A 71,750-nucleotide genomic window follows, 5' to 3' on the forward strand; every position below is an offset into this window, starting at 1 on the left:
CAACAGCAAGCTCTGCAAGTTCTCAAGCAGGTGGGATGAGGTATTCCAGCAAGCTTTTGAGCATGCTATTAGTATCTAGATGAGAACACAACCTGTAATGCACCAGCTGTAATGCAAGAGTGTTGTTTCTCCTGGAGATAGGTATTTGCAGTTCCTCTCAGCTTCAGGTGCCCTATAACCCAGCAAACACATTCCCTCCTCCATCTTCTGAGCCACTCGTGGAGATTTTCAATAGATGGAGAAGAGACTCCTGCCAAGTCCTAATCATTTTAACTCTCCAGTTTCAAACAACTTACTTACCTCCCCTAACTACAGTACAGCTCTCCCTCCAGTCCTCTTCCTAACACATATTGGTTCCATTTGCATGTGCATCTTTTCCCTGCATATGTGACTGCCCTGTGAAATAGTCTCAGTGGTCTCTGGGAGGTGAAGCAAGGTAATGTCACAGAAGGCAAGCAGAGAGTTGGCCATGATTTGCTTTGAAATGCAACGCACGCTGCTAGTTGCTTACTTGCTTGATGATTTGCTCCTGAGGACCATGATGAATGAGTTGGCTTCCTTAAATGCTGCACAGAGAATTTCATCAGGGCCAACCTGTCTGAAAATATCTGAGAATTTTCTACCTCTTTATCTAGGATTTTCGCCTGAGCCACTACTTCTTTGTCACACGAGTTTGTTGTGTTTGCAGTGTGCTTGCAGCTGGCTCGAAGGATGGAAACAAATAAATCACAAAACATCAACCAGCTATTTCCTCTTCTACTTAATATTGGGCTAAATCTTTTCTGAATTTTCCCCTTAGCAAACTAGCATAATGATTTCTTGTTACTCATGTGCCTTGTTCATTGTATCACACTTCGGGTGCTGAGGGATTTTGTATCTTGTGCTATGCTTTTCTGCTGCCCTAGAAACCACATTTTATTCTTGCTTTCCAGACAGTTTCTTTTGGTTGTTAGTGGCTCTTTTCTTCCTATAGGAAAAAATCACTATTTTATTTGCCATTCTCTGTATTTCCATTGGGCATTTAAAACTTGAACAATTCTGCCCACAAGTTTTCAAGCTCATCGCTTTGAGCAGACTATCTCCTTTTCTCCACATGCCTCCTCCTCTGTCCACTCCATGTGGCTTCCCTGTAAACCAGGGAATCATCTGGGGAGAGGGAACTTTGTGCCTGAAGTGCTCTAAGAGCATCAGCTTTGGGAAATCTTTGCAAGTTCTCCTCATTTCCCAGGAGCTCTTGGCTTACACACCTAGTATCTGAAAAGGGTGGTGTGGGATGGGGCTGGTGTAGGATGAACCATGACTTACCTTCTTTTCTCTTGGCAGTGAGCAGTCCCCTCCGTGGTGAGGCAGGAGTGCTGCCCTTCCAGCAGGAGGAATACGAGAAGGTCAAGCGAGGCATTGTTGAGCAATGCTGCCATAATACATGTTCCCTCTACCAATTGGAGAACTACTGCAACTAGCCAAGAGGCCAGAAACGGGCACAGACATGCACTTACTCTATTGCACCTTCAAAGCATTTAAATAAACCTTGTTGATCTACTGGAAGACTTGGGCCGTTTCATGTGTCCATGGTTTGTGTGTTCATTGTGTCTGTGTACATTTCCTGGGGAAGGGACACCGCCGTTTGTTTTAGGGGTTGGCTGGCTGTACTTAGAGGAGGCAGTTTTAAATGGTCCTGGAGCCACCCATCACTTAACACCCAAAGTAGCTTCGAGGGAGGGAAGCACAGCCAGAGGGTACCCAATGAGCATCCTCTACCCTCAGTCCCTGGTGGACGAGGCAGAAGGGGAGGAAAGCATCGAGAGAAACTTCTCTTTCTAGGGAAATGTTACTGGGAACACATGCAAAAACATCACGCTGGTCAGCTTCCTGCAGTTCACAGCCTAAATATAGTGAGGTGGCCAGGAGACGGAACTTCCTCAGTTGTGTAATCGGAACAGTCCTGATTAAGCAAAGAATTAAGTCACCTATGAACTGCAACAAGAAGAATCATGGCCAAATGCCACAACCAATTTATAAAGTGTGTCCAGTTCTCCCTTTTTCTCATCAGAGGCCCGGGCAGAGTTCTTACTATGGGACGTGCCTGCTATCCACAAGTATTTGACAAATCAGATGCAGAAAGCAGATTTTGACCAAAAAGAGTTTTGTTGAGCTGTCTGCCACCAGTGCAACTTCCATCACTGTTGATGCTCGGGGCTGTGCTTTGTGTATATCGGTCCTGGACCAGATGCTTGCCCTCCATGACTGCCTTCTGCTTTCCCTTGCTGCCAACAATCATTTCACACCGCAAATTTCCTCTCTCATTTAACCAAATATTTGCAGAAGCCCTGAAATTTGTCAGAAACAAAGCACCTCCAGGCACTCAGACAGGCAGGATTATTGAGAAGCTGATGCATGTGGCTTCAAATTCCTCTCATATTTTTGCACCTGCAAGCCCAAATTTTGCTCTTCTGTCCCAAAGAAAAGTCACTCTGAGCTCAGAGGCAGAAAAGAGGTTCTGTAGTTGGGCCCACTTGCAGGGTCTGGAGGGAAAACAGATCCAAGAGAACCAGCACTTGCTGTACATCATGAGGAATTGCTCTCCTTCACAGCTGAAAATCCAAGACTTGATGGAGACACTGGGATTTGTCCTGCATCATAGAGGACAAAGATCCCAGACTAAATAGCCAGAGTCTGAAGAAAGCAAGTAAGCAGAGAGGTTCTTTTGTGATGAGACTGAGACTTGCTACTGCAAATCTGAGATTTCCATTTCTAACCCCTGCCAAAACTGTACAGGTCTAAATGATGGCAAAAGATGGGAGTAAGAGAAACTGAAGAGAAAGAGGTGGTGTAGGAGATGACATTGTCTCAATGACTGCCGTACTCATATCAGCACTTGCCCAAATACTGCGCTACGGGGATGGAAACAGCAGCAAAGTCCATGGAGAAACCACTGTATTTCCTGTTGTGCTGAGTGGACCACACTTTCTTCCTACCACAGACTTTCCATGCACTCATCCCACTGTCTTCTAACACCATAAATTTGTAATAAAAGCACTTGGTCTCTGCATGATTGAAGAGATCAGTCTATGGATAGAAAATTTTTCAAAATTGTATTTACTGAATAACTCAGCAGCTTTTGTTGGAAAGCATGCATCACTTCCAACCCAAATCATGCTCTCAAGAGCATCACATATTCTGCTGTGATCCTTACAGCTAATCAGCGGGGGTAAAAGGCAGGTTGCATGAGATTGTCTACAGTGCCAGCTGTGTCTACATAATTTCCTGGCCAAGACAAGAAGAAGGTCTTCCTTTCTACCAAGACTTTGAATTACAGATGGTATCTATCTTTGCAGGAGGTTCAGATCCCAGAGCCTGGGGTCTCCAGATGTCTGCAGACACAGTGCTTGGAAGCTCAGAGCCCTACACTGGCTTTAGACAAATGAGAAGCCAGGTAAGAGTCATCGAATCCTAGAGGACTTACTGAAATATTTGTCTCAACACATTGGTAACAAATAGAGAAACATCTAGGATGGGTTGTCCTATTTTAGTAGTTTTGGGGTCCCAGACCATAGCATGGGAATACATCCAGCATACCTATAAAACACGAGTAAGAAAGACTAAACACACATTTGCCAACTGGTTCTGCTAAGCCAAAACCAGCTTCCATTGGAAAGAAGCTGCAAAAAGACAAGCTTTGGAGGCTGCTGCTACAGCCCAGGGAGCAAGGCTCCAGCGAGGACAGCTGATCGGAGATGCCCAGCTCGTCCCCTGCCCTCTGCTATTGTTTGGTTTGCTTGCTTGTTTGTTTGCTTTTCTTCTGAATGCTCTCAATTAAGACTTGTTGGGAAATTGCAAATGCCACGTTTTTAGCTGGAAAATGTTGATTCATCAACATCAGCACTTCCTGCAGGACTGGACCAGTTTTAGCAAGGCTGGATTAAACAGGAGGAAGGGTAGTTTGGGCACTGTACAGGTCTATGGGAGCTGCAGGTAACTACTCTGCTGGCATTGCAGAGGGGATTTCATCCTCCATGCCCCACTGGTAAGACCATGCACTAAACCACCAGGATCTGGGCTACCGCAGGGTGGACTCCCTTGTTCCACTGAAAAACAGCAGGAGGTTTCAGCAAATGCAGAGGGGGAACTGTTTTGAAAGCTCAAGATGGAATGGGATGGGGAAGGACACACTGGGTACCCATTTGGTGACCCACCCATGACGGCAGATGGTGGCCATGCCGCGCCATTCCTCCGCCTTTGTGCATCCTAGGACGAGAAGGCAGCAGGTCTCTTATTCCCTTCATCCCCAAAGTAAGAACCATCCTGTGTGCAACATATGGTGGGAAGTGCAGGAGAAAACACTGCATCAATTTAAAAGCTGTAGAAAATCTCAAATGAAAAAGCCCTTCTGTAGACACTTTGCTTTTTCAGAACTGAAAATAACATAAAGGACTTGGACAGGGTCAGCTCTTTGCTTTTTAAGAGCGTCAGTGACATGAAGGCCAAAGGAGAACAAAGGTGTTTTTTCCCCTCTTTCTGCCACATTGGGGAAGGAAGCCTGAAAGCAATCCTAGGTGACATTCTGCACTGGAGCACACAGCTCCTCGCCTTGAAAACATGATATTGTTGGATGGCTTGGGCTGCTGCACAGCCCTTCACCCCTGAAACAGAGGATGGGCAGCACTGTGAAGTGCCATTCCTTGCAGCATTTCTTTATAAAGCCTCCTGTGCCAGCAGATGTGCTGTGGAGAAGCCAGATCTCCCGAATTCCTGAAGGAGAAGTGACTCAGGGACAGGGAATGCTGCTTCCATTGACCTCACTCCCGCTCCTCCTCCCACTGGGGCTTTGCATTGTGATCTTTGGGAAGTGAATGCATCCAAGCCCTGTTTTTTTCTGACTCAGCAGTTGCTTTGAAGTGATTTTTTTTATTTTATTTTTTGCGGTAGCAGTGGGGCATCATGCCCAGCTAAAATATCTTGGCTCCGCTGTTCCTTGCAACAAACTTCCAAAGGTCTCATGCTAGCGGTGAAGGGCAATTTGAAGAGAATGCAAATAAAGGCTTCGCTTCATTCATGCTGGTTGAATAGAGAATTGAAAGCTGAGCCGCGGAGGGGATTGCAAGACAAATTCTTCGGGCTGTGGAGCTGTTAACACTGCCCAGAAAAGAAAGGACCGAAGTTGCCCCTGTTTCCTGAACATTTCCCGACACGGGCTCTGGTTTTGAGGAAAAGGAAGAGATTCCTGCAGGAATGGTAATGGATCCAGGCCCGAGCAGAGCTGCTGTGAGGAGATGTGCAGTGGCCGGATGGCAGCGTGTGGTCACCAACAGCATCCTTGGGGTGGCTGGTTGGGCTGCACTGCCATGTCTTGTCTGGAGAAGAAAAGACTGCCACTTTCCTCGAGTTAATCTGACTGTATTATTTCCTTTTCTAGGGTAGAAGAATGCTCTCTTTCACCCTCCAAACTCACAAATTCATTTTATGTAAGAAATAGCCAGAGTACACCAATGTTCCCTCTGATTTAGACCAACCTTGCCAAAGAGACCTATTCTCAACAAAACATAGCTGCTCTTCCTTCTCCGTTCACCTTGGGCGGGAAGAAAGCTTCAGGTCAGGCTATAAGTCGATCTGGGAAGTCACTGCCAGCTCATTGTCTCTGGGTGAATGATCCTGTGGGAGGGCAGCCAGCTTTTTTGGAGTCTGATGCCAGGCTGGGTCCTGCATCCCTGCAGACCTGTTGAGCAGTGTGGGTGGGAGCAGAGCCAGGACAATAACAGGAAGCTAAGCAAGCCCATAGGAGTGCACAAGGAAATGATCTGAGCCTTCATCCTTTCCCTCCATCCCCAACCAGCTTCAGGGACATGGACAAACATTTTGGGCTGCACAGAGCTCCTTTCTTTTCCTGAAAGAGTTGGCCAAAATATGGCTTTTTTTTTTTTTTTTTTTTTTTTGAACTTATTTTTATGCCCAGTAAATATCAGGATTTCCAGGATGCACATGGTTTCTCTTGCTAAAATTTCCCACTAAATGTTTTCCCATTTTGGAAGAAAATGGATAATGGAAATGAATTTGGCTTTTGATTTCCAGGTTGTTGTTATTTGGCCTTTTTAATGGTGGGTTTTATTTTTTTTTTTTTTATTTATTTTTTTTTCAGGGGAAGGATATTTTACAGAACTGCCAATTTCTGGAATGTAATTTTTTTTTTTATCAGAAAACAGCGCAGCTTCCTCTTCTCTAATCAGAAAACGGAAAATCAAATATAAATGACACCACCCGCCTCTTGTTGACAATAAACCACTTTGTGGAAGTTCCAATGGAAACATTTCTCAACTTGTTATTTTTTTTTTTTTTTTTTCTGCATTTATCAGAAACCTCGTCCTCATCACCGGGGGCTGCAGATGCACTGCACACCCAACCTTTTGGTTTTTCCTATCTGGTATGTGAGCGTTGCAGGAGATTGTTGAAAATTACCCCCAGTAAATGCTCTCTTGGCTCCTGCTGATTTTGGTGGTGAGTGAAAACACAGTGAAGCAGCTGAACTCCTCATCTACTCCTAGTGAAATCACATATGGTGCACAAGCTGCAGTTAAATTGGGTGGGTTTTTTTGGTCATTTTCTAAGTGCCTGCAAGCTAAGAGTGGCCATGCTTTTCCAAAAGCTGACACTTTGCCTTGAAATAATGAGTTTCAGCCCCTAAAAGAGGAAAAAAAAAAGTGGGAAGTGCTCCTCCAGCAGCTCTTCTGCATCTGCGAGATTACTGACCTCACCCTAGGGACACTGAGTGACACTGAGCACTGATGCCATTCTAATCTTCCCTTAAGCTTTTAGCTGCAGGTCCCCCAGTGTCATTTTTGAGATGCTTTCCCTTAGTCCTCACCCTGTGCAGAGGTGCTTGAGGTTGTTGCTCTGGCTGTGCATTCCATTCAAGAACATATGACCAGGAGCAACTTTCTAGTCATTCACGTCGGCCCTTGCTGTCCATCACTGCACCTTCTCCATCTCCAAAAAGGCTATTAGCATCCCAGTTTCTTCCTAAAGCAGCTTTGGTTTCTGGAGCCTTACCCAAGGAATTTGTCTCTCCTGTTGGACTTTGCAGTCCTCACGATCTGGAAAAGATCCCAAGGTTTCACATATCTGTCCAGAGCACAGCAATTACCCATGGCTCTGTCACCAAAATAGGGCACCACAAAAATGCTGGGAATCTGCTAAAGCCGGATCCCTGCCATGGCTTTCCTTCCCCCCTGCAGTTCTCTAGGAGACAGGCTGCCAGGAGACAGTGCATAGGGCAGCTCAACTCTGCATCCTGCACCTCTGCCTGCAGATGTGTGGGACGTGGTACAGTGGCACGGGGCATGGCAAGCAGCACCAGGGACACCCCAAAAATGCTGGAGGGAGCAAGTAAATCCAGACAGTGTAAGGTCAGAGAAAATCCTGCTGGAGCTCAGCATGTCATGTTGGAGCAATGATTTGCATCAAGGCCGTGGAGTAGAGCAGCAAGAAGAGGCTGGAGTGCTGCAAACATATTGTCTGTCAACTCCAGTTGTGATGCTGGCCGAGACATGGAACAGTTGACCAGTTCTTGCAGGCATCTTGAGCAATGACGAGTTGGCTTGCTGCTATTCCTGCTCTGATCTTTGTATAAAGTAGTATTTCTCCAATGTGACTCATCTTCTTGAAACCCCAGGCTCCTGAAGAAGTCCAACATGTGGGCATCTGACTTGGGACACCATGGGTGCCTGCGTCTCTCCCAGCCCCCTACTCGTTTCCCATGGAAAGGAAGATTTGCAGTGAAGGAATTCTGGTGAAGAAGGAGAAGCTGCAGAAAGCTCCTTAGAATGAAAAACTACATTTTGTGCTGATTTTCCACCATGGAGGGGCTGTGACTTTGCATTGCTTGCTGTGATATCGGGTAACTCATCTTTCTCACTATCTACAGAGTAAAAATGCTGGCAGGGTGGAAATTCAGCATTATAAGCAAAAGCTATCAGCTCTGCTACAGCATAAAACTGTAACATCTGGATTTTTGTGAAACATCAAGAGAGGACATCCTGAAGCTGAGGTGCTCCCTTTGGTGCATTCTTCAGTGGGCACGTCCCAGCACACTAACTGCAGGTTCAGCTCTGCTGAGAAACCATCTTAAGGGAAATTTTTCCTTGGGTGTAGCACATGCCTATGGAGTGCTTTGGGCTGGTTAGGTATGCATTTTTGAGCCAGCAATACTCCTTTGAGCATGCTTAGGGTTAGGTCCACAATAACCAAGCATCCATCCCCAAAGAAAATCTTCCATCTCACCCTGACTCTGAAGGACTTCCAGAGCACAGGCACATATATCCTGAATAGAAATACTAGCATTTCAAGCAAAGCTAGGATACCTCCCCACATCTCATTACTGCTGGGCCAGTGCCCACACACAAAGCAGCAGAGTCCTGGGGCTTTGGAAAGTCGACCACCAGCTTTTTCCATCTCTCCATCATATAGGTATTTGGGATTATACGCCTTGCATTTGGAAACCATGTCAGGAAACTTCGGTTCAGGCTGAGTCTGGACCGCACGCTGTTGGCCCTTCTTGCCCTACAGTCAAGGACAGGGGCATTGACGTCCCACAGTGCGTCCCACAGGTGGCACCTGCCCTGGGAAGTCTATTCAGTGTGGATGTATGGTTATGAAATATTATTTTAGCCAGCAGAGGGAGCGCTCAGTGCTTCAGACCAGGACAGTTCGGGAAGCACAGAGAAAACATCTGAAACCCTTATCAGGGCAATAGGAGCTGAAATAAAGGTTGTGCCTGGATTTGGGCTGGGGATGCTCTGCTACAGCATAACAGGGCACAGACCTGCTGCGAAACCCTCTGGAGATCTCTGGTATGTGGGCGAGTATCCCCCAAGTGAAATCTGCCCTATTAATTCAGGTCTGTGTTTGGGCTTTTACAGATGCCCACCTGCCAAGTATTTAAGGTAGAGCTGCATTCAAATTTAGGACAAATAGAGTGACACGCAGCTAATTTGACTTCAGTGAATTTAAAGACTAATCAGCTGGCAGGATCTGTAACAGTCTCCTGGCTTAGGAAAAGGGTCTCAGTTATTCTCCAGTGAAGTGCCTCAGCAGTGGAGGGATCTCTCTGTTCACACACGATAATAGAACTATAATTAGTTACCCAAATGTACATCAGTCCCATCCTCTCCTAACCAGTCAGATCCCCCAGGTGCTTAAATGAAATCTACTCAAGCAAAAAGGGGCAATTTGGAAACTTGTCTCTGTGCACATCAGTGATTAGAAGCCATGTAACAAAGCCAGGTGTCTGTGGGATTGAGCTAAGGCAAGCCCACGAGGGGATGCTGATGTGGATCAGATAAATATGTCACAAAAGCAGTGGCAAAGCAAAGACCTGAGAGCAGAAGATCTCATCATGCTGTGTCTGGGGGCATTTCCTGCAGACACCACACACGTTCCAGTTAAATGAGCACAGCCTTGGGCAGATTAACACCCCTTGCAAAGCCTGATAAAAAACAATGAGCTGCATGCTCAATGCAAAGTACATCAAGGATGAAAGGGAACTGGGGAAGAAGCAGAAAGGAGCAGCAGGGATGACCTCACCTGCCTGAAACCTACCTTGCTGCCAGGGAGTAAGGCAGCTTACTGCACTGTGATTAAAAACAATAAGAGTAGGAGAGATGTTACTCCAGAGGAAACAGATGTGAGAAAGCTCCCTGTGGTGCACAGCAGCCAAATGCATGATGGGAGCCAGAAACTGAAGTCGGACCCAATGCAATAAAAAGGTTTCTCAATAAGCAAGAGGCACCTACCAGTGGGATGGTTCAGCTGTTGACACAGGAGACTTGCATTGCTTGCATGGAGCCTTTTAAATGGGAGCTGATTGCTCACCACAGCATTAAATGCTTGTTCTGGCAGCAGCTGTGGGAAATCCTGTGGCCCTTTCATCAGTAAAAAATCTCTCCTACTGTTACCTATGCTCACTATCAGCATAAGACACTTTCTGCTTCGCACAACTACATTAAGTGCTGATTCCTACTCCTGTCTTTTAGATGGTAATATCTTGACCCAATGATGCCTGGCATGTCCACCTTGTAGCCACTTAACATAAGATCTGAGAGGAAAAATTGTGCTTATTTGTGATATGGACAATTCCAAAACACAAGGCTGCCTTGTTTACAGCAAGCTGGGAATGGCAAGTGCTAACACCTGCAGATTGGCTGTGTGTTGAGCACCTAATGGCTGAGCGCTGAGTTTGGTGACTGGGGCAGAACCAGATGATTTCCATATCTCTTTGGCAATGGCAGTTCTGGGGTGACACCTCTCCCTTGGCTATAATGCTGTGTCTGTGTAGCAAAGCCTGCCTCGCAAGTCTTGCTTGGACTGTGTCTGATGGCCAAAGAGCCTCTTCCTTGGATAGCCCAGTGGAGATGTGGGCACCAGGCCTTGTGCCATGCTTGTGTTCACACTAGTGGAGCTTCTGCAGCAAACCTCATTGCAGTAGCTGATTCTGCCCAGTGTTGCAATCTCCTGTCCCTTCTCCAGGATAGGCAGGTTTGGGCTCTCTCCTTCCTGTCATCTGCAGAAAAGCCAGAGCAAATCCTCCAAAGTAATTGCTGAAGATCAAGTTTTCTACTTTTAGCTGTTTTCACTCCTGAGATCAGAACCTGACACGGTAACACCCAGAAAATCTTAGTTTTAGAATTACTTCATTTAAAAACCAAGCACCAACATCCCAAGCCAGTTGTTTAGATTAAAATTAAATCTGTCCCACGTATTCCACCTCCCTTCCCTGGGAGATTGCTCGCTATCTGGGTGTGGAAGAGCATCTCAAAAGTGGGAGAAAAGGCTTTTAGTGATTCATCTTCTACTTTGTATACCCCAACAGTGCTGTTGTTGCTTTCAAGTGGGTCTCCAAGGCAGCAAGGGGTGGGAGAAAGCAGCTGTAAAATGGGCATCATACACCAGAGACAGGTCTGTGCCTCTCCCTTGTATAGGTGCAGGAAGGGGGACCCCTGGGAACACTGCCCTCCCCAGCACAGGTGTGGTTTGGGGCAGGACTTGGGATAGGGTCTCAACAGGATTTGGGATGGGAGCTCTTGAAACTCTCTGGTGACTCAGGCAAATCAACACCTAATGATGACACTTGTGTTTGTAAGTTAATTCCTCTAAAAGTCTCTTGTAGGAGATGCCTGCTATCTGTTGCTAGATTTTTCTCTTTTTCCTTATATAACATGCAAAGACAATGGAATTCAATCTATCTCTCACAAGCATCTTTTTTTTTTTCTTCTTTCCTTTTGATTAGATTAGTGCAGAAGAGGTTGTTCCAGTCTGGCACCTCTTGCAGTTACTGTTATTGTTTTGACTATAAAACACCCGTGTGATCTGTACATACTTGAAATGGTTGCTTTTAATGAAAACTAAAAATAATTTTAAAAAATCTTTAAAAATTCCAAAGAATTCACTTCCAGGCCAAAAAAAAAAAAAAAAAAATCTTCTCGTTCGCCAGGATCTACCTGCTGGACTTGGAAGGCTCAGCACAAAACCCACCTGGAAGAAATCAAATGAGAGGCAGGTTTGCAACAGGAATGCAATTGCCATGAATATAATCTTAGAATCTTAGGAGTTGGATGGGATCTCTGGAGATCACCTATTCCACTTGCTAATCACATTCAGGTATTCACAGTCCTACTGAGGCTCAGTGCAGCCACCTCTCATAGCTGGGGATGTCCTAATCTGGGGTCTGCAAAAGGCGACCGATTTCCACTGATCTTTGTATTGTCTCACCAAAAGATTTTTGTACAAGTATTTTAACTATTTTCCAGCTAAAACAGTGCCAGGAGGTCTGGGGACCTTCCTCCTCCATCCTGGCCATGTATTTCTCTCTGCTTCTGATGCTGTTTTTGGTAAGGGATGGATGAAGCTCACTGGGATGGATGAATCACACTCAGCTCTCATGGTTTGAGGCATTAAGTGGTTCTTTATGGGGTTAAGCAACATTTCGCCCTCCAGACACTTCCCTGCAGCTTTTCAGCACATCTGCTCCTGCAGGGCCATGTCAGTAAGAGGATGTGCTGAGGGCTGCGTACACCTTAAATTTAAGGTGTGAAATGCCCAGGGACCCTCCAGTCATTCCCAGAGTGAGCTCACCCCTCCATCTCTTCAAGGGAAACCAGTTGACATTATTGAGCACATTTCTCTAACCAGACAACTGCTGATTGTGTTCCATGAAGCTGAAGACATCACAGAGCCTCCCAGATGCCAATGGAGGAGCACACCATCGTCCCACCATCACTCCAGCAAGCCTCAGCAATCATGCTGCCTGTCCACCCCCCAAGAAAACACATTTATTTTCTTGCAGCCCACGGTGGTGCTGGGATAGTTCAGGCTGGAAAAAGGCCACCACAGTCAGGAGAGGACCAACAGTTGCCAGGCTGATGACTGGCTCCTTTGCCAACACCTGCCGTTTGCAAGCAACACTTTTTCCAACAGAATCCTGTAAAATATTTTTTATGAAGAACCGATAGGAAATGTTGTGGGGGAGGAAAAAAAAAAAGCCTAAACTTTTCTGGAAGTCTTCTTAGTCATTGCCTTTTTCCATTTGTAAAACTTTCCAGATTAAAGCCTCACACCCCACCTTTTCTTTTTCTTTTCTTTTCTTTCTTTCTTTTTCTTTTTTTTCCAGCTAAAACCATCTTTGATTAAATACAAAATCAATACAGCTGCTCAGCTCCTTGGGCTGCTGAGCTGGAGCAGAGGACCCGGCTCCCCGTGGTGCTGCTGCATCTCATGGGCTTTTCCAGGAGAGAGATCCCAGTGGCTGGAAGCCCAGCAAAACATGGGGTGGCTTGCAGCATGAGCTCCATATATGCACATACAGAGCACACAGGGGAAGGTTCATGGGGAAGGGGGGGGGTGTCTCCTTCAGACGTAGACATATCTTGCACTGCAGTTTTCTTTAAACTGTGGGGAAGTTGGATTAGGTGAGGAATTCCACAATTTCTTAGCTTTTCAAATAACATGTCTGCGATATCACTCAGCCTGACCTGTGCTCCCACCTGCCTTGGGAGCTCAGTTAACCCTTTGCCCATTGATTTCGGGGCTTCATGGAGGGCTGAGAACACATGGCCACACACACACTCAGGCTGCCGACACATCGGATTAGCACCTCTGATGCTGAAAGCAAGCAAAGTCCACCCTGTTCAGAGTCTGCCCACCATAAACACACACAGGGAATAGAAACCTCTTTAGACCTTCTCCAGCTCCTTCCTGGGCTTATGCCCTAGAGCAGGTATGGAGACGTTCAGGATTGTGCCTGTGCTTCCCATCACTCTGTGTCATTCCTCTTAGGATCTTCCAGATGCTGAAGCACACCAAGGATTGGTGTATCCCAGTAGGAGTTATCTTCAGCTGATGAAGAGGAGACGTGGAGACAGCAAGTGAGTCACCCCAAGTGGCATCACTGAAATGGGGACAGAAATAGGGGTAGCATTTGAGTCACCTGCCATTTGGCTCTACCTACTTAGCCAAGAACTCTCTACCCCCTCAGCACAAAAATACATGCGTGCACACACGTGCTATGTGAGCCCACTATGTGCTCTTTTTAAAAGCTATATGTATATTTTTGTGGGGGTTACTTGCCTAGTAATTAGCAATTAGATTAGGGTACGCACCCTATGAAGTCTCCTGCTCCAGGAGCACTGGGACATCTACAGAGCCATTGCATTTCTGCCCACAGACCTTTCCTCCTTGCTGAAACGCAACCAGCACCATGAAAAAGCTTTCCCTATCACACAGGATCACACCATACCTATTTGCACTGTGATACTACCTGGAGATCACAGCCCCACCTACAGACCACTCCTTGAAGGTCAAATAACCCTGATGGTCAACAGGAGACCATAGAGGTGAGGCTTTTGAATATGCACGGTCCCAACGGTTATCATGTCCCAGAAGCTCACCCCAGCTCTCCCCAAACCATCCCTACACACTTCCAACCCTTAAGGGGTGCACTGCTGTTCCCTCTGTCCTGAGGTGAATATCCCCTGCTAAGTGGGGATGGTGACACCATCACCGCTACCTTTCCCTGTGCCCCCAAGCCCACCCTGGCTGGGAGCTGGCTCAATGCAGCATCCTCTGCTCCGCCGGCGCCGTGCTGCTCTATCGCCACATTTCTCAGCGGTAGAGTATAAACATTTCCAGGGAAGTGCACTTAGTGTAAATTTGTTTGCCAAGTGCTGTTGCCTCCCCTCCTGGGTTATGATTGTGAACGTTTTGGTTGAGCCGGAAAACAAATCACCCACCCCATTCAGTGCACACCTCCTGGTCTCCCGTGAGGGTGTCCGTCACCCCTGGCATGGGCAATGTGTTCTGGGACATGTGTCCCCATGTTATCTGCAGTGGGGACCCTACTGCAAAGTCCCACGCAACAGCTTCCAGCTGTAGGCTCAGTAGGATCAGTTCCAGCAAGATCAGTCCCAGCCCCTAAGGAAGCAAGGCAAAGGGGAGAAGATGTATTCTCACACCTAAATGATAGACGAGGATGCAGAACATAAGGAAAATAAGTGACTTGCCCATAGCTGTAGCAGAGGGAGGCTGTGCATGGGTTATGCTAAACATGCACGACCTCCTCACTTCTCCTTTTCCCTGTATCCACAGCCACCTGCCCAATGGGATCATGGCCCCATGTCCTTCCTTCTTCTGGGATCTTCACTACATCTTCAATCCATTTCTCCCACTACAAAGCCCCTAGGCCTGAAAGATTGATGGGGTGACCCCAATTGGGGCTGGCAAGCAGAGGTGGTCATGGGGGTCCTCAATATGGGAAACCCTGGCCCTGAGAAGCTCTCAGCCCAATGCTCTGCCACAAGACAATGAGAGCTGCAAACAAAGAACCACACTGAAGCACAGCAGCAATGCGAGGGGAAAAAAAAAAAAAAAAAAAAAAAAAAAACAGAGGAAGAAATGCCTGAAAGATACATAGCTGGGATTCCTGAACCCCTCAGAGGTATTCGGGCTTAGCCAACAGGCTGGGTTTTTTTTTTTCAAGGCCATTAATTACACAACAGAGATGTATCTGCACTACTCCACCTCTCTGCGCTCAATAAGGGCCCCACATATATTCCCTACGATGTATCACCATCTGTGTGCAGTGCCACCACCTGCGCTGGGCACCTGGGAAAACAACCTGTTGGAGTGTGACACTTCCCTCTGGCTCTTGTGTCTGATTTTCTGAGGAGAAGTAAAGGGGCACTCCAAGTATGCACCTTTAAAGCATGTCTGAATATACGTGAGCTGAACTGGTTGGGAGGGCAGGAGGTGGTGGCAGAGCTGGAAGGCTTCAGGGGGGCAAGGAGAAGATCTAAGGAGCTGTACCAAAGCAAAGTCAGTGCATGGGCAGCATATGGACTTGCTCAAGAATAATTCCCTGTATTTGCACAGTGTTGTGAAGAGCCAACCTCATCTTCTGGTGCTTGGAAGAACCAGTTGTGCCTGCTGAAGCTCTTATTGGTCCTTTAAGGAGCTTGGACTTCTTCCTCTGTATGACATTCCTGTGAGCTTTCCATGGAAATGTTTTTTTTAAAAAAAGGGGGGACGAGGACAGGAAATTGTGACGTGCTTAGCTGTTAATACAGGCACAGACCCACAGACCCATTCTCCTTCTGCTACTGTATTTGTTGAACATTTTTGACATGTATAATCAGACAAAACTTGGAATCTTCCAGGCTCCCTCCGCAAAAACAAAACAAAACAAAAAAAAACCCCCAACAAAACAGAGGAGAGGGGAAGCATTCTTCCTTATCTACCCTATCCCACCCTTCTCAGAAATCCCTTTTCGGAGTCCACTTTGGCAGCTGGGGATGACCAAGACATGCTCTTCTTTCCACAGATGGTGGGGAGAGAGGAGACACGTCCCTCTCTCCCTGGGACGGTCTGACCCTTTGGTGCTTCCAGCCCCCAGCCTCCTGGCTTTGGCCATGTTGCAAACAGTGCTTTGAGTTTTAAAAGATGCTACAGGAATACCAAGTCTGTCCAGTCTGCAGAAATGCAAGTTTGTCCTCCACATAAATAGGAGTGAAAACACCTGTGCCTTTAACTGCTGTCACAAATTCTTCAGGCACAATGCAATAATATACCTCTTTAGAACTTCAGTTTTGCAGTGTTCAGCAGCATCCAGATCCTTTGTGTGCATCTGCCAGCAACTCTCGAGTCCAACGAGTGCCCCAAGGTATCAGCAGACCAGCGCAGGATTTGCTCCAAGAGTCCCTTTTCCCCCTGAACATGCCAAAAAGATGACCCTGCCCATATAATAACCTAACAGCAGACACAAGGAGACCTGAGCAGACCCTCTTGGCATCCACTCTTGTTTGCTCCTTGCTGACCACAGGCCCGAGGTGAATTATTTCTCCCACTCCGAGTTGTTTGACTTCAATTTCATGCAGGGACCTTACATATATCACATCCCCTGTCGCCAATGAATCTCTCCTGTTCAAACAGTTCCAGTTGCCCTGAGATCAATATATTTTAGCAGCACACAAGGACACCGTGTTATTGCCAATTTCCTGGGCTGTACAAAACAAAAGGTATCACTTTCTTAAAGCCATTGAAAAATGCTCTGGGCCAACTTAGATTACTTCTCTGCCATTAAATGGTTGCATTTAGGACTCATCCTGATCACTGTCCTGTCTTGTGATGACATTTTCTGCCAGTCTTCAAGGACAGGAGATGCCATCTCAGGAACCGTTCCCACCCTCCTGTGGTCTAATGTCAGTAGTGTAGTCTGATTTCTCCCAGTTGTCCTCATTGTTGACAAATGAGAATATGAGGTGTCTTACAAATAGGTACGTGCAATTCAAATGCCAAGAAATCCCTTTCCTGCTCATTGGGAAATAAACCAAATGAGCACCAATGGGTGCTTTGGTTGAGCTGGGATTAGGTGACTTTTCCCACCTCTGTCTGCAAGGTCTGTCCTGGCTCCAGCTTTCCTGTTCTTTCCTTCGTCCCTTGAGACCCTTGGAAACGTGTAGTTGGCCACCCAGATCTGCCATCCAGACCCAGAGTGCCACTGGGGGCTTTGCAGATGGGCATCCCCTGGACATCCATGGATTCAGATGGAACCCAGAAGCTTCCTATGATGCTGGGGTGGAAGCTTGTGCTCCTCCCAGCCCTTCTCTCTCCATCTCTGCCTTCTCTGGTGCAGGTCCAGCCATGCCCTCCTCATCCTCCTGCCGCTCAGGCCCTGTTGTCAGGCAATGCCATGGGCTGGAGTTTGGGGTGGAGGCAGCTATTGTTCCAGCTATCTGCAGTGTAATGTTCCTTATGACTGTATTAAATGAAGGGCGGAGGTCACACATCCCCAGTTTAAATTAGGTTTGGGCTGACCTTTAACAATATTACACTCGTGGATCCTCTCATAACTCACGGCATAAACTCCCTGAGGGTTTTACCACCTCCCTCTCTCCTTCCTACTGTAAGGATGCCCGAGGCTTAATGCGCTTCTCTCCTATTTCGCTTTGATTTCTAATCCCATCCCCTTCTCCCCCTTCGCCCCCCTAAATACAGATATATTCACTCCTTTAAAGGTGGGGGAAAGAACCTGTTCCTTTTCTCTTCTGGGCGACAGCTCTTTCTTTTGTGTCTCTTTCTTCCCTTCCCCGCCCCCCTCCTCTTTCTTGACACAATGCACTATTTATTTGCACTGAAGGATAACTAAGAAGCAATTAAAAGATCAAAAGGCACAAGCCCAAGTAGACCCAACTCGGCAACTTGTGGGGTGCATTTTGCTGCTGCCGCCGAAGCTGCACCGAAAGGCTGCCTTGTTTGTCCCCCCAGTCAGAGGGACACCTCTCCTATTGGGTCGCCTCTTCCTCAGAGCGGACTTTTATGATCGCTATTTTTCACCCCCATTGTTTGCTATTGCAGTTGTTTACTGGAAAATCACTTGTTTTTCTCAGGGAGATTAACCCCCTCCAAGCTTTCTTTTGTCTCCTTTCAGGAGGTCCTTGCGCTGGGCTGGGGGAAGGGTAGGGAAGGGAGCCGACTCCTTCAGCTATTAACAGGGGCTTACAGCCCCCTGCCAAGGCTGAGTCCTTCCCTTTGATGGGGTTTTGCTTGCAGTAGGGAGAGGTGCTTGATCTTCCTCAAGGAGATGAATAGAAAGCGAAGATCCATGGTACGGATGTTCTAAGTTCTGGGCATCTCAGAGAAACTCCTACAGCCAAAGGTGGGCATCAGCGGAGATGCCTCTTTGCGGAGAAGATGCCAGTGGGACTTCTCAAGAGCCCGTTCTCTTTGACAGCCAGATCAATTCTTCTCACTAGGAGCTGAGATCTAATGCCCACACTGGAGCATGATGAGGACACAAGTGCTTTCCCAGCATCACACTCCTCTCCTAGGCATGCTGGCTGCTCACCACCCAACACCAGGGAGTCTGCTGGGCACAATGCACAGTGACACAACCCAGAGGACAGCCTGCAGACGAGAAGGATGCTGGGCAGGGGAGGACCTCCAAAGCTCAACAGGAAGGGACCAGTCCTGCTCAAGCCTCACATTTTCCTCGGCATGTTTATGGCAATTCCAGCTGTTCAGAGAGGCGCCGAGTTCTCTATTCTCGAAAGAAGAAAAAAAAAAAAACAAAAAAAAAACCAACAAAACTACAAACGTGCACATTTTGTTTTAAAAAAAGAGTTCCCTCAGTACACGTCATTGAGATTTGCTGAGCCCTCACCCCTTCGTGCCACTGCCTACCATGAGCACCACCTGCGATGTGCAGCCCGAGGCGCAACGCTGGCAGCTCTGCCCCTGCCTGCTGTGGGTGGGTGCATGCTTTGCACTGCAACTTGAGCTGCGCATCCCTGCGAGCTGACAGCCACCCGTGCTGCGCCTACCCGAGCGAGCGCTCCGGGACTTTGCTGCTGGTGGAAAGCAAGTGGGTTCCCTTGCAGCCCACCTCTGGGGCAGCCATTTCTCAGCGGGGCAGGTTTTTTGGGAGGTGAACTGTGCACAGTGCAGCTCCGGTGTGATCACTGTGCAGCTCCGGTGGTGGAGCGGCGGTTGCAACGGTGGCGAATTCGGATCACATGCTGCTTCATGGCAAAGCCTGGGAAAAGTCCTTTTGGCTTCAAAGCAATTGCACAAGCTGGCAGCCCAGAGAGCAGACACTAGAGGTGCCGTGGGGTGCCAAATCCAATTGTACCCACGCAGCATGGACATCCATGCTGTCCCTGGAGATGTGTGCAGGCAATGTGGGACTTGCATCTGCCAACACAGGGGTGTGTAACACGGGGCAGGGCGCCGGTGTGAACCGGGGGGGCCGTGCTCCTGCACCCCTGCGTGCCTGCAACTACCATGCAGATGCTGCGAGGCCAGCACAGAGCAGGACGGATGGCACAGCCACCTGTGCCCTGCGCGCAGTCAGAGCGGGACCAAAAAGCAGGGCTGGCACGGCCAGATTCTGCTGCTTCCGATCACCCCACAGTAGTTTCAGTTCCTTGGAGGGCAGGGAGAGACGGCCCAGCACCGCGGGCAGGGGCTGGGGACGGAACTCCCCAGCCGCCCGCCTTCACCTGGGGGGGGAGGCGGAGGATGCGCGGCCCCCAGCCCACCCAGCGGCCGGCAGGGGTGGGCTGCAACCCCCTCCCGGGCGGGGAAAGCCTGCGGCTTGAAACTTCCCGTCGCTCCCCGAGCTGGACTTCGCAGGGTTACGAAGAAGGGAGGGAGAAAGAGGGAGGGATCGCTCTGCAACATTATTGGCTGCGTGGCCGGGCTGGTGCTCGCTGGGGAAGTCAGAGCATGCCCATTGGGGGGGTATAAAAGGGGGGCAGCTAGAGCGCCTTGCCCGTCTCCTCGCTCGTGGGGCAGCCAGCCGGGAGCAGCGGGCAGCAGGCAGCCGGCCCCTCCGCCCCAGCCAGGGGACGCAGTCAGTAAACACCACAACAACCAAAAAGTGAGAGCCACCCAAGGGGCAGTCAAGGCAGGAGGAGAGAAAGAGGAGGAAAAAAAGGAAAAGGGGGTTAAACCAGGAGGAAAAAAAAAAAAAAAAAAGCGAGAGAAAAAAAAAGAAAAAGGGAAAAAAAAGGAGGGATAAAAAAAGAAGGAAAAGGAGAAAGAAAGAAAAGGAGAAAGAAAGAAAAGGAGAAAGAAAAGGAAAGCGCTCGCCTGCTCTCTAGAATAACAAAATACCTGATCGTAACAAAATAACATCCTCCAGACCAAATCAAGCAGGGACTTGACATACCAAAAGGCAAAGCGAGGAGAGCGAGCCAGGGCGCGGGGAAGGCGAGCCAGAGCCGCGATCGCTGCCAGGGCCGGACAGCAGCATGGCAAGCGCCGGGGCACACACGGATGAGCGCTGCCGGCAGCCTGCCTTCCTCCCCGGCCCGCCGCCGACAGAAGTTGAGAGCGGCAGCGGCAGCGCCAAGGTAAGCGCCGCGCCGAGCCGTGCCGAGCCGCGCCGGGCAGCGCCGCGCCGAACCGGGCAGCGCCGCGCGGTGCCGGTGCCGCGATGCCGGTGCCGTGCCATGCCGAGCCGATCCGAGCCGCGCCGGCTCCGCCGTCCCCACGCGTGTCGCTAGAGGGACCCCGAGAGCCGGCCCGCGCCGCGCTGCCCGCCGCCGACTCGCGAGCCGCGCCGCGGGGGTGCGGGGCGGCCCCGGGGGTGCCCCTGCCCGCGTCCTCCCCGACGCTTCGGTTGTTTTGAACGCGGGTCCGCGGACGCCGCGCACCTGGCGGGGGGACGACGGCGGCGGGAGCGCTGCGCGTCCTTTGCGCGCCCCTTTGCGCGCGGGGGGCGGCGCGGGGCGGTCCCGCGTGGGGGGCGGCCGGCAGCAGCGCGCGTGTGCGGGCAGCCGCGATCGTGCGTGGGCCGGGCTGGCCGCGGGGCCGGGGCTATGCGAGGTCGCGGCGCTGCGCGGCCCCCCGGCGCTGCGCGGCGCGATTTTGGAAGCGGGGAGACGGGGCGGCGCGGCGCGGGGAAGGGACGGGCCGTTCCGCGGCTCCGAGAGCGGGGGGGATCGTTAAAGTCTTCCGAAAAACAGCGCGGCGCGTTCGGTCTCGGAGGGATAAAAATACGGAGAGGAAAAACAAGAGAGCGAAGCCAAAATGGAGTGAGAGTTAATGGTTGGCATGGAGCCCTCGACTTTGTGTGATTTTTTTATTATTATTTTTTTTTTTCTTTCCTCCCAGTTGCTTTTCCCTACAGTAATTGTTTTAAGAGAGCAACTTGGAAGGGTTTTAGCACTCCGCTGAGCAGCGGGGAATTGGGGCACATGAGGAAACAGAGATTCCGCACAACCGTACCAGCAGATGTGGCCACGGTGTGCTGTGACAGTCAGGTCGGGGCTGGCACCTGGAGAGCAGCGCTGCCTTCCACCCTCCCATGGGAAACCCGCAATCTCTCCCTGATGCTGGGCTCAGCTTGGGAGGCCCAGGCCTGGCTTTCTTTGTTTTTATTTGTTGTCAGGTTGCGTGTGCGGGTGTGCGTGTGCGGTTTCTTCTTTCGCTCCGCAGGGCTCAGCGTGTTGGGTTGGTTCCTCCTCCTCCTGGCGTGATTTACAGCAGAGCTGAGGAGCCTGGGTCATGGGTTTTGTAGGGGTGACTTTGTGCTAAGGACATCTGGAGGAATAAAACTGAGTGACACTTCTGATTTGAGCTCTGCTGAACTGTTTTGGACCCAACTTGACAATTTCGGTGGGGGTGAATGGGTCAGAGCTGTAAATCTCGCTTGGCGGTGTCGACACCCACACAAGTTCACTCAGCCTTTCAAAGGGGCTATCCCGGCTCCTGTGAAAATTCATTAAGGGATAAAAGATTTGACACCGTGGGTCCCTCCCACCGCCGCATGAAATTGGAGAGCCCGAAGGCGGCTGCGTGTGTGTCCCGGGGCCCTTTCTGACAGGTGATCCTTTTTGCAGCCTGCCCGCGGGGCTGCCGCTTTGACCGAGAGGCTCGGAGGTGTCGGTGCGTGGCTTTCCATTGATTTCTATAGGCTTTGGAGCTGGCCTTGCAAGGAAAAGCACTTCTGTACATCTTTTCTTGTTTTAAATAAAGCAAACGCAGCAGGTGAGGTCTTATTTTTAGAGGGACCGAGGCGCTGGTGCGGATCCAGAATCGCATACGAGCGCTGGAAGTGGCCCACCCTATCCCGCCCATGTCCTGGGGCTGACCTCCCGCTCCTCTCTGGCTTGGCTCTGCTTTTTGAGGCTGCTGGGGCTGTCGGGGCAGGGAGATGGAGAATGAGGGGATCGGGAGGGATGGGGGAAGAAATCCGTGTGGGGGCCACATTGTGACTCCGAAAGGGTTAAGCTGCCTGTGCCAAGACATAAAGCAAGTTCAACGTGTTGTGGGAATATCAGTTGCCAGTAAACTCCAGTCACCACAATTTCTGATTTAACAGCTTAACTTGCTGTTAACTTTCCCTGATACGCTCCAGGTTTTTGACGTGGAGGCAGAAAGGAGAGAGGAACAATAAAGAAAGAAGTTAAGTGAGGCTACTAAAATGGACTTAAATCCCTTCCCTGGGTCCTGCCAGCTGTCTATAGAAGAGTTAAGCAAGATTGCATTTCCTTTTTTTCATGCCATAAATCAAACGTTTCTGGGCCGCCTACCAAAATTTGTGCAATACTCCCCAGTGGGGTGAGTAAATGGTACTGAATACCCCATTCACCTTTCGGAGGCTGGTTTTTCCGCAGCTCTGGCAGTGCTGGCTATGGGGCGCAGGCATGGAAAGGTGACCCCTGGCACAGGGCTGCTGATGGGGACAAGTCGTGAAGACAAAAAAGCAAGGGCTAAAAATAGAGGCGGCATTGCCAACCTCAGCCATATAAGTGTCATACGAGCCAGGTGCCAAGAATGGTGAGTTGTGTGGGTTTTTTTTTATTTTTTCAATCCCAGTGATTAGAGCTGAGCAGCAGAACCCTTCAGCTTGGGTGAGTTTTATTTGCCTCAGCGGTCAAAAGTTTTGCCTCCTTCGAGCTGGGTTTATACCCTTTCTTTTTTAGAAAGAAGCTATTCCAGGCTGGAGCCTCCAGGATAAGGATTTGGGAAACACCAGGTACAACGTGGCTGAGGCAGCAAGAGGGATGTGGGATGCTCCAGAACGAGGCACAGCACACAGGCTCTTCTCCCTTGGGTACCATGGGCAGCTCCTCCACCCCAGCTGCTTTCTGGCTGCCAAGGCACCTTTCTCTCTGTGCTGGCCTTTGCTTTTTGGCTCTTGAGTGCATCACCATGCCCATGGGCAGAGCTGGGGGCCCTGGTGTGACGTGGTGATAGTAGGTGTGCCCCCACTTCCTGTCCTCAGAGAGCTGTGCCCCAATTCAGGTCAGTGCCCTGCTCCCTGAGGGACGTCTGCACACTGCATCACAGCCCCTCTCCACTCTCAGTAGCAATATGCTCCATCTCATATCTGTAGGCAAAACCTTATGGCCCTGTGCACACATTTCAGTATGCAAGGGATGCCATGTCTCCAGCTGCATGCTGGGATAGAGATGCTGTTACTGCAGGCATTGCTTCTTGCACAAGCATTGGGCATCTTCTACAGTAGAAAGATGTCCAATCTGCCCGCTTTTTTGGAAGGGCAGTGGAGGATGTGATGCAAAAAGTTGCTTTTTTGCCCTCCCTGCAGGCACCGTTGGGTTTGAACTGAAAAGTTTTTTGCCATTTTAGATGCTCCACAAAGAGCAAAATTTTTTTATTTTTTATTTTTGCTGTCCAAATCCAAATTTTGCAGACTGGGCCATCTGTCAGTTCCCTCCTACGTTGTTCTGTTCATATTAAATTGTAATGAAGGCCAGACTGAAGAAGGAATTAGGTCAGACAGGAGGTTCAGTATCCATTTTTTGGGAGATGTTGCCCAAGAGAGAGGCACCATGGTTAGGTTGGCTCAGCACAAGCCTGAATGTAACAAACGCCTGAGCCTTCCTCTGAGATTTGGCAGCAGGGCCTTTTGAGCACGCTGTGGCCTCTTGGCTTCTGACTCCCCAGCAGCTGGACCACAATCATCTCTCCAGCTGATTGTGCAGCAAATCCTCAGCAAATCCTTCAGGCCGCCTCAGGCCAGAGGGCAGCTCTGCTGCAGACCTGCTTCAGGCTCACTCTCATCACACTGGTGTTGCTCCAAGGGGACCCTCCCCATAGTTGTGCCACTACCAGTGTGACCTGTCTGTCACAGGGCTGCAGAGAGGTGCTCAGGTTTCCCCAAACACAAAGAGCACTGTGCAGCGTGGGCGCATCACTGCATGCCCATGGCAGTTTCCTGGTCCCATATTTGCCACTGTGGACAAAGGGAGAAGCAGGAGCCTCCTTATTTGCTATCCTGGTTGAAACTGTGTGTGGCAATGCATGACCTCCCTCTGTGTACTTACTGAGGGATGGCAGTCAGTACAACTGATTCAACTGCATTTTGCAATGATGAAACTTGGATGGATGTAGCATCTCTTCTAGTGTTGTGGGGACCAACACCAACATCACATCGTCTCTGTTACCCATTACACGAGAGAGCCTTTGCAATAAATATGAAGGCTCAAATGGCTTTGACTCCTGATGCTGGACAGAGCTTAAGCCACAGCCATGGAAGATGTATGCACATGCAAGGCTCAGAGGGCTTCATACTCCTGCCCCAAGGGGGCTGTGGAGGCACAGCACTGAGTACCCAAAAGTTGAATTGAGAAGGAAGGGCTTATGCTGGGTCTCCTTCAGTGTGGTGTCAGCACTGGGACCATTGCTATCCTCATGGCTTCTTCCCACATAGATAGCAAGAAGGAGACTTCTTGGTTGGTATTTAAGGCTTGGACAACCAGTAACAGCTGGAGGCAGGCAAGGCTTGCACCTGCAGCACAAGTTTTGCAGTAGTTGTTGTTTTGCAAAGGAGCAGAACATATCAGGTCTCCCTGGCATCAGATATCACCCTGCTGACAAAAGACTGAGCTTGGGGGTGTTGAGGCCAAAGCAGTCCTGTTGCAGATGATGCACCCCAATGGATCCTCACCATAGCGGGGGCACTGATGGAGTAGGGGAGGAGATGAGGTGCTGGAGGCACATGCTCACAGTGACTAGCTGGGGGGCAGAAAGCAGTTTAGGCATCCTGATATCCCACTTGGGCATCGCGTGCACGTGAAAATCGAGGGAAAAAAAAGAGAAAGAAAAAAAGAACAAAAGCAGCATGGGATAATCACAGGCTTTTTGGGAGGGGATTGCGTTGCTGATGCTGCCACGACTAAAGCAGTGCAGGTGGTGCTGTGATGACCAACTCCACTATTTTGGAGAGCTTATGGCTTGGGACCATGGCTTCTTTCTGACACTACTGGAGCTCTGTGCACATAATGGTCGGTGGCAAGGGTGGCTTTATTGCTGGTGGGGCCACAGCAGGGCCCTGGGAGAGGTGGGCTAATTTCCTGGCTGTGCTGCAGACTTCCCCTGTGACCTTGGGTGAGTCATTTAATCTATCCCGGGCTTCAGCTCCATCTCTGAGCATCCCGTGGGGGTGAGGTAATATTCATTAACTGATATTATTCTCGAGTTGCTCCGATGCTATGGTGATGAAAATGGGAGGTGAAACCCAGTGCCTTGGCTGAGCATCAGCAGCGAGAGGGGATGCTCTGCTTGAGTTTTAGCAGCCAGTATGGGTGAATGCAGTTTTGACACAATTCCCCTCTTAATTTTTTGCTGTCCTCTTGGCCACCATGGTTATTTGGCTGCATTAATGCAGTGATGCTCATCACTGAGGGACGGAATGTGGATATTGCATCATGCAGTGCTGTGGTGGCATCGTCATGCTGATACCCCCATGAACCACTCTGCTTCTATGGTGTGTCTTTCTGGTTCTAGTCCTCACCAGCAAACATAGCTTGTGCAATCAGCCCCTTGATTGCCTGAGCAGTGTCTTCTGGGTGCACAGGGAGAAGGCTACTATTCTCCCAGTAAAAGCCAGCTTTCTCCAAAAAACAGGCAGAAAGTTCATTCATTTTGGCTTTGGGGAAGCACACGCTCAGATAGGACATGCCAGTCTTCCATCTAACACCCTGCTTCTTTCCCCAGGTGCAGAGGATGTGTGCAGCTAGGCAGATTCTGCTGCTACTGCTGGCATTCCTGGCCTATGCGTTGGATTCAGCTGCGGCATATGGCACAGCAGAGACCCTCTGTGGTGGGGAGCTGGTGGACACGCTGCAGTTCGTCTGCGGGGACAGGGGCTTCTACTTCAGTAAGTTCTACTTGCTTACATGATGCTCAGTGCCCGCCTTGTGCTATGCCAAGATGATGCAGGTGGAGCTGGGTTGGGATGGGAAGGATGGATTCTCCACCCCAGTGCTTTTTAAGGCGGTGTTGTGCACAGTGAGAAGAGGAGCAAGATGAGTGATGAGCCGAGGGGTGGTCCAATGGGGAAGCTGGGTCCTATGTTCCATGCTCAGATGTGGCTGGGCAGCGCTGATAAGTAGTTGATTCGCTGTTGATGTGGATAAGTCTTCAAAATAATGAGGATTTCTGCTGAGCTGGGATTCCAGCTTGTTTTTAAACCCAGATAGGCTCTGCTTGGATATAACCACAGGTTCTGAGCCCTCCCAGGTGGTGGCCTCCTGGCTACTTGCTAATGACACCAATGTCTGACCTTCTAAACAGCATAGCCAGTGCCAAAAACCGCAGTGTCGCTGTTGTCCACAGAGTTCAGGGATCTGGAGAGGTGTTGTATGGAACATGTTTTCCTTGAGTGTTTTTGAGATTTGGACCATACGTGCAAAAACACAAGAGCTCAACTAGTAGATGAGGAGGAGTAAGGTGATGGATGTTCGGTAATATGTGAGCAGATGAGCGTGCTTTAAGTGTGATGCCTTCTGGTGGTATAGTATTCTCCTTGCACAGGAGAGGCAAGAGCCTGTGTCCTGCAACCCACTGCTGACTGAACTCTATAATATACTACAGGAAGTATGCAAGGCATAGTAGCAGGGAAAACAATGCAGGTAGCACAGCTGCACTTAGCATCCTCACCTCTGCTTTGGAGAAACTTGCATTACAGTGATATACTCTTGAGTAATGTATTGAGCTGGGGTTTTTTTTTTTTTTTTTTTTTTTTTTTTTTTTTTTTTTTTTTTAATATAACAGTCCCAAGAGCCATCCTCCCTCTATTCCCAATCTAGCATTTACAGGGAGTGAGCTGCTGCAAGCTTTGGAGAAGACCCTTGCAATGCAATGGAAAGTGCAGCAGTAACAGCAGAATAGCAAGGTCCCAGGCTACAGCAAGTGAGAACTTGCTCAAACGTAACAACCATAGGCACTGAAATAAAAGAAAGAATCTGCTTACCTTCATAGGGCCTCAGGCAGACAGGGATCTTCAGTAAGATCCCCTTCCTCCACTCCAACCCTTAAATGAGGTCTGGGATTAGGGTGCATTGCGTGCACCTGAGCTCCCCTGGATTAGCCCTGCCTTCCCACCAGGTGCTCAATCACTGGTTCAAGGCATGACTTTGCATTTCCACTACAACCCTATACCCAGCCAGGCTGGGCTGCAGTTGGCTGAGAGTTACTCTGTCCATAGACTGTGGAGGGTGCACAGGGTGTATCCAGCTACCATCAGGCTTCAGCCTGCGTTACTTCAAAAGTGTGGTGGTATTGCAGGTGGCTTTTCTTCTAGCCAGGCCCTGCGGGTGATGGCTTTGTTCTGGTGATGTAATGTTTTTGGGAGCACTGTTCCTTTCTCTCTGAGCCCAGCTAGGGGTTTCCACCATGACTGCCCTTCTCTTCTCATCTCCTCCTTTTCTCCTACCACTGAGCCACACTGGGGTGAGGGGACTGGGTTTTGCCTTCCATATCTGTGGCAAGCTCCCATCCCAGTCTCACACCTCTTTCTCTCTCTGTAGAGGAGCATCCACCTCCCTCCGCTTGCTTCTCTTCTTTCCTCCCCCTCTCTGGGGATGAAAGGGAATGGGGCTTTTGTTTTACAGGCAAACTGACCTCCTTTCACCTCGAATAACCCATCTTCTCAGTCCAAAATAAAAACACTTTTGAAGGCAGAAATGTAGCTTTGTGCCAAGTGACCAGTCTGGTGCTCAAAAGGGGATTCTTGCTCTTCTTTTTTCACCTGTCTCCTTCCTTCTTGTTGAATGTTTCTGGAGAGTTCAACCCCTGGGGGATGAAGGAAAACCTACCAGTCCCATATTTCCATCTCTTCAGCACCTGTTGAGGTTGCAGTGAATGTACATTTGTCACTGGTTCTATTCGATGAAGGTCTTGGTCATCCCCAGTTCCCCTCTTTCATCCCTCTAGCTCCATCAGTTGTTCCAGTGAAGGCATTAGTTCTTCTGCCCATATTAATCTTCACTCTTGACTTCTCGTGGCAAATGTTATTTCCACTGCACAGACTCTTATCTCTGGGGGTCCCTTCCAACCCCTACAGTCCTATGATTCTGTAGGGCATGTTTATGTTTCACAGTCCTGGTTTATGTCTTTAACACTGAGGCTGGGATTGTCCATCTGACCAATTGTCCATCTGCTACTGGGATGACAACTGCAACCTGAGGACAAACCTGTGCCAGCAGTGTGTTTCATACCTGAGGTAGATGACTTTGGTGGCCTTGTCTCACAAGTACAGGTGGCTCTGCATGCTGGAATGGGCTGCCTGGTAATCCTGAGAAAAAATGGAAATGGCATGAAAATCTGCCACTGGTTTTCTGCTGCTGCAGTAATTTAAGTTAAGGTGTAGCTTCACTATTCCAAGATGCAGCAGTTTGCATCTGGATGCAGTGTGTCTGCAGTGTTTCACACCCCTGGTATTCCAGGGTGGGGAAATACACAGTGCAGACTGAGGAGGATGCGCCCTGATGATGGAGATGCCTGTCCATCCATTGGCACAGAGCATGAACCCAGCTACCAGGTTCCCTTGGAAATACCATGAGAGCTGATGCTTGGGGCTCGGGATGTTGAAGCTGCCTACAAAATCCTATAATGGGGGCGTTTCAGCACCACTGGCATCCCACTGTAGGGCTTTTACTACTTAGGCCTCCTTTAAGTCTTGAGGCAGCTGTTTTACATGACTTGTTTGTGAAAGAGACAACAATTTGCATGGCACACCCTTGGGGATGAGTGCTGCTGGTCCCACGGCAAGCCCTTGCCACATCCCCGGTTGCACCTGAGACCCACAGCAGTGATACCACCAAGCACTGGGGCTGCAAAAGAACAGCTCCAAGGAGGCTGAAGCCCCCAGCTGCAGGCACTGCATTGCTCTCCCTTTTCTGCAGCAATCTCCATGGATGACTCAAGGCTTGCAGGTGCCGGCAAGGTGATGCCGTCCTATGGCAGGGCCGTGGGGATGGATGCTGAGCATGGAAAAAAAGAAATAGGAAAAAAAAAAAAAGGGCAAGAGGAAGTCCCAGCGGCAAATTTGTTGTCATGCACCATCGGCAGGGAAGGGAGAAGGGGCTGTGGGGGGAGAGGCGTCCGACTTCTCTGTAAACAACAGCTCCTGTTTCCTCCTTTCCAACAGCTGATAAGAATTTAGCTCTTTGCGGCCGCTTGTGCTGACGGGGCACATTCTTGCGTGCCGCCGCTCCTGCGAATAATACTAGGAAAAAGCAGGGGGGAAAGCGCAGTGCCGGGGCTAGGGGAGGGACAGGCTGGGGGCACTGGGACGGGGACGGCACTGCACAAAGGCCCCCTTGTTGCTCCCGACATTCCTGCGCCGGGGGTGTGGGGACTGTTTGCACCCAAAGTCCCCTTCCACTCGGCTTGCCGCCTGACGGACCGGAGGAGAGGGGAGCCGAAGGTGGGGACATGCCTCGGTGCCACAATCCAGGGAAGGGACCCTCCCATCCCACTGGGTGCCCCCACCCCTGGGGTGTCCCAGGAGCACTGCTGGGATGCTCAGCAAGTCCCGTCAGGATGCTTGACCACCACTATTGGAGCGCTCACCAGTTCCCACCAGGATGCTCGGTGCATCCATCAGGACAGCGTGATGCCAAAGGGCACCAGCAGGCAGAGGTTTTTGGTGGAGCACAGTTTTTCAAGGAACACATCTGCTTCCTAAGCCCCCTGGGAAGGCCAGGAGGAAGCATGATGCCTTAGGGGAAGGCAGTAATTGCAGAAATGGGAAGTGGATGGGGAGCGGAGGAGGAGAAATGCTTCACCCCCTGCTTTACCATGTTCTGGCTTTGGCAATGATGTTCAAGTGAGATGCTGCTGGTGGATGAAAGCCAAGGAATTCAACCTTTAGTCTGTGCGTAAATTGTGCTACGGAACAAAACCCTTTCCCCAATCCAGGTCAGCAGCAATATCACTGTTAACTAGAAATGTCCTGGCATCTTTTCCCCTGGGTTATTATCTCCAGGTGCTTTCTGATGCTAAATCCCTGTTTGTTATGTTTGCCTGTTTTTTTCCTCTGCAGCAGTGTTCCCATAGAGGATGGGGTTGGCATTTGGCTCGATGGGTATGGACTATTATGTAATGGGAGATGTGCCCCCCCAGGCCCTTGCAGGGATGCTGGCAGCAGTGCCAGCAAGGGGAATGGCATGTAGGGACTTTATGCAACAGAGCAAAGGCAATGCTGGATGGCAAGCGACATGCGCGTGGTGGGCAAAACGAGGGGTGCTGATAGCCCAGGGCTGGTTCACCCAAACAGTGCCCTTGATGTCGGGTGGTTGCATCTGTTTTGATGCATATCTATCATACACATACAGCATATATATAGAATCATAGAATTGTTTGAGTTGGAAGGGACCCTTAAGAGTCATCTAGTCCAGCTCCCCTGCAGTGATATCTACTGTGGGCATACATATGTGAAGAATACATGCACATGACCTCAGGTTGTCTCACCTTCCCCCCTCTCTGCTAGCCATTGCCACCCAGATTGCCTGCCTTGGAATCACTTCCATGGCAATGGACACTCAGCTCACCCAACTGCATTGGAAGGGAGGGCCCAACCCAGTATGCTTGCTGGCAATGAGCATTTTAAGGATAGAAGAACAAGCTCCCAGCAGTGCTCCTATCACCAAGCCTTTGCTGAGATGAAACCATCCTTTTCACTTTGCTATGTAGCTGGCTAAAAGTTGCATCTGAAAGTTTTCCGGAGAAGTAAAAATAAAGACTTTAAAAAAAAAATGGAAAAAGGAGAGTTAATTGCCAAAATAAGAAGTGGAATGGGGAAGAATGTGGAAAATCAAGCATTTAAACGACTGCCAAGGGTGGGCTGCACGGTATGAGTCAGTTGTTTCATCGCAATGCACCCGATGCTGTGTTTGCTCTCGTGACCTCAGTGCACGGTGGTGATGCTCCAGAGCAGAGCAGAGGGCTCACTGCAAATGGAGTGAGGGCTGAGTTTGACAGATAGCAGGTGCTGTGCTGCCCGGGGCTTTGCTTTTGCAAAATGTGTTGAAGGAAGGTCACAGTGTGTTTTGCATGCTGGTGTTATACACATAAGGCTGCACTGTACATGTGTGCCTGCATTGCACACACGGGGCTGCATTGCATTGCACCAGGCTGCATTGCACATGCAGAAAATGTTTTGGCTTTGCATCTTGTCCTGGGGCACTTTGGGTGGCCATCCGGATGGAGTTCCCCATGAGGAAATCAGTCAACACCTTGCAAGCCAAAGCCTTAAAATCTTGAGTGCCTTCATCTGGAACACATGGAGGGATCATGGGTTGTACACAGGGCCAAAGCAGCATTCCCTCAGCTGGGCTGTGGTACTGGGTCTCTTTTTCAGCCCCGCTGATCCTGGCCTCTACTCCAGTGTAGGCACTGGTCCCCTCCACTTCAGCCCCTTGCCTTGGCCCTGTGTATGAAAGCCCAGAGAAAACCATTTAGTTTGGGACCATTATACATTTTGGAAGTCACTTTTCCCCAGAACATTTGTTTTGCCCCCAAAATCCAAATTTACCCATTGATTTTCTTTCAAGAGGGAAAGGAACAAAATGAAGCTGATCTGAGCCAGCCTTCTGGAGTGTTTTCTCTGTACTTAAATACTGACGTGAGATGTGCTTCATTGTTGCTGTACTGGACACTGGTTTTTGCATCCTTCTGCAGGAAGAAACAGGAGAGGAACCCTTATTAAAAGATTAAGTTTAATAGCTATTCTTGGCGTGCCGTCACAGGCCTGTATTCTTTCTGCAGCTGTCTACGAGCTGTCCCATCTGGTAAAATTTAGCCGTGTTGGTTCGCTTCACCTGCCCAAGCGTCAACACGGCAGAGGGAGGTTGGCAGCCTCAGCGCCGCGCTGCTTCTTTCTAATAAAACTCTCTTGCCAGGATCAACATCGCAGACATTTGTGGTAATCGGTGCGGCGTCTGCATCCGGACTGCTGTCCGCGCTGGGCTTGCTAAGGAGCAATAGGAAGGGAATAAATTACAGCAATAGAAAGTGCCTTCAATTAGTGTTGTGCGCACACTGGGAGCCCTGTCAGCATTGAGAGTGTTTGTCTAGGAAGGCCATCATGGGAAACTCAGGCTTTTTGTGGGCATATGTCAAAGAAGATGAGTGTTTTGGGAGAAGTGCTGCTGGTTTTGAAATACAGTGATCATGAGGCTGTGGAGGTGCCAGCCTGGGACCCTGCAGTCTGTGGTCACTGCAGGAGAGATGCCGTCAAGGCAACAGGCAACAGGTGAAAGGTGACGAAGCTATGGTCTACATTGATGGCTAACGCTCAGGCCTTTACCCCTACAGGTAGACCAGTGGGACGAAATAACAGGAGGATCAACCGTGGTATCGTGGAGGAGTGCTGCTTTCGGAGCTGCGACCTGGCTCTGCTGGAAACCTACTGTGCCAAGTCCGTCAAGTCAGAGCGTGACCTCTCCGCCACCTCCCTTGCGGGCCTCCCAGCCCTCAACAAGGTAAGGCTGCACTCGGGCTGCTAGCTCCCTGAAGCAAGAAAGAGGAGAAAAGGGAGGCCATCAGTAGGGGAGGACTGCTGCTGGCTCTACGATCTGCTGCTTCTGCAGCCAAGGCAGCATGCAGAGCCTTGAAGTGTTTATAGCTGTTGAGGAGTCAAAGAAATTGCAGAAAACAAACTTCTAACCATTGACTCATAGAACGGTTTGGGTTGGAAGAGCCCCCTAGTGATTATCTAGTCCATTCCTGCCATGGGCAGGGACACATCCCACTCTTAGATCAGATTGCCCAAAGGCCCATCCAGTCTGGTCTCGAATGCCTTCAGAGAGTGGGCACCCACAGCTCTTCTGGACAGCCTTTCCCAGCATCTTGCCACCTTGTTGTGGAAAACTTCCTCCTTATATGCAGTTTCCTTCAGCTTAAAATCATTGCCCCTTGGCATATCCCAACAGGTCCCAATAAAAAGTTTCTCTCCAGCTGCAGCAAGGTCTCCCTGGGACCTTTTCCAGGCTCAACAACCCCAACTCTCCCCACCTTTCCTCATGGGAGAGGTGTTCCAGCTTGCTAATAATTCTTGTGGCCCTCCTCTGTCCACATCCTCCTTGTGCTGGGGACCCAATAGAACCTGTAACACGGGTGACCATGGGTAGAGGTTACCCCAGGGAAGGTAACCCACCTTGTGTTGACACTGCGTTGTTCTCCCTTCCCCAGGAGAGCTTCCAGAAGCCATCTCACGCCAAGTACTCCAAGTACAACGTGTGGCAGAAGAAGAGCTCGCAGCGGCTGCAGCGGGAGGTGCCTGGCATCCTGCGTGCCCGCCGGTACCGGTGGCAGGCAGAGGGGCTGCAAGCAGCTGAGGAAGCCAGGGCGATGCATCGTCCCCTCATCTCCTTGCCCAGCCAGCGGCCTCCGGCACCGCGGGCATCCCCTGAAGCGACCGGCCCCCAGGAATGAACTGTGACCGGCCGGCTGGATTTGCGATCTCCCGGGGAGAGACTGGCGAGACTCGGCCCCCCCTGAGCCCCTCCGTCCCCAAGCCGAGGAGCGGGGCGGCAGGCACCATCACGCCGCTCCGGCCCCAACCAAACAACTGACACAAGCAAGGAGGGGATGGCAGCGGCCGTGTGCAGCGTCCTCCTTTTGGGGTGGGGGGGAGGGTTGTTTCGTTTCCCAGGCCTGTTTCGTTTCCCTCGCGCACCCAGTATTTTTCAAGCCTTGTACTTACGAAGGGACAGTTGGGCACTTGAACTTTTTGCTGCCGGGCGCTGTGTGACATCCCCAGTGCCAACACTAGAAGACAAAAGAACGAGCAAGAGGGAAAAAGGATATGAAGTTAACTTTTCTTTTAAATTTTATTTTATTTTTCTCAAGAAGAAAAGTCCATTCCATGTCTTTCTTGACAATAAAGTGAAAAGCAAAAACAAATGGGGAGAGATGTTGAGGGATGTAACTTTTTTGCCTCATTCCCATCCAACTTTTTTTTTTTTTCTTTCTTTTTTTGTTGGTAACTTTTCTTATTTTTATAACTTTTTTTTGCACCTTTAAAAAGAAAATGTAACTGAGACGAAGTTCCGAGGAGTCCCATCTGCATTTTTTGTGTGTGTGCTTAATTACAAGATTCCAAATCGACTTGCACCTTTTTGAAACCATCGCTGACGGGAGAAAGAGAGGAAGAGGAGAGAGAGAGAGAAAGAGAGAGAAGAAAAAGGAAAGGGGAAAAAAAAAAAAAAAAGTGAGCTGATGCTCACTTTAAATGGAGGAGGCGTCTGCATTGCACATTTGCCACGGATTTAGTTGATTTATATATATAATATATTATATAACTTTTTTGGCAAAAAAGCACTATTTTTATGGGACATTTTGTGTAGTATCTGAAGAGGGATTGTAATGTTTAAAATGTGTTATGGTGCTAAAGTAAGTTGGAAGGGAAAAAACCCAGAAATAGCAAGGGAGGGTGGGGAGGGAAGAACAAGATAGCGAATACTGAACTTGAAATTTTAGCTTTTCGTTTTAGGAAAAGTGTGATAAATGTGTTTCTTTTCTCTTCTGAAATATAGCTTGGTCATGACCATATGAGCTAGTTGGCTGTCACTCATGTACACAGATGCACGCACACACAGAAATACATCTACACGCGTTCTTTTTTTTTTCTTTCTTTTTTTTTTTTTAAAGAAAAAAACAACGATTTAGACTAAAAGGGAACTGTTCTAGATACAAACTATTCTGAATGGTGAAGGTATTGCCGGTTACAACTCCAGGCCCTGCTTCTGTGTGGATCCTGGTGAAGATCAGCTTCTCCATCCTCTCAACCCTGACGGCTTGCTTGCTGTGCGGAAATGCCAGCCCCGTGTCCCTCTGTCTCCTTTTCCTTCTCTTGCCCCTTGCGTTCTTCTTGCAGAACCCCCTGCCCTCCTCCCCTTGCCCCATGCCCAAGGCTGTGGAAGATGGCCCTTGGGAATGATGGGGACCCTCCCCACATGGGGCAAGCGTCCCCCCCGGCGTAGTGGCCTCCACCAATGCGATGGCCTCAGTCAGCATGGTGACCTTCATCAGCATGGTGGCCTCAACCAATGTGATGGCCGTGGTCAGCATGATGGACGGTCTCAGTCAACATAGTGGCTTCCATCAACATGCTTTCCTCCATCGCTGTGATGGCCTCAGTCAGGATGATGGATGACCTCCATCAGCATGGACAGCCACCATCAACGTGGATGGTCTCCATCAACATGGATGGCTTCTGTCATCGCGGTGGCCTTTGTCAACCTGGTGACCTCCATCAGTGTGGTGGCCTCTTTCTGCCTGATGGCTGGGTTAGGTTCCCAGGCAGGGAAAAGGCAAGTCTCTCACTTGAGACTCGGGACTCAATGAGCAGATGGGTTGGAGAGGTGGGCAGAGGGCTGTAAAATAGGTTGGTTTTTAAAATAATATATATTATCTGTCTAGGAACCATAAAAAGGGGGGAATCAATTACATCTCCCTATGATATACTCTCACTTGCTAATAAAACGGGGACACTCTGTTAACCAGTTCTGTACTTGCTTTGTCTTATATATCCATACATTTAAAACAAACAAAAAAAAAAAGACTACTTGAATTGTATTCTATTTCGTGGTTTTGAGGGGAGGGCTAGGGGAGTCTCAAGAGAGGGAGGATTTTAATGTATAATCATTTTGTTTGTTATTACCTTGCAATGTTGAGCCATGAAGCCTTTGTTTAAAAAAGAAATGGCACTGCAATACACAACAAAGAAAATCCTTTATTTATTTTATTAAATATATATGGAAAAGAATGAAAATTGGTCCAAATTAAAGGGGGGGAGAGGGGAAAGGGAAGAGGGTGGGGTGGGAAGGCAGAACAAAAACAGCAATTGAAAATAATTGATTTTTTTTTTTCTTCCTTTCCATGTGTCTTTTTTTAAAAGAAACCTAGTTTTTATTTTTTAAAAAGAGAAGTAAAAGCTTTCCTGGATGCTTTGTACCAAAAAAAAGAAAAATGAAAAAAAAAAAAAAAAAAAAAAAAAAAGAAAACCTGTTAAGCAAATAAATATCCATCCAGAATACAAAAGCCTGACTTTTTCTTCTAGTTTTGGTTTATTTTTATTCTTGGGGTTGGAGTTGGGTGGAAGAAGGCCACACCAAACAAGAGACCTTAATCTCAAGTTCTTTCCAATTCATTGCAGGTCTCATTGCAGGTAGAAAGTTTGGGTCTGTTCCTGTCCCCACCCCACCACCTCTCATTGACCTTTGTAGTTTTGTTTGCAGGAACGGGTGTCCTTTTGTGGGCTGAGGACTGATTTAATTGTAGCTTTTGGTAGTTGCTGCTGGAAGTTTTGTTTGGCATGTTTGTTACCTTTCTGCTTTTTTTTTTTTTTTTTTTTTTTTTTTCCCCTCCTGCATAAATCGATAAATCGTGGTCATGGGGGACATTCAGAGATGACTTAAAAACAGGTGAAACTTCAGCCACATCTCTTGCCTGCTTCCACAGCAAGCAAACAACTGGGGCTGGGAGCTCAATAAGGATGCCAATGCCATTTCCAAACACTGTGTTGATGCTGCTGGAAGTGTCCTCAGATTTGGGCAAAGCACAAAAAATCCCCTCTGTTATGCAAAATAAAATATATAGGGACTTTGGCACTTGCAATGCACTGAGCTCTCTTACTTCCTGGGATACCAACAACCTTGACAACTTTGCATCCTGGTGCTTGTGGTGCTTGCGTCGCTGGAACAAATACACAGAAACAGGTTGAGGTCTGGCTAGTGAGGCCAGGGATACTGGCAAAGAGTGGGAGTACATCTGCCGCTGCACATCAGAAAGTGGCTCTTTTCCATCTCAACTGACATACGGCCAAAGCAGAGCGATAAATCTGGGGTCATTTTTTGGAAAACTGGGAAATTGTTTAAAATGTGCCCTCTGGCTCAGCAAAGAGCACACTGGCTTGCAAGGGTAGATCCAAGCAGCCCCAAGAAGCTCTGAGCCTGCTCTTGTCCAGTGAGGCCCCTTGAGTGGGTGAGACTGGCTGAGACAGAACCTTTGCTTCTTCTGTGGGTCCTCAAGTTACTTCTGTTGCCTGCAAATCTCCATCACAGGTTAATAGATGAATAGATGAATTCCAAGGCACAGCTTGGAAAACCCTGGAGAGGATTTCCACAGCTTACAGTGGGTTTGGACACCCAAAAACCTCCAGTCTGTCTGATCCAGTGACTTCCTGTGCCCTTCTGATGTACACGGGGATAGAGAAGCAAAGAACTACACCAGCAGAGAAATCTGTCGTGGTGTTTGGTGCCCCATGAAAAATCACTCCCTCGGTCTCAGCGCTATTGTTGAGCTCTGCAGAAGGCAAAGGGCAAGAGACTTTTGCACAAAGCATCACCTCAGAGAGCATTTGTCCCATGAGATTCCCACTGGGACAGAGGAAAGGAAGGAGTGTGCAGCCTGCTGCAGGGAGGTGGCCACAGCCTTTGCAAGGTGTACAAGGCACTGTCTTGACTTATTCTGGGTATGGAGAGACTTGGTGGGGAGGGGAGGGGGAGGGATACTAATCATATACTTTTTTTTCTTTTTCCATTCTTCTATGGTATTTCAGAGATCAGTTTTCATTTATAAATCCAGAAAGCAGCTGGGCTGTTCTCTTAGTGTTCAATGAGTAGTGCCAATGCCGTCAGGATAGACTAAACCTACAGACTGATTCCTTTACTTCCTTGTTCCCTCATAGCTACATCCATTTCATCCTTCTGCTCTGAAAAACTCATATTTTTTTTGGTGATGTACCTAGCTGCACTAAGCGAAGGGAAGAACTGTATTTGTTCTTCTTGCTGATGTTTTTTTTTTTTTTAAGTTTTGGTTTTGTTTTTTTTTTTGTTTGTTTGTTTTTTGTTTTTTTTCAATATATACTATTGTCCACTGATGTTTTATATGTCTGTGGGGAAGCCTGGGAAAGGCACTGATTCATCACCAATGTCACTTGTCTGCACCCAGCAATAGACAAGATGCACACTTCCCAGGTTGTGCACCTATTGTACTTCCCACTTGTAATACATTATCAATAAAGCAAATCAGCTATAAGAAACTTTCACATCTGGTGTCTTTTCTGTCCCCTCTTTGTTGCTGCACTCCCAGCTGCATGCATCCCAAATCATGCCAGCTTTTGCAGAGCGCCCTGCGAGATCCTCTTTCCCTTCCTTCTCCTGGTATCTGCCAACACTGATCTGAAAGCTGAGGTTTCTAACCTGCTAGGCTCTTGCTTGGCAAAGAGTAAGGACACAGAGAAGGGAATCTTTCATTCTTCTAGCAAAATAAACTAATAAAAATGCAAATTATTTCACAGTTTTGAGGAGTACCTCAGTGGAATGTTAGAACTGAGAAAAAAAAGGCACAAAGTCAGTGGTCTTGGCTTTGACTTGTCACAACTTAGTCTAAGAAGCAACTTCTTGACCTCCAGTAATGAAGCGAGGGAAAGAGATTTTCAATGAGACATGGCTGGAAACATCACTGGTGTCTTAAGACACAGAAACATGAACTGTGAGCTCATTTTGGATACAAATTTCTTAATTTCATGACAGGAGCAGAGGGACCGTTGAGGGTACCCTTCCAGAGTACGTCCCCATCATCCTCTCTCCTAAAAAAAATAGTCTGAAATAGGAATTTTTGATACTCGATTATCCTTTCTCAAGCCACAAGGGCACGCTGATAATGGTAATCTTTGTATTCTTCACAGCTGGGCCATAGCCACAAAGGGAGGGAGGCGATTAGGAGAATATTAAGTCTTCATCTTCCAAGATGTTGTTGCTTCTGTTCCTCCTCCCTCTCTCCTCTGTTCCCCATGCTTAGCAAAGAAAGCGGCAGGAGTATTATTTCTCAAGGCCTATAATGACGTCAATACGTGGGGTATTTATTTATGAAATTGAATCTAACAGTGGGGGAGAGAGTAGCGGAGGAAGATGGACGCGCAGAGCCAGCAGCTGCCAAGCTACAACAGAGCTGCAACCTTACAGTATTTTTCTACCCTCTTTCTGTGGGAGTGACACAGTGTCCAGAGCTTCAGACACCCAGGAAAAGCAAAGAGAAGAGAGAGAGAAAAAAAGGCAAACTTGATATTGAGAGCAGAGGAAAGGTGCAGCAAGGGGATGTCCTTAAAGAGGTAAATAGCCTGTTTTTGATGCTGGGATATTCAGATTTAGTCCTCCAGGAAGGGTAGCACTGCAGACACTTGCCTTCAGGAAGGCTCTGACAAGTCTTGAGCAGCCCTTTTCTCTAAGCCTGTTCAGTCTTTGTAAAGAAAAATCAGAGAGGATTGAAATTCCAGCCAAGGGACTTCATTTCTCCTTTTGACTCCCCTTTCTCCCTTGCTACTTCAGGCTCAGGCAGCAAAACAGCCATCTAGGAAACCCAGCAATAAAGTCAACATGAAGATTAAGTTGTCCCCTGCAGTCAGTGGCAAGCAGCTTTCCAGACTAGAATCCGCATCTGTTGATATAATCATGTGCTCAAGCATAAAAGGTGAAAGCCAAAAAGGGAGAGTACTTTCTTCTCTACAAACTCAGGAGCAGAGCATCCCTAGGGGTGTGAGCAGCACAGATCATAGAATAAGGTTGGAAAGACCATAAGATCACCTTGTCCAAACATCAATCCATACCAATAAATACCACACGATACATACCTGTAAATGATGACTATCACAATGTGGTGACTTTGGCTTCAGTTCTAATGAGCACTGGCAGAAGACATCTTTGGGTATCTCTCCCTTTGCTTAGGTGAAAGTTTAGCCAATAGGGTACAGGTTTTGGTTTCTCTGGCAGGGTTTGTCTCCAGAAGAGAGGAGGAAGCAGACTGAACATCATCCTCTGTGATAGGCAGTCCCTCACTGGCTTAGAAGTCATGCATGGAATTGTTCCCTCATGGATGGGAATAGAGGAGGACAGCTTTTGCCCTTCCCAGGTAGCATAGAATAGTGCTAGGAAATAGGAAGAGGGAAAAGGAAAACTCACAAATACAAGCACAGATATCGAACAGTACTAAAGGAGCCACAAAATCTCACGGGCTTCCCGGAATTGCCCGACTGACTTCTTATCAATGTGAACAAGAAGGTGATGCCCTGAGAAACTGCCCCCACAAAGTCTTTGCTCACCCCTGCCACTGCTTTTTGTGCCCTCGCAAACAGCACCAAGGTATCATCAGCCAGCCTGGAACTTCTTGTTTATCCAAAATAAGGCAAGACAGACATGCTCTGGAGATCTGTTTACAAGTCAGGCTATCTCCAGTTATATAATGACACAAGCCTCGCTGCCAGCAAATTGTTGCTGTGAGCAGGGGAAGACAATTAGATCGCCTCTCTGGGCAGTGAGCGCGGACAATGCAGGCTTTGTGCCACCCGGCCACCAGCCCCGGCATCTGCGGCATGCCTTCAGAGGAAGAGGTGGCCCGGGGAGGGCTTGGGGCGCCGGAGCCGGGCTGAGAGCACCTTCCTGTCCTGGCAACGAGGGGAGGACGGTAATGGGTCGTCGCGCCGCAGGGCAGAGCGGCTCTGACCCCTCGGCTGCACACGGGATGGGAAGCTTCGGTGTTTGGCTTCCTGTGCTTCCTGGTGTGCTGATGGATTTAGGCACTCGCTGAAGCTCCTGGCACTGCTTGCGGATTCAGTGGAAAAAATGTGGTATCAAGAGATGGGAAATACCAAAGCCTCTCAGAAATGCACTCACTTAAAAGGGAAAGGTGGTTTCCGGGTGAAACTGCATTCCTGTCCTCCATGGATGGAGAAGGGAGGAGGGCTTTGGAAAAGCCAGGAGTGCTGTAATGAAAGCTGTGATGAACGATAGCTGGTCTCTCTCAGAAATGGGCCACAACCTGCTTTTGGTTGGAGCCTGGGTAACCTGATATTGTCAACAGCCATAGATTAGCTCAATGAAATTGTCTGCAGGAGGTTAGGGGAAGAGTGAGTGACTGCTTTCTGCCTGCTGCATAAGGGCACAAATAGCTGCATTTGTGGGGAAGTGTTGGCAAACATCAGTGAACAATCAGCATTGGAGGAGCTGATGGCCCAGGGGTACAGGAAATTTCTGCTGGTGCTCGCTGGGACAAGGCTGCCTGGGCTGGCCACTGTCACTCCATCCTCTGCACAGCTGCCCATTGGCTTCATGACAAAAAGACCATTTAATTAAATATACTGTTACTCAAAATTAGTTGGGCTGCCAGTCTGCTTGCCTGGGAACATGTGCCTCATAGGTTCATGTTCTATTGAGAACACAGTGGCACTTATTGCAAAAGCTGTGTGTAAAACCACACTGCTGGCAAACTGATAAATTCTCCAGCTGCAGAGTTCTGTCAGTGTTAGAAAGCATACCTCACCTGCATGCCCATTGGACACTATATTGAACCAGTCAACCTCCAGTCCACCCACATGGCAAGAAAAATTCACCTTTTGTAATGGCAACCACATACCTGTCTAAGGCACAATACTCCTCTCAGCCCAGCAGAAATAGTTCCTTCTGGAAATGAGTCATTTTTCTTTATCTTTCAAACCACTTCAAGCAATTTGTCTTGCAGACTTTCTGACTACATTTACATAAAATGCATCCTTCCTTTCTTTCTATTCCTGGTTACATGCACAAGGTTATTTTGGATGGCGTGCTAGGAGGTCACAGTGACACACAGCCAGAAGTGAGCACGCCATGCTTCCAATGGGTACTCAGCAAGTCTTAGGCAGGTGTCAAGTTCCTGGTTTCTCTGGGCACTTGCAAGGGGCTTACATGCCAACACAATGAGAAAAAAGGGATAAGGTACTGGCTGCAGCCAAAGCCTTCACAAGTTTGCCTACAAAAAGCAGGTTGTAGACATGAATAACCTCACAAGACCCTGGAAATGGAGCTCGGAGTATGGGTTAGTAGCTAAGTTAGGGAGGTGCAAGGGAAGATGGGAAAGCGAAGAGGCTTCCAGGAATGGCTTGTGCGAGTACGGCATGGTTAGGAACAGTTCCTCCCTGAGACTGGAGTGCAGGCTATTATTTATATCCCCATAACTCTGTCAAAGCATGATGCTTGCAGCATTAGAGCTGGAACTCGGGCTCTAAGCAAGCTGGAGGCTTTCATTCATGACTACAGGATGCAACAAGACACACTGGCGTCTGAGGGTAAGGCCATAGACAAAAATAGCACAAGTCCTTCACAAGATCTGCCCTGCAGCTCAGTTTCTTACCAAGTAGAACAGGTATCTTCAAGGTACAGAAGAAATGACTGGGAGGTACATGAGAGAGGCCTCTGGGCTTGTGAGGTATGGAGCAGGATCAAACAGGTTGTGCTGATTCTTCCTGTGCAAAAATGGGCAGCATTATTAAAGCTAGAAGGACTCAAGCTAAAAATCCAACAAAGGGAGATAGCCCTTAGTACAACAGGTAGAAGAGCTATGGGTCTCTTACCAAGGGATGTGGTGTATATGAGACACTTATACAGATTCAAGAAGAGTGCATTGCAAAGAAACATACTGAGAGTTACTAAAAACACAGAAACCATATCTGGCTCAGGAAGTTCCTGAGCTGAAAATAGTTGGAGGCTGGGGAAGCAGTGAGGGGAAGTACTGTACACATTTGCCGTTGTTCTTACTCCTCCCTAGGCTTTGACTTGTGAGCTCTGTTGGGGGCTTGATGTTAGGTTAGATAACGCCAAGGTTTGTACCAGTTTGAAGGCCATGGAACACAATGTCAATCTTGGCTGGACTGTCCTACCACACCCACTGTAAAGCCCAGATTTGGCACCTTCTGTCTTTCATCTGTTTGGGCTGATGAATGATGGACTGTGTGGGCAACACTTTCCTATCAACAATGCCATCATAGCAGCTATAAAACAATGGGACACCTCCACTGGTGTAGATTTTTACAAGCACGCAGATTATTGTTCATCACAGGCAAAAATGCATAGCTAATGGTGGTGACTATGCTGAAAAATAGTGTGCTGTAGCGCTGAGAATTTGCTCTATCAAACACTGTTACTGTGCTCTTTGTATCTGTGGTAGTTCCCATGGAAATAAACAGGAGGCATCACTTTCAGAGAGATCTATGCGCATAATTCCCAAGTAGTCCATTACTTTACTCACTTGATATCATCAAGTGTTTGGCAATAATATTGGTTTTGTACATCTCTACTTCTCTTGCATTCTTGTCCTACTTGTTCCCACTCCAGCAGACCATGCTGAAACTGTTGCAAACCCAGATGGCAGCATTAAATTATAATTCTACTCTGGTCACCAGTTTGCCCATTTAGTTTCTGAATACTTACGGGCACCTGGGCAAGAAAATACTGAAGCAGCTAATACAGCACATCTCAGATGAACTGCTTCAGCTTCTGTAATGCAATAGAAAGGACAGCAAAGCAGCAAAGTCCTAGGCTACAGTAAGTGAGGACTTGGTCTAACACAACAACTATAGGCACATAAACAAAGAAATGAAGCTGCTTACCTTCGGAACCCTTCAAGGAGGCACTGCCAACCCTTAAGCAAAGTCTGGGAAGGAGCTGATCCTGGCTCCACTCCTTCCAGTCACTCAGGTGGATTGCATACACATGAGTTCCCCTGGGTTGGTACTGCCTTCCCACCAGGTGCTCAATCACTGGTTCAGGCTATGACTTAGCATTTCCACTACAGCTTCCCAGCAAACTCAAGCACACAGGACTTTATTCATTCCACCTGGGATCTGTTTTAAAAGGTTTATTTGTAGTTTCAACAGTTTGAGCCATTCTCAGCTCTCTCTTCCCTGGAAAACAGCATTTAATGATGAGTCTACAAATTACAGCTGAGTGGCCTTGTTAGCCTTCTCTTCATATCCTTCCAGCTGGTCCTTTGAGGCCTCCTGTCCTGGGTTTCCTACTCTGGCTCTGAGAAACTGGTGAGAATCAGGACCTATCAGGATGCTAGGGCCCCCTGAGAGATAATTTGGGAAAAAAACCCACATCATTTGTAGCTCTCTCCAAGCAGTCAGAGAGCAAAGCAGGCATGGCTACACCAGGAGCTACCTTATGAGAATCCATCAGTTGAAAACTTGGGGTACTTCATAACAAGCCATCTGTTATGGAACAAAACATCCAGCTTGGCCAATGCTCATAACCCTCTGGGGTTGGCAGTCTCTGATTATCAGCATGTTTACAGTACCAGAGGCATTACTTGATGCAAAATGATTGCTCTCACTTTGCTATCCCTTTTGTCACATCAACTGGAGATCCCACTGAGGAAGATACAAAATTAGCCAAGCGCCACCCGGAGACATATCAAAGTGGACTGTGTCGCGACGGGTGGAGTGGGATTTTTGCCTCCAGTGACATTCACATTATTCACACTCTTTTTACATTTTGCTGCTGCTCACATAATCACAGAAGCTATTCTTAGCCACAGGGAGCTTAATCTTAAAAAAAAAAAAAAGAAAAGAAAAAGAAAAAACACAAAAAACCAACCAGACACACACACACACACAAAAAAAACCCAAAACACCTCTGTGAACCATTTCTAAAACAATAACTTGTGGCAGGGAGGGAAAAGGGTTGGCCTAAACATGTATCCCTCTTCACCAAATAAGGACCCTTGTAAATGTGACTCCAAGTGCTACAAGGCTTAGGAAATACTGGGAGGGCTTTGGAGTGCAAGAGTGAATCAGCATGGCCATCACGTCACACCCTCATGAATAATACCTCTTACTTCCCTTGAATTGTGCATTGTGATAAAGACCTAACTGCCTTTTTTGGTATTCTAGTGTCTGCCCAAGAAGAGTCAGATATGAAATTAGGTTTCCTGTACCTTAATAGATTAATTTAGTTTGAACTAAAAACGAGGGCACATATACTGTCGGGAGCCAAGAAGCCTCAAAAGACATATGTCTCCTTTCTTTCCCCCTTCTTTTGTGCTTTGCTGTTTAAATGTCAATTTAAACTGATTTTCTCCAAATTTTATTACTGTAACAACTTCATTTGGGAAGATAAGGCATGCTAAGTGGAGGACATCTAATGATTTTGCATTTCAGCAAGGCCAGACCCTGCAAAGTAAAGCGCATCAGCTTCACTGATGTTTAACACTACAAGCAACCCTGCTGGTTTTGCTCCATATAATGCAGCAAGCGCATGCCAAACCAAAGGTGATATCCACATTGCCATCTGCTTTTGTTCTTGGGACCCCATGGAGGTGCTTCTGTGGCACTAGAGAAGTACTAACTCCTTTTGTTGCTCTTGAAGTTTTCTGTTTTAAGAGCTGTGCTTGTCCAGAATTCACTAGTTCTACTGAACGTCTTCTGACCATGGGAAGGAGAACACCCTGCTATTATTATTTCAGTGCACCTCATGGCAGAAAAGAGGTAAATTGCTTCATCTTATTTAGTGCTGGATATTACAGCAGAGATCATGGGTGACAACAAACAGAGCCAAGGAGAGAACAGTGCTTCCAGTGGAAATGCACACAGATTGCGAATTCCTCGTATGGCAATGTTTCCTTTTCCATCAGAGACCCATAACACGTTTCCCTCTCACACAGAGGACACAGACAGGAATTTCCATGGTGACTGTCAAGACAGCATCCTTATCTAAGAGGAACTTAAGATAAAACTTTCTGTGGAAAAAGTCTGTGACCTGGTGAAGGTTGCTAAGTGTTTGAGACAGCCCTGCCTGAACTTTCTGAAACTTCCAAGCCCTGTGTTGTTATAAGAAGCCTTTGCATTTTTACCACTAGATTAGCACTGCCTCTTTTGTGCCTCTTTTTGTGCTACAGATATACAGATATATACAGATATAGGGCTGGCAGGAGACTGCTGTGCCCAGCTGAAAATGAAAATGTATTGCTGCTCATTTAATTCAGAGGATGTCAACACGAGATTTTAGAACAGGACATAAAGAGAAAAAAACGGGGAAGAAAGGTAATAGGGACACTGAGGACAGAGAAAAGGGGCTGTGTCAAAATCTTTCTCAGATCCGGATGTCTTATTGTCTTCCTATCTTAAAAACCATCAGTTCTAGAAAATTGTGTCAGAGTTGGTGTAGAACTTTGATTCATGGAGTTTCCACATCTTGAAGGGAACAGAAATCAATATTTGTGACATTCTGATGACTTCAAGGCTTGTCACCAATTTTTCTACCACCTCCTTCTTCACCTGCAAATCCCTACCACATTTAGTAGCTCAGTGGTATGTTTGGCAGCTGACAGAAGGATATTTTCTTGCTAAGCAGAGTCTTGAAATCCTACAAATTTAACACAAAGCTTGTTTATCTCGCCAGCTCTGTATCTGGGAGGTGGCACAAGCTAATTCATCAGGCCTCATGGCACAGGTTTATCATAGAATCATAGGACCATTTTGAACTGGAAGGGACCCTTAAAGGCCATCTGGTCCAATTCCTCTGCAACGGGAATTGCAGGGAACACATTCACTAGATCAGGTGCTTAGATCCCCATGCTGCCTGACCTTGGATGTCTCCAGGGATGGGGCATTTACCACCTCTCTGGGAAACCTGTTCCAGTGCCTTACCAGTACCTTTTGTTGTTGGTTATGGTCTTTTATGACTGGAAACTGCAGTCATAAATAGCTTCCAATAAGCTGCACATGTTATGATCAGCAGCAACAATCACCTAGCGCAATAGGCAAGGGCTATGCAAGCAAATGGCAAGGCACTCACTGAAGAAGCATCTGGAATCTTCTCAGGACCATGTCATACATTTATGTCATGACACTTTCTCCTCAGAGACAGTAAACTCAAAATTGTGGTTTGCAGTAAAACGTGATTTTATGCTGCTATGAAATACACCATCACACTGTATCAACTCACTGCTTCGGCCAGTTATCTCAGAAGATAAAAAGTCCCAGCACTTGTGCTGTGTGTGGCTTTGGCTGCCTTGGTTATCTCCCCCGGTTTCTTTGCTGGAGTTCAAGACATTTCTGTGGTCACCCACAGACTGCGGTGCTAAGACCCTGGAGGAGAAGTCCCTGCACTTTCAGTATAGTGTGGGGCACAGCAGGACCATCTCCCTGGTGTTACTGGAAGGAGCTGAGCTTCCAGCCCTCTTGTCCTCTTTCCTTCTTAAAGAGGAATTTCAAGGAACTGTGACAGGAACACCCTGGAATTTCCTAGTGATTGCTGATAGCAGATGAAAGCCACTGAAGAACAGCATCAATGATTATGATGATTAATGTTTCTTTCCATATGAATACTACTGAAGGAGGAGTGCTTGTGTGCCTTGAGAGAGCAACATTCCTCTGTCTCGCTCATCTGCCCATCTCACAGACCTTTCCTTTTCTTTTTTTTTTAAATCCAAAAATGGCTCATAAGAAAATAAGTCCTCCTGGCCTCACAGCTTGTGTCACTATTCTAAGTCTATCCTCTGAAGGCTGGTCAAAGTTAAACCAACAGTTTTTCAGGTCTTTTCCCTCCCCTTTATTCCCTTCCCCGCCCCCCCCCCGTCTCTAAGGGGACCCCATTTTAATTATTATTTAGGAAAAGACAGCTGCTTCCTGTTTGTATCATTAATTTATTTTGTTTCCTGAAGGGAAGCTTTGGTGAAAAGAATCTGTGGATAGCTGGAACGTCTCAGAAAATATCACTGGCTGCATGGGCCAAGGTTAAATACAATAGCTAGGTTTATTTTTAAATGATTATTCTTTTTCTTAGTTCATGCCAAAGCAGAGTCTAGAATTCTAGCACATGTAACTAAGCTTTTACAGTAAATTCTGCCTTACATACATAAGTCCCCAGAAGGGAGACAGGCATTCTTAGTTACAACAAAAGCTCAAACACAAATTTCCCTCAAACTATTATGAAAACCAAGGCCAGAGAGAGATGAGGTGTGGCTCCCTTTCTCTGATTTCTCAAAACCTCACTCTCTGGAAAACTTGATATGCTAAAATCAGACCTGACCATCATGATAGCCTTCCACGATGAGATGACTGCCTTGGTGCATGAGAGGATAGCAGAGGATGTTGTTTATGCCATTTTTAACAAGGCTTTCAGCGCTGTCTGCCGTAACATCCTCATAGATGAACTGATGAAATATAGATGGCATAAATGAATAGTGAGGTGGCTCGAAAGTTAGCTGAACTACTGAGCTCAAATGGTTGTGATCAGCAGCATGAAGCCCATCTGGAGACCATTCACTATTGGTGCACCCCAGGAGTTAATACTGGGGCCAGCTGTGTTTGACATCTTCATTAAGATCACTTGGATGATGGGTATGAGGACACCCTCAGCAAGTTTGCTTGTGATGCAACACTGGGAGGAAAAGTTAAAAGAGCAGATGGCTGTGGTTCCAACTCAAAGGGACCTTAGTGTATGGAGATATGGGTCAAATCCATACATCAAACCTCAGAAAGTTCAAAGGGCAATGGAATGGGAAGGAATAACTCCAGAGCACCACTATGAGCTGGGAGCCAATTGGCTGACTACAGAGTTGCTTTACAGAAAAAGGGTTCCTGGTGGGCAATGAGCTGACTGTGAGCCAGCAACATGTCTTTATGGCAAAGAAGGCCAATAGCATCCTGGGCTATTAGGAAGGATTGAGGGAGGTGATCCTACCCCTGTCCTCAGCATTGGAGATCTAGATCCAGTTCTGGTTGCCTCAATACATAACATAGATGTGCTGGAATGAGTTCAGCAAAGACTCAGAAAGATGATTAAGGGATCGCAGTATCTGTCATGTGAGGAGTTGATGACAGCTGAGGTTGTTCATCCCAGAGAAGAAAAGGCTTAGGGATGATCTTATACATAAGTACCTTACTGGAGAAGGAAAGATTGAGTCAGGCTCTTTCCAGTGACATCCAGTGACAGGGTGGCAGGTGATGGGCATAACTGGAAGGAAGAGAAATTCCATTTAAATACTAAAGAATCTTTTCCTTTTTTTTTTATTTTTTTTTTATTTTTTTTCTGTGAGGATGGTTGAACTCTGAACTCTGACACAGGTTGCACAGAAAGGTGTGGAATCTCCATTCTTGGAGATATTCAAAACCCAACTGGACATGATCCTGCACGATTCGATCTGGCTTGAGTGGAGAAGTTATAATATATGATCTCATAAAGTGCTTTCCAGCCTCACCTATCCTGAACCCAAGACTGTGACAAGAGATCCAGGAGCAAATGAGGTGCAAAGCTCTTCCAGATCAGTCTCAGACATAAGTCATATGGCCAATGACATCCATGAACTACATGAGGAGCTGTGAGCTTCACCTCATACAGAGGTCTTTTGGAGAATTTTAGAGAGCTCTTAAGACAGACCATTCCCAAGCCCTGAGCAACCACTCCACTCAGCTTCCATTCAACATCTTGCATTTTGTCTGTCTTATCCTTCCCATTCATTTCAGCAGAGAGGCACCCACTGGCCCTGGCAGCCTCACTGCTGTCCGGCATTCCTGCTGCGAGGAGTTATTTGGCACCAGCACTACTGACCTTTTCACAAGACCAAAGATTACAGGAGGTTTTATTTATTGCACATGAAGTAACCCCTCATCCCCCATCCTGTTTTTTCTGGTTTACTTTCTTATGTTTGGTTCTCTCCTTCACCAGGAGCTTTCACATGCCAAGTTGCTTTGATGGAAACCACTACTTGAGAAAGAAAAATTGCATATACTTGTTCTTCTACTCCCTCTTTATATAGCTTAAAATTGAATATTGACCTTTTTTTTCTTTTTTTTCTTTAAAAGAGTATTTAAAACAGCAAAGTCAGACATGAAGGGTAGGATATGCTAAGATATGCACAAAAGAATGGGGCAGAAGCTAAGTAACAGTGGGCAATCTTAAATGAAGAGAAAGCTACATGTTAATACTTACACTTTCACTTACTAAAATGACTGAAGTCTTTCTACACCCTTCCCTTGGAAAACAAGCTCTTCTTGAATTGAACATTTAGACTAGAAAAGTTACTGAAAAGTAATCTTTAAAGTGAGGTATCACATAAATATATTTTGCTATAAGGTGACATTATTGACAGTAAATCAGTGCAGGACTTTTGGCAGAAACTAATTGATGCAAACGGACTTGCATTAAAAAAGGTAGGGTGAGCAATGCATTTAGGGCCTGAAAAGGCATGTCCTCCTATGCTGCAGAAATGTGGTACCCCTCAGCTCTGCGTGATGAGCAGAATGAATGAGTACTGCAACCGCATGCAGAATTAATAATTCTGTCACATCCCAGGAAATGGTTCTTTCCCCGGGAAAGAAATAATATTACATTGTGCACTAACGAGCAGGCAAGAACCGTCATTTGAAATTGTGATTGAATTTGAGGTTCGCCCCCTGGGGCTAACTGCAACCAGCTGAGATGGTTTTGCAGCTCGTGTCCTGCTGGTTAGCACACGCACCGTGTCTCAGTCATTTCCCACCAGTGCACGAGTCCAAGGCTGGGCTCCCACCACACGGCTGAGGCTGCATTAGGCAGAGCCCTTCAATTATAAAAGACTTGAACTTCCTTTTTATCCAGGAGATGGGTGGGAGTCTTTTGATGGTACCATTTCCTGCCGGAGGGACAGAAATGGGAAGAAAAATAAAACTTTAACCTCTTCACTCAACTATGGAGAAGATAGTCTCGCCATTGGGCAAGGTTTATTCTGCTGGGAAGCTCGGGCTATTCCCATCCCGGGTATAACACAAGGTCAACAGCAGCAGTCTCCAGGAATATTAATCTTTCACCCCTCAGACCGTGCCACGGGTAATTAATCACTTGATTGCATAACTTCTTGTAAGACAGGAAAAATAAGCTGCCTTTGCCAGCTTTTTGGACAAGTTATTTCACATACATTTGAACTTTCTTCCAGTACTTGTTGGGTTTTGATTGCAATGAATGAATCGCATCCAAACCCCTTCCCAGCCGCAGAGGAGCCAGACAGCATGGAGGCGCATTATGTCCCAAGGTGCCATCAGGGAACGGGACACTCCTGCTGTTCTGGGGGGTTCCCTCCGACCTCCCAGGAGGTGGGAAGGTCCAGCTTTGCACAGAGCAGCTTGGCCTGGGGGGAATAGCAGAGTACTGCATTTACTCTGCCTTTTACATCTGCATGTAATTGAAAGCAGGATCTGGCCAAGATGCTGTTAACTCCGGAGAGCTGGAACTCACTTAGGGGCAGGGAAATCCTGAAGTTTAATCCTAGAAAGTGAAGTTTCATGCTATGATCACCTGGGACATAATGCAGTGATGGGCCCAGCTGCAGGAGACCTTCAGGCACTGGAGCTCACGTAAAGCCGCGAGGAACATTGAGCCAAGTGCACTGTTGGAGTGGCTGAGCATCAGCTAAACCCACCTCTCCTTCATGCTGTGGGACTCATTCTTCCCTTATTCGTTAAACAGGGATGAAAAAACCAAGATTTTTTTTTTTTTTTTTTTTTTTTGAATGCTCTAAATCACTTGGGGTAATGAAATGGAAAACAAGGTGCCCATAAGCTACCTCATTTCTCAGCTCATGTGGACACCAGCCCACCCATTCCCAACCCTGCATTTCTCACCTCAGGAGTGCTCCCTGGTGCTGGTGAGTCCTTTGGCAGCCCCAGGCATCCCACTGGCCTCCTACTCTCAAAAAGCAGACAGCAACTTTACTTACGACTTTTGGATTGCCCCATCTAAACAGTTGGTGAAGCTTCACACTCCCCTTCACACTCAGATCTCACAAAGTGAGTTAGCCTGAGGCTTATGGTGACGTAAAGGGCCTAAACCCTCAGATGTAATCATGAGTTAGGGCAGTGCCCTCCAAACTCCTGAAGTGGAGAGTTCTTGGTTCTGCATGAAGAAGTAAACTGGAAAAAAGTTTGGTGGCCACAGGGATCAGAGCTGGTCAGGGCTGATGGATGAAAGCGCTATTCTTTAACAGCTCTTGGAAAAGCAGTCAGGAAGCTTGGTTTGAAAGTGTTCCTGTGAAGATCACTTTATCCTTTGGCTGTACGTAGTCCTTTGGTAAAAACAGAGAATCATTTCCCCACTTTAAGTGTTTTAAGATCCTTGCGGGAAAGATGCTAACAAAGCGGATAGCTTAGCATAGTGTGTTATTAAGTGTTGCTGCCTGCTACAGTGTCATGGGTGACACGGGGAATCGGCAAAGGCAAATGCAGCTTTCCAAAGCCACACTGACTGAGCAGGGACCAGTGAGCAGAGTGGAAATCCTGTGAACATGTAGGCACATTGTACCTGGGCTGCACATGGGTTATGCTGGCATCTCCTCTGCTTGCCATGAAGCAACCTGGTACTCCTCAGTGCATTCTCATGCTGAACAGAGCCTCTCACGTGTCCACAATGTCATAGACCACCAAGAAACATCCTGTACCTTTTCAGCTAGTGGCTCTGGCTCATGCTTTGTGAAGTAAAAGCATCTATCAAATGCGCTGTGATGAGAGCTCTGACATCTTCTCAGCTGTACATGCTAATGAATGTTCCTCACCATGCACTGCGTGGCTACAGGCGGCTCACGCTCCATCTGGCCATAGTTACAGGGCTATCAGGAACAGGTCATCAAGATGAATTCCCTCCAAATCTGGTATTGCACCAATGTAATGACATGACACTGCTGAAATACAGGCAAATTAAAAACAAGGCCAGACGCAGCTATTCCCCAGGTACCATTCACATGAATAAACAAGATAAAGCCTGGGAAGAAAAGCTCAGGAAATGGTTCTATTTACGGCTTGATCACACATCTTCCAAAAGCAACTGAGCCAGCTGGACAACTTACTATCTTCAAACCACTCTCCTGCTGCCCCTCTAGATTGGTTAGCAATGAACTGAAAATAACTGAGAAAGCAACCACCCAGGCTGTTGAGACAGCAGCACAAAAAAGATAACTTCCAACAGACGATGGTGAGATGAAGGTAAAGACAGAACAAAGGGACAGATGTCTTCAGCTGAAGGACAATTAAGTTACAGCAGGCAAGTAGATGATTTAGAGGCAGCAGCAGGAGAACCATTAGGAACCAGTTCACTCAAATATGTCACAGCTCATGGACCATGAAGTATTCCAGTTTCCATCTGTGGAAACCCATTGCCAGCTCAGCTTCCTGCAAGAAGAGTCTGCTTAAACTGAAGTTTAGCTTGTCCTATGACAGGCAATACAGAACCAGCTTAGGTTAGAAATTAGGAGGCTCAGAGCAGCTGCAAAACTTAATAAGAAATAATACTTCTGCCTGATCAGTAAAGGAAAGCTTTACTCATCCTCTTCATAGAATCGTAGACTCATTAAGGTTGGAAAAGACCACTAAGGTCACCAAGCCCAACCCCAATCCATCCCCGCTAATATTCCCCACTGAACCACAGTCCCTCAATGTCATATCTCCACATTTCCTGAACACCTCCAAAGACAGTGATTCCATCACCTCCCTGGATAGTCTGTTCCAATACTTCACCTTCTTCACTCAAGGAAGCTCTTGCTCTATATCTAATGGCAGGGAAGGAAAAGAGAAGCAGCACAGTCTAAAATGCTGGGAGACTTCCTTATTGAGAATAGTCATGGCAGATTTAGGACAATATTCTGCCAGAGATTGGTGCGAGTCAACAAAGCTACATTAAAAGGAAAATCATTTTTAGTGGACTGAATCAGGAGACAGACATTTCAGTTCATACAGTCACACACTTGCACTTGGAGCATCCAAGCTGAACAAGCCAACAACTGTGTTGTCTTGAGCAAAATTCAAACTGACATCTGAAGATGCATCTGCTTGTCACTGTTGAGTGAACCCCTGTCCTTATCTTGACTTTTGTCCAGTGGTGGATAAGTGTGGTTTTCAGTAAGGTGTCCACCATCTTCAGGCCCCTTTGCCCCTTTTCCAGGAGTCTGAATCTCAAAGTTGGGTTTGGATTAATTGCCTTGCTAAGGTCAGAAACAATTATTTTTTTCCCCTAAATAATTAAAAATCAAGCATTCCGTTTTGATAAAGGGTTAAATCACCCTAGATTTTATACACACTTGTAAGAGTGGGAGAATGTGAAAGTGTGGGCAGGAATTGTTGAGGCCAGTATAATTAGGAAAGTTTCAGGTTGCATAATGTCTGGAGTCTGTAAGTTAATATGGGACTGCTGCTGCCTCACGCATTACAAATTCTCCTGAGCAACTTTGTAAGGCATTGGTGGGGTAAAGGAAGATTTTGTTTTTCCTATTTACAGAGCAGTTTAACCAATGAAACAACTAAATCAGTGGCTTTGGTGGGACACCCACTGTACATATCAATGTCCAAGAAATAAAAATGTCTCTGGAGCTCCTTTTGTAAATAAAAGGAGTACACTGTAATGCTTGTTTGTGGCTGAAGATTAAAGTATAATGGTGTGTTTACTGATTTTTTTCTTTGTTCCCTCTCCCATCTTGAAGATGGTTACGAAGAAATTCCAAACTCTTTACATTACAGATGTCTAAATATCCATCAAATATTTTCACTGCTACTAGTTTAGAAGAAATATTTCAAGATTATTTCCAATCCAGACAACATGAAGTTGGGTATCTCCTACAAAAGACAGCGTTGGGTCTTCAGATTTTATCTACTTTCTATTCTTGCCTATCTGCTTTGTTAGAGCTTCTGACACAGTATTTTTTTTATTCCTTCCAGAATTTTTCTTCTCTTGGAGATTTTGACACAGAAATTAAGAATGAATAATGACCAGCAAACTGGTAGTACTAGACTGCGCAGAATCAAAATGGTTTTGCACGTAAGTGGAGAAAGGTTCTGTGATTGGATATTGAAGACCTCAAGAAAGTGAATGTGCCCATCATGCCAACATGCACATCATTTAAAAGAACAAAATTAATAGTTCCTTGAGCAAGACCTTCAAGAGTGTGTTGGTATACCAGAAAAGTGGTATTTTGGTTGTGATTTTCATTGCTAGTTTCCATTCTTAAGGCAGAACCTACAGTGAGCAATGGAATTCATGAAGGTAGAAGAGGATTTCCAGGAACATGTGTCTTTCCAGGGATACTCATTCATTATCTTAGCTCCTATATATTCTAGACCAGACAGTTGTAAATAATAATAATAATAAAAATCCCTCAAGGAACTTTGCTTAAAATGAGCCAGTTGCTGTGAAGACATCAATCCTCTGGGCTGGATGGGTGAGCTATGAATTTGGCTGCAGAAGTTCAGTAACCAAGAAGAATCAATATTGTTGTTGGGAAACTTTCAAGTCACTGGCTTGGTTGGAAGCAGTGGATATCCAGTGTTTCTGCTAGGTACCATTAACCCTCTCATCTGCCACACCTCAGTCTACTACTTGAGCTGGAAGCCCAGTCTGCAAGGCAGATGAGGCACAGCTGTCCAAGAGCATAGAAGGTGTGCTGTACTGAAAAATTCCCTGATAGTTGGATAGTGAGATAGTGGCCTGATAGATAGATAGTGGCCATGGTATCACCTTTTGGGTGTCTCAGGGTCTTTAAGTGATTTCACTGGCTTTGGTGGACTACTATTCTGCAAAAGGAAATTTATGTAGCCCACCAATATGACCTTTACAGAACAGCTGCTTCCTTTCTCCACCACTGGCTTCCTACTAATGGGCTCCAAAATTGGAAAAAAACACCAAACCTGTCTCCTGGCCCAGAGATTTAGGTATTCATATGACAAAGTTGGTCATAAAATTCCCGTGATGCCAATCAAGGGGAGCCTAAGATCTAACCTTCACCTTGGCACTGTGCTCCTGCCATAACATCCTCCATCACTCCCGGGTGCGGTGCCTTTAGTTCCAGCTCTTTGCATGCCAGGAAAAATAGAGACATGAAGAGTAAAAATAGGCATTAAACAGAGGACAATTGTTGCCACTGCATGATAGCAACCTTGCTTCTCTGCTCCTGCAATGATGGTGCACACTTAGGCTGTCTTGCAGTCTTTCTTGGATCACTTCATAGATTGGTTGTATTTTTTGTGGAGTGATATGTATAGTCTTTCAAGAAGAAAGTTTTTGTTTGCAGAAGTGCTTCTGAAGCCTGTGCAAACTTTTCTGTAAAACCGGGGTCTTGTGCACAAGCTCATATTGCCACTCATGGCAACTTGCAGTCAATGCAATGTCTGTAACATGAAGGGGAACTTGGTGTGCTGGCTTTCAAATCTCAAATCCAACCTGAGAGGTCTATGTGCCAGCAGTTGACCTTCAGCAGATTACTGAAGGGTTGACCTTCACCATCAGGCAACTTGTCGTCGTCTAGCTATCAGATCATAGTCAACATGTCCGCAAATACATATGAAAAAAGAAGCTTTCAACTCTTTTCAGGTGCTCAAGAAGCTGAAAAATGACCAGTGAAAGAGTAAAACTTCACTTGGTAATTAATTAATTAATTAATTTTGTACATGTGTTACAAGTGCTTTCCTGCTCAAGGAGACTTCACACAAAGGAAAAGTAAAGTTACAACTTTATACAAATAGGACATAGTGTTTTATAATTCCTTCCCCCCTATTGCTATGCAGAGCCACCCCACCCACATTAAACTGCTGTCTGACTCACTCTTGTGTCTCGCTTGGAGAGAAAGGCTTTCCACTGGTGGTGGGGGCACCTGATCAAGAACATGACATTCAGGGTGGTGTTGCATCTTTACACTTCAAACCACTTTAAGTAGCTTTATATCTATGACTACAGGGACCTTTGCATAGACATAGGCATTACCAGTGTAAGAGACATGCTGTCATATCCTTGCTGTAAGTAAAGAGATCAGGTCTTCTGGAAAATTAGCCTTCTTGGGCCAAGCTGACTCAATGGCTTGGACAATAAGACATCTCATCTGTATCAGTTCATTTGCCATGTTGTGCTCCTCTGGCAGTGTTACCCAGTGCTATTCTGGGAACACACATTTGACCTTTGTTACAGGGGTTTATTGTCAACATGTGTCCACTGGGAGCCTCAGCAACTTCTTCTATTGTCTATTGTCTTATAAACAGTCTTATAAAAGCACTACAGGAAAGCTAATAATGCACCAAAGTGGAAATTGCTGGTAACTCAAAAGCTTTACTTCCAACTTCTGCATCTTAGAGTGGTAGAAGAGGTGAGGCACAGGGGAGGGACGTAGCCTCCTTTCCTCTGTCTCCCTAAACCTCAACATACAGCTGTGTTGGGATGCAACACTGCCCTGCTGCTGCAGGCTTGCTAGATGCATAGTGAGAAGGAGTCTGCTGATTCCACACTGCATGAGCTGGGTATGCTAGCCTTCAGTGGCTCCATGGGGAAAATAACAAAAAGAAGAGAGAAAAGCTGATGGGAAAGAAACTTTGCCGGCTGACTCTAAAGTGAAATGTGTTTTCTTCTTTACCAAAACTCCCAGTTTGTGGCTGGGCTATTGTGGTAAGCACATAAAAGATGCTTTTTTATCGTTAACAACACTGAAGTGTCTCTTGTTAAGACATGAATGAAACAAAACCATAGGAGCATCTTCACCCAAGGGAAGGCCGGTAGCATACTTAGGAAATGCCCCCATGAGACCAGTTTAGTAATCCTCAGTTTCATTTCCAAAATGCAGTGTGCAGAGTCTGAATTCTCTCTGACTTTTGGGATGGGCCCACCGCTTCCAATTTGTCACTCTGCCAGGCAAACAAAGTACATTTAGGAAAGAGTCAGATCTCCTCCCCATGGAAAGTTGAGCAGCTCCCAGTACCCAAGCAACAGGCAGGGATGGTTCAGCATTGACAATTAATGGCTTTTGCTGGTCCACCAGGCTGGGTGGAGCAGCAGTAACAGAGAAAATAGGATAAGCAAAGACCTGTATCAGACCTGTATCAGTGCTACTGCCAGAGTTGTTCTATCCTCTTCGGTGGCAGGGCAGGGGAAGAGGATATTGCATTCCTCAACAGTCATCAGTAGGTTCCAGAGCTAAGTGGCTCCAACTGGTAGAGTATGGTGTGCTTCCAACTGGTAATGTTTAGTCAGGATGAAATGAAACTGTCAATGCGACTGAGTCTAAACAAGTTTGAAAGCAGCAGGATAAAAAATAATAATAATAAAAAAAAATATGAAGAGAACAAATGAGGAACACAAAAGAGATACTGTGGGCTCTTCTGTGGATTTCTCTGCCCTCAGCAAAACCTTTTCCATGCTTTGAGCACCATCAGTGCCAACACCATCCAGTGCTGCAGTGGGTATCTGCTTGATTGGTCTGTAAAGCAGTATTTGCACATTGTGCAGCTCGGTTCAGTGAACAAAGGGACACAGAAAGAGGATCAGGGCATATGCTAAGATGGATACAGCAGATCTATAAGGAAGACTATAGCATAAAACCATTTGCAGGCATCTGAGTTCTCAGAGATGGCATTAGTGATTGACTGTGCATCCCAACACATAAGCAACATCTGAAGTACCACTCAGCCCTCAAATATACAACTATTTCTGCATTGAAAACACCTCCAATAAATTAACATGATTAACACTCACACATTTTCTAAAGTACCTCTTTTAGCTGTCATTAATAGCTGAATTTTGGAATTACAGATGACCTTTTCCTTATTCATCTAAATATGACGCTGCTTCTCAAAAGTGGGATCAAATTTTTTGAATTGGGCAATTGCAGATGTGCCCTGACCAGTGAGGAGAACCATTATTAAATCTGAAATGTTGTAGTGACCAACCAAAATAGTAAAGAAAGGATAAACTCTAGAGAAATCTGTATCATCACACCCCAATGTACTTTTAAAGACGAAAGACTTCATTTTCTCCCTAAGCCTAGATGGCAAGGAACACACCTTGCTGGTGCACCTTCCTCTGGAAAAAGATGTCTTCTTTGCATCCAGCCTCAGAGGAAATGTATTTCTGTTGTGGTATAGGTGAGAAGGGACACAAATATTTGGAGGGGAGATACTGCCTGGTTTAAAGACTACTCCCATCCTTGCGACCAACCTTTCACGCTCCATTAATTGGGTACTCAGTTTTGGCTCTACAATTCCATTATTCATCCTATAGTCTCTCTGCTCTGATTTCACTTCTCCTTTAAACTGTATTGCTATTAAAACATGGAAGTAAAGCAGCTGTTTGGACCCTAAAGCTTGAAAACCTCAAGAGTCACAAATCTTCCATTTATGCCTTTCTTATGTGGTCCAGACACATTTTTCAGGCTTGTAGCATCGTCTGAGCCCTGTTTTCCTTAATTTTGCCTCTGAAATTGGCACTGAAGACTGTTTACACTATGTAATCGAAAGGTATATTTGTTGCTGCAGCAATACATCTCTCATGGAAAATGGTCTCTCTCATTTCTTCCCCCTGTAATTCTCAGAGCGGCTTGGCACTGTCAGGGACAGGTGCTTAAGAAATGCTGATATACAGCAATTTCATGTTATTGCACGAAGCTGAAACTTGTTTGCATACTAATATAACAGAGGACTACTACTGTGCTTCGACTACACCTTGGATTTATTAACATCATGCAGGCTGGGAATGTGAATGGCTGGCAAACCTGCGTGCTTGAGCATCTGTAGAAAGACATTATGAATTAAAAACCCTTATTCCATTAAGAAATGATTTCAGAAATCCAGAGTACAAGTGGAGAGTGCTGGTTGGCTGCTGGTGATGTCAGACACATGTCAATAATATTACTTAATGGGTTTTCCTTGTCTTTATTCATAAGTTCCATTTCTTTGCCCCAAAGGTAATTATTACACTTTTTGGGTGGTTTTGCTCTTTTGGCCTTTGGCCTCATGCCTCAGAAAGCCACCCAGGGTATCCAATCTCATAGAAAGGCTTTGTGGCCAGTTGTGTTTTCTGGAGTAAGGACTTTTTTCCTAACTTAACTGAGCCACGTAAATGTTTCACAATCTCTTTGGTTTCCATCGGTCCTACAACGTCATTGCCCACCCGAAGGGACAGCTACGCCCCGCGTCTCTGGCAGCGCTGGGAGGATGCTCATTTTTCTTGGAGGAAAACAACACATAAGAGATCATCTTTTAGGTGAAAGGACATTTTGGAGAAGCTGTTTTACTTAACATTGCATACTGACACCGTTCTCGGGTTTTCAACCATATTGTGGCTGGCACTGAAACGTACCTGTTCTAATACTTTGCAGCACACGTTTGTTGTTGGTTTGTCTGTTTGTTTGTTTTTTTCTGAAGCTGAATGACAAGACTTTTTACACATGCAATTTCAGTTTGCTTCAGATTTGAAGCTGATTTTTATGCCATATTATAACCATATTTATTTAGGTTCCCACATTCTGTCAAAGTCTGTTTACACAAAGAACATTTGTTTTCACTACTGCTTGCGAGGAATGAATATAATAAGTGCCAAGGGATTTTGAGAAGTTGAGAGAATTAGTATTTGGAAACAATACATTCAGCTATTTCTTAGGGGGAGATTCGTGGAGCACAGACACATTCTCCACTAAATCTATCAGGATGAAGTAGTTCTCATGGAGACAAAGCATATCCAGTCTCTTCTCAAGTTTCAAGCGTTTTATAAAATCAAGAGAGTTGCTGGAAAAAACAAGAGCATTTCTTTCTCAGAGAAAATGGATAAAGTAGGTTACGATAATTTTCCTTGTTGAAATGAAAATCCAAAGTCTGGCACTGAAAATCAGCGTCTGCCTGCTGCTGAGCAGCATCCTTTCTGCTTGCACCACATCGCCATGATGTGTACTGAAGGAAGAGTTACAAGCAAATTACTTGTCAGAGGTGGTTTGCTGCAGCTTTAATGCATTCCCATAAATTTCAGCACACACTGGAAATGGTAATTCTGATTTTAAGACTATCATAAAGCATATTTTAGCTCACTGAATGCTGCTTGCGGCTCTGAATATGTAGGGATTTGCCTCAACAGTTCAGTCTTAAAGGCTGATGTTATGAACTATCAGAGATAATTCCTGATATTTTTTATTCCTTTTTTTTTTTTTTTTAAAGGATCCACCTATGCTTTGTTCTGTGGTATCATTTAGAAAATAAACAAATCAACTCCTTGAAAGGAAATACTCCTCACATTTGCTATTGGGATGCAGTTTGAGTAATAGCCCCCCAAAATCAGCATTAGCATAGCTGACACATCACCAAAATACATGCAATTCGATTTTAGGTATTCTAATACCCCTTACATTTCAAATATTCCTAGGAGACTTTCTCTGCTCTCTAGAATAAAAGTACGTAACTGGTTGTTCCCTTCTTGGCAGTGTCCTAACAAGCTAGAAACATGGGGATATTTCCACAGAAGCACAATTAAAATAAAAATATAAATCCTTTTCACCAAGCCTTTGATGGCAGATTTCTTTTGATGTAAATCTACAGTTGAAATGGTACATTTAAGCTGTGAGTGAATACTGGAAAACACTCATATTCTCTGATCTGCATGAATGTCTCCTAACATTACTGCAGTATACCGTAATACATTTGCATGCTTTCTCATCTTGGTTGCTTAAAATTTTAAAGTACCTAAGCATCAACCACACAAAAATACTTCTAGAGGTTTGTTGTTAGAAGCTAAGCTAGAATATATTTATAATCCATTTTGTTTCTCTGCCATCCATCACAAGCCAATGTTTTTGATCCTGCAGAAACTACCTTGACATATGAGAGACATGGACCTGTTGGAGGACATTCAGAGGAGGGCCACAAAAACAACCCAAGGGATGGAACACCTCCTCTAAGAGGACAGGCTGAGAGAGCTGGGGCTGTTCAGCCTGGGGAAAAGAAGGCTCCAGGGTGACCTGATAGCAGCCTTTCGGTATCTGAAGGGGAGATATAGGAAGAAAGACTCTTCAGCGGGATCTGTGGTGAAAGAACAAGGGGGAATGATTTCAAGCTCCAAGAGGGTAGAGATAGGTTAGAGACAAGGAAAAAATCTAGAATTGTAGAATCATAGAATGGTTTGGTTTGGAAAGGACCCATAAGGTCATCTATATCCAAATCCTCTGCTATTGTCAGGGCCACCTCCTAGTAGAAGTGGGAGGTAAACAACTCTCAAAATATTTGCTACAAAACTAAGCTTGGATGCAACCACTTCTGATCATGAAGACACTGTGTGTTTTAAAGATGTTCAGAGACCAAACAAATCTGGCAATGCACTGACTTCTACAGGCTTCACAGAACCATAGAAATCATTAATGTTGGAAAAGACCCCTAAGATCATCAGGTCCAAACATCAATCCATCCCCACCATGTCACGTCCCTCAGTGTCAAACCTTCTCAGTTCTTGAACACCTCCAGAAACAGTGACTCCATGGTCTGTTCCAGTGCCCCACCACTCCTTCTGAGAATAAATCTTTCCTAACCCCCAACCTGAACCTCCCCTGGTGCAACTTAAGGCCATCATCACTCACAATTATTCAGGAGAAGAGGCCAACCCCCACTTCGCCACAATCTCCTGTCAGGTCATTGTGGAGAGCAATAAGGTCTCCCCTGAGCCTCCTCTTCTCCAGACTAAACAATACCAGTTCCTCCTACTACCTTCTCATAAGACTTGTGCTCCAGACCCCTCATCAGCTTCGATGAATATTCATGATATCCAGCCATTGTTTCCGCTGCTGCAGGACAGCTTCTCTCTTGTGCTCCAGCTCAAGACTTGGCCTCTCTCCTAACCCACTGACTTGGGCAATAAATTAGTGGCAGTGCACAGTTGTCTCATTTTTTAATGTACAAAGAACATACACATTTGAAGGGTTTCCTTTACAGGGTAAGAAGCTGGTTACGACAAGCCTGCTTGCTCTGTGCTACTGCTAGGTTTGCTTGGCCATTGTGCAAATTTAGAGAGGATAAACAAGGAGGGAGCTGTAACCAGAGGGTACTACATGGCTTGTTGCTACTCTTGCTCCAGGATTGAATTTCAAGAAGTTTCACTGGGAAAATACCATTGAAAGGCTCCCATCATCTCTGTCCTCCAAGATAGCCACAGTCCCCTCCCAGCTGCTGGCTGTTTATTCCGCCAAGGATACAGAAACAGACTGAAAAGCCTGGCTGGAGGAAAGCAAAGCATCAAGCTAAAATAAGAAAAGCTAGTTGCAGAGAGGAGAGAGGCAGGCTCCTCTAGGTAATAATTCTCAGCATGGCCTAGAATAAGCTAAATTGAGGCGGTCAGGAGGCGTCTCTAGAGGTCTGTGCTGCCTCACTCTGCCGGCGTGGAGATACAGGAGCAGCAGCCAAGAGCTTTTATCACTGGGCAAACCCAGCTTTAGCTTCCTTACATATTGCCAGAGGCTGCACTCCCCTGCTAGAAAAAGGGAAAGAAATTCAGGAAATCCCTTGATGGTGCTTGCTCCAACCATCTGTAAAGCCACAGTTCCAAAATGGGGCAGTGATGCTCCAAGGTTTCTCTCTCAAGGGAAGGATGGGCAAAGGAAGTGCAACCACTTCAGTTTCTGGGTAGGACTTTTTTAAAAAAAAAAGAACAGTAAGTGCAGGAGCAGGTGAGAAGCAGCCTGGGCAGAAAGAAGGGGAGAGCGGGCCTCTTGTGACACTGCTGTTCCTCGAAATTGGAGGCAGCCACACCTCTTCCCGTACACAGCCGGAGACTTCCCTAGCTTCCTGTTATTAGAAAACACTGGGATGCTGCAGCAAGAGGCAGTCTTGTTAGCTAGGAGTTGACAGAGAAGGAAATAAAGAGGCAGATGAGATGCAATGCAAAGTGCTTTTTTTGTTGCAGTTTTGATTGTTCTCTGGAAATCTGAGGCTACTTATTGGCTACATTTCCTCAGAAAGAGCATATGGAGCATCCTATACTAAGGCTGTCGTGTTGAATACATCACATAGAAACAGTTTGGAACTCGGGAATTTGACATTTTCTTCCTTTTTCCCCTTTCTCTCTTGTTGGATATGGGCAGGACCCAAACAGTGAGGAATGGATGGGAATGGACAGTGGCCCAGTGCTACCAGACTGAGGTTGCTGCCATGCTCAAGCTGAGACCATTCATTTCATCTTGTCTGTGGGCTTGTGTGGATGAGAGCCCAGGGATGCTGGGGATGGGAAAGGAGGGAGAAAAATATCTTTCCCCACAAAGCCATCAGATATTTGCAAGAACAACAAGATGAATTTTTCATCTTTCTAGTTTTTGGGCAGAAAGACACACTGCACAGCCCAGAGCTGGGGAGCCAGGTGGAGGCGGGATTACACAAAACAACCACAAATTGCTAGAGGGGAAAATAATTATTACTGTTGCCATTATTATTATTATTATTGCTATTATTACCACTATTATTGCTGCTATTGTTATTATCATCATAATCATCATCATCGTTATTAATGTTTATGGATAACATTGATGATGACGAAGGGACTATTCTTCATTGGATCAGTGGGAACCCTGAAGTTTTTTGTTGCATACACAAACAATAGCAGTGATGTGATGAGCCCAGCAGCTGCTGCAGGGAGGGGAGACCCCATCCCCGTTCCCCCCGAGATGGGGCTGGGGGAGATGGTTGGGCCCCCTAGCTTCCCCCACCTCTCTCACTCATCGAGCGGCTGCTGAGCCTGCTCCTCCCTGTGGCCACGCATTATCATCATTTATTCATTCCGTGACCTTGAAATCCCTCTCCCTCACCAGAAAAACAACGAATCCCCATCTGAAGGGTGGGCTTGACAAAAGAGAGGGGGAAGGAAAGAAAAAAATAAAATAAAAATCGTGCAACCTCCCATGTTGCTTGTATTAGGTCAGATGGGAGAACTTATTTAATTAGTGACTTTTATAGGGCTTTATTTTTCGATGCCCAGTGGAGTAGTTAAGATTGGTAATAAGAAAGGAGTCTGGTCCCGTGCCAGTCCTCCTAAGACAATGGTGCAGGGAGGAAAGAGCAGAGCAATATATTTGAATGTTTTCAATGCCTTGGGTTTTCTTTTTTTTTTTCTCAATCTTTATTTTTCAGTGCCATATTCTAAAACCATTTTAAGGGTGTGCATGAAGGCGAGGGGAAGGAAATTGTTCAGGGCGGCCCAAGGGGAGGATAACAATGAATAATGGAATGGTGAACCCGGGAAACTGCTGCTCTACTGCTGCTCTACTGCTGCTCTCTGCCATTTCTTCATAGCTGGGGAGGTTTCCCTGAAGGAGAACTGCTCCAGCACAGAATAGGGTGTCTGGGGGATGGCCAAGCATGCAGTTGTTGGGCTCCATCAGGTGTATGGTCATAGTGAAGAGAGGTATGCATTTCCCAGCTCACACAAGCATTGTGGTGCTGGGGACCTTGACTGATGGCCTTGGACTGTGCAGCATGCATCCCAAGCAGCTCAGAGCTGCTCTCCCAGGATGACATGCCATGCACATAGAGCATAAAGCAAACCAGATGCTGTGTTAGACATTGCACAGCTGCGGGGTTCTGCTCTCCTCGAGTCCGTGAGCTGTGCTACCCGCTCACTGCCCATTGATAGGGGAACGCCGGCGCCAACGGTCTGGATGCCAAGCCTTTGAAGGACATTCATAGGCCACCAGCTAAGACAGTAGCCTCACCAGTGGCCAAAAAGCCCCATGCAGCCTGATTGCTCAGTAGCCAAACTTTGCTACTTGGGAGGGGAGTCAGACTGTTTTCTGACAGCAAGAAGAATAATGCAACATCGTTCAATAAATTCCTAGCAAAAGTGAAAAAAAATATATATATATAAAAAAAAATTGCTGTCCTGTTGAGCTTTGTCCTTTGCAAAGTGAAAAATATGGTTGTTTTGCTCTGCTGGAGGAAAAGTGGAATCAGCTTTAAAATCGACAGCGGATTTGGCCAGGTGCCACAGCCCTTTTGGCTTCAGCTTCCTTCCAATAGCCATCTCCCTGCCAATTTGGAGCGCACGGGACACAGTTACACACCTGATGATACCCTGAGTAATGGCCTTGGCTCTCAGCTATCTGGTCCATGCAGCAGGGAAGTGGGAGGGTGGCCATTTATCAGAAGCTTTCATCTGAGCAGTGGTGGCTCCCCTGGCATGGGATCCAGCACTGCATCATGCAGTAGGGATGTAAGTGTGTCTGAAGGACACGTGGTGGTCCGAGGGTCAGCAGGGAACTGGTGACAGAAAAGACCCTGAAGGTCAGGGCTCTGCCTTGTCCTGCTCATGTGCAGGCTCAAAAATCACTGCAATGGCTCTCAACTCCACAGGAAGGCAAAAAAGGGGAGGTTTAGATGAGATGTTAGGAAGAAATTCTTTACTCAGAGAGTGGTGAGGTGCTGGCACAGGCTGCTCAGAGAGCTGTGGATACCCCATCCCTGGAGGTGCCCAATGCCAGGTTGGATGGGGCCCGGAGCAGCTGGAGCTGGTGGAGGACAGCTCTGCCCACCACAGGGGGTTTGAACCAGGTGATCTTTAAAAGTCTCTACCAACATAAGCCATCCTATGGTTCTATGAAAACAGACATCCTGGTATCTAAAAGAGAGGTGAACTCATACTGCAAAGATTATGTTTGAAGATCATGCAGGAGGTCATCTTCCTAGACCTGCCTGAATGAGCACTCACTTGGGTAGGTGCTCACTCCACACCAAGCTCCTGGGCTGATCTCTGCAATATTGGCCCAGCAACCCACTATCACAGATCTCTCCTCTTACTATATTAGAGATCAATGGGGCAAAGATTTGCTTGGCAGACATGGGAAAGTCAAGCGCACTGCCCTGCTGCAGCAGCTGAGAGGCCGGGAGGGGGGCTCCTGCACCAGAGCAGAAACCCTAGGAGCATACCCTGCTATCTACACAGTTATTTGTATCAGAGCGCTGACAAGAAGAAGCTTTCAGCACCACAGCTTGGGCAACAATATTTCTTTCCTCACTCCTCCTGCCTTGACATCAGTAGGAGACTCAGATCTCCACAAGGGCATCATGAGATAGAAAAGACAATTACAACAAGTCAGAAATGGGGAAGGACATGTCAGAAAAGCCATTATCAACCCTTCCCTTCATTCCCTCCACATTTTTCATGGGGAAAAAAAGTTCCCTCCGAAAAAGAAATTTGGAAAATTTCCACCTATTCTACTGTCTACATCCATGAGGGTATTTCTGCCTCTGGCACTCCTCTGCTAGAGCCTTGCTGTGCCGCTGAGACATACGGCTCCAACGTATGGCTCCGATATCTTTCTTGAGCAAGGGCTGGTGTGAGCAATACAGCAGGAGGTGCTACAAATAGGCAGAAAGTATTGCAGAAACATGGAGTGGGAAGACTGTGCTGTTGCAGCTGAAACCTGTGCACACTACATCTAATGCAAACAGTGCTCTGCTTCCAAAAACGCACAAAGCCAGCAGCTAAAATAACTACTTTTTGAACTTCTTAACTCCTCCCATCTCTCTGAGCTTTGCTGTTCTCCTTTCCCCAGCCACCTGCCTTTGTCATTGTCAATAACTGGCAGCAATTAAAAGGAGACACTTCATTGCCTGAGGTATTTTGGGCCAGGCTGGGGTTCGCGGAACGCACTGGCAGATGACAACAGCCATGCTGAAGTACCCATGTTGCTCGGGCCAGCATTACAAGGCTTGCTGAGAGCAACGTGCCTGCGCGCGGCAGCTGAAGGCTGGGGACACCCGGCTGGATGCCAGCCATGCTGCAGGGCTACCACCTGGCAACAGCTCGTGAACCAAGAAGAGAGGGAAGAAAAAAGACAGGGGAACCATGGCTGGAAACCAAACCCATGGGTGAGCAGCTTTGGTTGTACTGGCTGGAAAGAGAGAGAGGATTTCTCTGCTGGTGGACATGGTGCACAGGTCTCTGTGCATGGTCACTGGCACAGGTTGCACAGGAAGGTGGTGTGTGCTCAGTTCCTGGAGACATTCAAGGTGAGGCTGAACATCTGAGCATCTGATCTAGTGTAGGTGTCCCTGCTCATTGCAGGGGAGTTGGACCAGATGGTCTCTACTAAGGGTCCCTTCCAACTCAAACAATTCTATGATTCTACGATTTGTGGGACATGCAGACGATGCATCTTCTTGGGTATTGAGAGCTGAAACTCTGTGACTTCCCAGATTGATGGGAGGACAGGTCACCAGGGGGTGGGATAGAGTTACACAGCCCCTAGAAGTGTCTGCCACCCACCCAACCCATCAGAGCTTCCTGCAGAGGTACCTTTAAGGCTCTGGCCTCGCCTGCTTTAGTCACGTTTTAAAAATAGGACAGGAGGCTTCTACTTCACTTAGGTATTTTGGAAAATTTTACTCAGCCTTTCTGCAGCTCCTGTCAATCCTTCTCAGCATGGTGCTGAGATGCAGACATGGCATGTACACAAATAGCACACCTCCTTGGCCCTCAGTCATGTCCAGAGACACTGCGATAGGTTCCCTAGAAGCCCCGTGGAGAGGAAGGAACTGCCCTTCCTCCCTGCATCCCAGCAAGAAAGTTTCAGAGGTAAAGCACGCCTCTGCCTTTGCTGAGAGCAATACCTCAGTGTCCTCTTGGTGCCAACCATGACACCAAGAACCCCACAGCATCATGTGAATGGTATCTCCTCCAGGACATGCCTGAAACTCTACAGTGCAAGTTGCCCACCAGGACATGAACGTAAAACATCCCCTGCAATTCTACATGTGGTTTCAACCCAAGCACATCCAAGAGTTTCAACTCTCAGTCCCTGCCACAGCCATGAACACTGCCAGCAGACCAGGATGCATAGTGTCTCCTCCTCCATCTCCTGCAGGAATACGGCACAAGTGTGGTTTCCTGCGTCACAAGGTCTGAGTGGAAGAGAACCAAAATCAAAGCATTTTGAAGCTGGGGAATGTGACTGGAATTCAGCAGCCTGATAAAGAGTCAAGATACTTAAGGGTCTTATCCCCGGCCAAAATGATTTCTATTACCTTTGGTGGGATGTCAGCTGTGCAGATATTCCCAAACATTCTCCTCTTTCATTTATGATTTACCTACGAAGTGCTTCAACATGAGCAGGAGAGGCCACAAGCTCCATTCTCCACCCATGAGGAAGTTTACCTTGCTGTAGCCTCCTGTACACGCTGACTAAAGATCAGACTTTATGCTGCCTAATATAAGATGGCAGATAAGAAAGAAAAGTGTAATTCTGAGACTCATGTAATAAAACCTGACCTGAGGCTTCAGCTCCCCTTTGACAGCTCTGTCAGTGATAGGAATTTAAGAAACCTCCAATTATCTCCGGTAGCTGATGCATGTCAGAGAACAGAAACTAGTAGCAAACAATCAAGGTGGACTTTTCACCTCATCACTTCTTGTTTGAAGAACAGTGAGTGGCCAAACCTGTGTCTGAAGCCATCTCTCAGGTCTGAAGTATGGTACCAGAGGAACTCTCTCTCTAACAGGAATCCAGCAAGGCCAGCCTCCTGTTACACTGATGCTCTGCAAACACAGAGGAAATCACAGTCCTGGCATGTGGGCTGTACCACTGAAAAGGAAAGGATGAAAGAAAGTAGGAAGGGAGGACAGATTATAGAAACAATGGGATGTGGGTGCTTCACTGGTGTGTTGGTAACTACAATCTTCCCTGATGCTGGGGCAAGACCCAGTGCAGCTCAGCAGTTAGACATAGAATGGGCACATTAGGACAACTGTCGGTGCATGTCACACTAGCAAGCAGGAAGCTTTGGTAGGACATCAGGCATAGTGCATGGCCCAAAACCCCACATAGTAACTCTGAATGACGTAAAGACAGGAAGGGCAGGTTAAAATTTCCAAGAGCCCCCAAAATCTGCCCTGCAGAAAGGTTGTTGCCAGCCTGGCTGCTTTGTCAACAGGTTGATCTTCTCTAATTGCTTTCCCAAGTCTCCCTTCTCCATCGTTACTGTAGCATCTGCCCCAGCACTGCAAACTACAGGGAACTGGCAGGGCAGAAGGATGTTTCTTATTTGGGCTTTGTCAGATCAAAAAGCTCTGCAAAGTTCAGCTCAGACAGTCCTATCCAGATTGTAGAGACTGTTTGTTCCCAGTTTTGGCAGGGTCGTGAATGATGCATGAATAACAACATGCCTTAATTAGTGTAAGATGCTGTACCAGGTTAAAAAGCACTCTCTGGTTTTGTTTTTCCTTGGTGTATATGTGTATTCCTCTTTAAAGGAGAAGGGAACGAAGAGAAAACATAGCAGTTGTGTTTTTGCTGGTTGGGGCATCGATAAGCCCTGTTCAGATTGAGCTGCTTGTGAATCACTGGAGAGCCGTACCCACACCAAACAGCGTAGCAGCCAACCTGATGTCTGTTTGGCAGCTGTGCTGAGGAAAAGCTCCTTAATTACTGCTTTTACTGCCTGAACCTTAGTGACACGAAGAAAAAATCATCCTTTGTTTCCTCTGCCTTTCTGAGGCTGGATGCGTAGGTGTGTGTATATATGTGTGTGCACCTGCGCATGCATGCACGCCCCAGCACACACATGCTTTGCTTTGGCTGCTGGGGGAAAGCAGGAAGCTTCACCACCAGCTTCATTTTCCTTTGTCTGTCTGACTCCCTCTCTTTCCCCTCCGGCTGTTTTTGTCCAGGGCGCTCACAACGTGTGCATCACACTCAGCAGGAGGAACGCCGTTTCCATTGCTGTGACCACAGGGACATCGCCTGCCTTCCCGCCCTTCCTTCCACGGGGTTTCCCCCTGCTCTGCTTCTCTGTTCCAGGAGCTGTGGTGTGTCCTCAGCCATCCCCAGGCTTTGGGGAGGGTCCTTCCTTTCCCCTTCATTGAGGAGCTGGAGGTGCCCGCACCAGATGTGCCACCAGCACCAGATCATCCCCCAGCACCACAAAGAGTGCTGCTGCCCGCCCTGCAATCCAAAATCAGCCCTTCTCCTCTGACTCATGCCTCTTCCACCAAAGGATCCATCGAACCTCCTTCCTTGTTCTCCTTTCCCCAATGGAGCCAGCGGAAAAGGTGCTGCCGGATGCGGCCGAGCCTCGGGTTGGCATCACTGCTGATGTGGGCACATCCCAAAGCTCCTCTGCTCGCACAGGGCATGTCTGTGGCACCGGAGTCTGAGGAGCAGAGTGGCACCGGGTCCCGGACCGGTGTGGAAAGAGAAAGCTCTCTCCCACTGGGTAACCCGTCAGCAACTGCTATTTCAGTAAACATATCATTTTGTGCTCAGTAAACACACATTCCAGAGGAATGCTCTCATTGTTTTTTTGCTCTGTAATGCATTAATGAAGAAATAAAGTTTAGGTTGTGTAATGGTGACAGCTTGAAGTCATTTTGCCTAGTGTTATTTCTCTGCGAAGGCTCAGCTCTCCCTGGAACGGGAGGAAGAAAAGAAGACCAGATTTCGCCTCGAACTCACCAACATGTGCAAAAAAAATCAAAACACGACAGCAATTAACTTCCCTCCACATGCCCCAATAAAACTACCTCTCTCGCCCGCTCTGAGCTTTGTCACGTATGGGGCTGTTTATGGAGGAGACAATACAAAGTGGGTTTATACAAGGCTCTTGTTTTAATTTTTGTTTTATGTCCACTGGAACCCTCAAGTAGTGAATTCATTTCCTGATATAGTAAACATTTCTGATGGCCAGGATTCTTTCTCTTTTCCCAAATGAACACAAACCCCTGCTCTAACTCACCAGCAGCACAGTCTATACAAACAGACGTATCAGCTACATTTTCAAAGAATGCATCTTAAGCACACAGCTATGAAAATAAACAAACAGCAACGCTTTCACCAGAGCCTTTCCAAACCCTGCTGCAAGGAGGAAGCAGGGACACTTCTCGCCCTGAAATTTGCTCAGCTCTTTAATGGCA

At 47.0% G+C, this 71,750-nt stretch overlaps 2 protein-coding genes across 2 annotated transcripts in view; both read left to right on the forward strand.

Moving 5' to 3' along the window:
* Positions 1-1,460, forward strand: part of INS (insulin) — a gene marked incomplete at its 3' end in the record, with an annotated part of 3,673 nt that extends 2,213 nt beyond the window's left edge. The window contains exon 2 of the mRNA XM_079537840.1: positions 1,324-1,460. Within this exon, the coding sequence (XP_079393966.1) occupies positions 1,324-1,460 (137 nt within the window). The remainder of the gene's footprint in view (positions 1-1,323) is intronic.
* Positions 1,461-20,288: 18,828 nt separating this feature from the next.
* Positions 20,289-33,729, forward strand: IGF2 (insulin like growth factor 2; the record flags this gene model as incomplete). Its single annotated transcript, XM_079537393.1, has 4 exons — positions 20,289-20,390; positions 26,005-26,167; positions 32,611-32,777; positions 33,487-33,729. The coding sequence occupies 4 exons, from the start codon at positions 20,289-20,291 to the stop codon at positions 33,727-33,729; spliced, it is 675 nt and encodes a 224-aa protein (XP_079393519.1).
* Between the last annotated feature and the right edge of the window lie 38,021 nt (positions 33,730-71,750).

This window comes from Tetrao urogallus, assembly GCF_951394365.1.
Source record: "Tetrao urogallus genome assembly, chromosome: 6".
Taxonomy (NCBI): Eukaryota; Metazoa; Chordata; class Aves; order Galliformes; family Phasianidae; genus Tetrao; species Tetrao urogallus.